The following is a 72,089-nucleotide window of genomic DNA, read 5'->3' as shown; positions in this document are numbered from 1 at the left end:
ATACGAACATTTTTATGTAGATTCAGATTCTGGAATCAAATTATGCAATTTTTTTTTTATCAGTTTGAGAGTAATTTATATAACTTATATTCGATACACAATTTTTTTAGTATGTGTAAAATTCAAGAGAACAATTTAGTTGTTTAGCTGCAAATAGTTGTTATAGAAACCGATTAATCATTTGGAGTTTTAATGAAAAATACATTTTCCTAAGTAAAATGATTTAACAATTGAAATTTAATTTGTATTTTAATAAATATTTATTGTTTAACTTTATAACAAGTATTTCTATACCTCGTGAAAAGGGTATATTAATTTTGGTCAGAAGTGTGGAACGCATAGAAGAAAGCATCTCCGACCATATAAATTATGTATATTCTTGATCAGCACGACTAGACGAGCTCAAATATCGTCCATGAAATAAAATATGAGTAGGTTCATCCTTAGTTACTCTATTTAAGAGAAAGAATTAAATGACTTTAGTGCAATAGTGAAGTGAAGTTCACTTCACTTCAACGCAAATACATACATATGTACCTTACTAGGTAGTCAAGGAATTATTGACGAAAAATTATTTGCTAAAAAACTGCTTCGTAATCGAAACAATGTGGAAAACCTATTAAGATATGTGTGGCTTAATTATTTAACCTCAGAATGCGAGCGTCATTTGTTGTATTGGTTGGTCTGGCCTAGCCAAGTGTGAGGTCAAGGTATTCATGTTAATAATAAGATAGCACCAGGTCCATAACAAATTAATAACAATCGGCCAGGCCTAACTAAATTGGATGTGAACCCCTTGGAAGCTGAAAAACTGCCGACCAACATAGGCCATAACAGACAATAAGGCATAAAACTAGCAACGTGTCCTTAGTGTGTGCGTGTGTGTGGGAGATGTGTTTGCGTTTGCTTACCCTGTCATCAACAGTAATAGTAACAGCAGTGGCTATAACATTGGAAGTAGCATCTTAAGCCTGTCAAAATTTTACCATCAAATTGCTAAAATAGCAAATAATGAAGCTGACAACCTAAAACCCAGGGGATGATCCGGCTGCTAAGCTGCTGGTAGTGTGTTTTGTGTGGTGCTTTGGTAGCTACTGTTACTCAGGGGCGGCAATTAAAACGGGGCAGAACAGCAAGGACCACTGCCACCCTTCCTTTGCAATCGTGGGAAACGCTTTAGCTCAAGTGCGGCAGCGGTTTGACGACGATGAAAGATACATTTGTATCGTTGCATCTTTTGTGTGCTAGCAGCCTCTGCCACAAACAGCGAACGTCTGCTGGCCATCAATTTTGTAGTTAATGCGGGGTGTAGAAAGGGTCTGGGCCAAATGGCATCAGAGGGTGATGCGTGCAATTCCTTAATTTCTCAATGGTATGTTGTTGGGCACTTATCATCATTTCACTCCCATGCCACTTGAGTTTTACAATCGAATTTTCTGTTTTGCTTGTGGTGGTAAATAAAAGATCCTTGTGAAGACGAGCATATGCTTTTGGTTGTTGTTGTTTTTTTTTTTTTGTTGCATGAACGACCCGTGCTTTTAATGGCTTTGTATTTGGCCGTGTGACCAATGGCATCTCAGATTTTTATGCATATTTATTTGCACACGGGTCGACTCGACGTCTGTTGGGTCTTTTGGTCACGTGCCATATCAGGAGTTTTGCCAGGATCGACCAGGCAGGCCCCTTAGTACCTGTCACAATCACACTTTGCGGCATGCGCCAGGCTGCTGCATTGCAAATAATATAAATTAATATTGTCACCCTTCTTGCATTTTGTTCGTTTAGGTTTTGTCTGTTTATCCAAATTCACTCGCCGAGATATGAGGACACTTTGGATATTTGCTGATCAGATTGGCACAAAAGTTGGTTTCAAGATTGCATTTTTTTTTGTTGCTGTTTAAATGAAGAGTCTCTTGGGAGTTGTAGGAAATGCACTGAAATATGTAAAAGATATAAAGGTTAAATTTGGTTATTTGGGTTAAAGTTAAAAACAGCCGATCTTACATCCTAATAACAAGTTTTAGGTATAGAGTCAGAGCAGTAGATACTGAAATAAAACATTTAGAAAATCCCGAAGATTCAATTCAAGTTCAATTTGAAATGTTCTCAAAGATTTCTTTGAGTGTAGAGCAATTGTAAAAATCCCTTTGGATTGGCAAAAAAAAAAAAAAAAAAGAAGAAAAGGCAGGAAAACTTTGCAGGGCTGAAAAACAAATGGCAGTCATTTCCGTAACGTCTTAAAGACACGTGGCCAATAGAAATTGCCAACTAATAAAATTGACAGCAGCCACAGAGATTTGTCAAATCAGCAGCAGCGCACAAAATGAGCAAACAAATGCCAGGGGTTTGATTTTGTTGTCTTCCATAGACAGAGAGAACTTAAAGATGATAAAGGCCTAAAGGGGATGCTGCCTTACATTTATGGCAAATACATACATACATACTTTGCGGTGGGTGTCAATGGCTGAGAATTGACTAGCTAAATAATCATTAAAATAAATTAAAGACAACAACAACAAAACACAGTCTTTCGTCGACGATGCAGGATGTGTTGGATGTTGGACGTTGTAAGGTCCAGAGATCATAAACAAAGGCATTAGACAAGGCGTCTAGGCTCGACGCAAAGTTGATTGGTGTCAGCCATAAAGTTTCGCCTCGTCGCCCTTACCCGTTGGGGTCCCCCTACTCCCGGCCCCATTGCTTCTACTAGCATCCTGATACCTGGCGCCAAAGGCTTTGAAGTTAGGCGACTTGTGGCGACTTCGTTAGACACGCAGGCGTTGATGGACATCTTGTCGCGACTTGAGCAAAACGACCAAAATAAGATAAAAATGTCTCCTATTCCAAGTGGTTGCTGCTTACGGAGGTGCTTAGCTTAGTGGCACCCACTCCTTGGCTTCATCTTACTCCATCTCCACATTCTCCTTCTCCACATCATCTCATTTGCATGTAAATGTGCGCGGGTGTTGGCCCAGCATAGAAACCTATTGTTTTTTTTCCTCCAAGTACAGTAAAAAATGAGAAAAAAAAAAAATGTAGAAATATGCAAAGCGAAAATTTATGAGAAATTAAAGTAAATTTATTGCATTGCATTTGGCAGTCAGTGGGATGGGGGCTGCAATTTGGGGTGGTGGCTCGAGGAGAGATAAAACACTTTCTTGCCTTTGTCCCTTTTATTTTCTGTGTTTTTTGGTTCGAATTGTGTGATCTATGGTGTCTCATATGCATATCGGTTTTCTTTCTGATAACTTTCTCCCACGAATTCAATGAATATTATCGAAAGTCCAGAGAAACATTCAAATCTCAGCCAAATTTTGCCAGCAGTGTGCAACGCATGGAAGGAAGCATCTCCGACCATATAAAGTATAAACATTCTTGATCAGCACGACGAGACGAGTTCATAGTCGATTTATTATAAGATATAACGATACGGAAAGTAAAGGTCTTACGATCTTGTTTAAAAATAAAAATTTTAGGATATACAGGACCAATTGGTTCTATTGCTTTTTTCAACCAAGTTCCGTTTGGTCCACAAAATAATTAGTACATTTTTTGTTTGAAAAGCAAAAAGAATTTGCTTTTCCAAAGAGCTTAAGCTTTGGCTAAGACATCATTAAAATGCCAAAAACCAAAAAGCAAAAAGGAAAGAAAGAAATTCTCAAATTAATTCATTTCTAATAAATCGCCACAAATCGTGGTCTCTGCTCCATTCTTCCGCATATTCCATTCGAAATGGTAGAAATATTTTAACAAAGACCAAAAACAAAAACCCACACATATGGGCAGAAAAAATTCGGTTACAGATTTATGTAGATTTAGAGCATGATGATGAAGATGATGAGCAATGGGTGCGGTGCAGGAAGGCTGTGGGGAAGAGGTCAAAGTGAATCACGCTTGGTCTCTATGACCATTAAGAGATATTTTGTTAAACGTGCAATAGCATAAGAAATTAATTTTTTTTTTTTTTTTTTTTTTTTGGCCTCTAAGGAGATCAGCGAGAGAGCAAAGCCAAAGCCAAAAACCAAACCACAAAGGTAATGATCATGCACCTGGCTGCCAATTAGTGTAATTATTACAGAAAGGCGGTGCCGAAGGAGGAAGGAGGAGGAATTGCAGAGAAGGTGGAGTTGTATGTGGTGTGTGTGTGTGTGTGTGTTGGTGGAATTTTCCCCTGGTGAGCAATAAAAATTGCTATTTTCATAATTGCCAAAAGGCAAAGACGAGGAAAAGATGGTGCAAAAAATTTCGCCTAATTGGCTAACCATTTGGCTTTAAAAAGCACAAGTCTTTTTTTCCCGCCCCGATAAGAAGTGGCAGTGGCAGAAGAACAATGGCCAAGACCTGGCTATAACAGTCGCTTCAACAGCAGCAGCAGGTTTCTTCTTTCTGCTCTGTGACAATATTTTTCCTAAATCTTCTGTCTCTCCCCCTACTATATCATTTATCAGAGATGTAAGTTTTTCTTTCTTTTTGCTGTTGTGGATTCTTTTGCCTGGCTTCGACTTTGGCAATGCCATTGGCAGTTTTACTTTATACTCTCACAGGATTTGAAATATGACTAAACTTTTAAATTGTTTTCAAATGCGTTTTTCTCTAACGAAAATCCTTTTTAAAAATGTTTTTTAGTATAGGTTGCTTAGCATTTAATTGTTGCTACCTAAAGGATTCTGAGCATAAATATAAGTATATACATAAGTATGTGTACTTAATATTAATACTATTAATCAAGAGTATTTTAATACACACAGTGTTAGCAAAGTTTGTACAAAAATAAAAGTAATTGTATGTCTTTTAGGCAGTACTTCAGATTTATAATGCAAGGAAGCAAGGGACAAATGTACTATGTTATATATACTATGGATATAAGTCTTATCAGATTACAGTTTCTGTCTTGAATCTTGTCAGTTTCAAATTTGTTTTTTATATAATCACTAAACTGGATGTTTATTTGATATACACCAATAATTTTATTTGATGTATTATCTTTGGAACTATATTATTTCATAGCTTTATATTTTACCGATTTCTATATGGTAAATAATTGTATGTAAGCCGAATTAAATTTCTTTTTAACAGAGTATTGAAATGTCGCTTCCGTTCACCGTTTGTGATTTCTATGTTAAACAAGATCGGGTATTGCTTTTTTGCTACTTTTCTTTGGTCGTCAGTACAACAACAAGTATTTTTCTTAAAGATTTTTGCTTTTGGTGTAGTTTTTGTTCTTTTCGAAAAGGTTTTCCTTTTTTTTTTTTTTTTTTTGCCGGACTGCCTGCTGACACCAGGTGAGTTTTCTGTTTAGTTATTTACCGCTAATAATGGTCATTTAAAGTTGACGATGGCCAATGTGTGATAAAGAGTCCAAAAAGAGCTTTGAGGTTATGAATATTTATGTTTGTTTTTGTTTTTTTTTTCGGTCGGTCGGTCGATCAGTCGATCAATTTACTTATATATAACCGGCGGCTGTTTTAGTCATTTTATTTGATTTTGGTTTTAGTTTTTATTTTCTGGTTACTTTGTCGAAAAATTTGTTAACAACGTACAAAATTTGAACTAATAAAAATCATATATGTTGCATGTGCAACAAATAGCTGGCAGACAGACAAACTGTAGACTCCGCTCTCAAAGACCTCAATGAGTCACCTAAATTGAAGTAGGAGAGAAACTAGTGCCGCCAGACAGCTGTGTGCAGACTTTGGTGCCACGAACAAAACGTGGCTAAGGGGCAAATACATATACAAGTTGTGGTGCTGCTTATATTGGGTGAAGGCGGTAGGCGGGGGGTAGAGCAGAGTGGGCGCCAGTTTTGGGCGTGTGTTCCTCTAACAATTTGAATATGCAAAGTGTAAATAAAAAAAAATATATATATATATCTTACTATCATTGCAAACGAATTCCTTTCATTGCATTTAACTCCATACAACCTGTTGCAAATGTTCAAATTTTTTTGTTGTTTTCTCCCCCAACTCTTTCTTTTACTTTTGCATGCAGAAAAGTTTGCGACACGAAGAACTTGTACTAAAAAAAAAACAAACAAACAAACAACTAGTCGAACACAGCACAGAAAAGAGAACGAAACGTAAAATAAACTTTACGTAATTAAGCAAAGAACGTTTCACTAATGCTGCACATAAGTCACACGAAGATGCAACTGTCTTAAAGGAGACTCCAAGACCCGCAACAAGAAAAACTACAAAACGGTTAATGTTTCTTAAGATTGTTGTTTTTGGTTTCTTTTTGTCTTCGATTTGTATACTCTCGTGGAGAGAAGGAGTATTGGCAGTTAATAATATTAGGTATTTAGTTGTGGATCTTTTGAAAATCAAGAAGTTTACAAAAAGGATCGGGTGTCCGTGATTTACTTAAAAATCTGTTTCTTTTTGCTTACATCTGAAGATATATTTGATTTTTTTAATCTATAAGAAATATTAAATGAAATATTATTAGAGTGGTAGGCGAAACAACCTATTAACCCTGTAAGTTTAATGATAACTTTAATTTAAAATGAAGTCTTAGGATTTTATTAAAGAAGAGATTAAGCCACTTACAAAACATTTTTCTGTTCTTAAATGAATTAAACATAGTTTAATTAAAAGCTTCTATTATTATTGTGTTTTCGTAAAGAAGCGCCGTTTGTTATTTTATTATCAGAGTATATGAGAAGTCTTCTATCATTAGCCTAAATTTAATTTTACCTGACTAGTGAAATACCGGCAGCCTAATGCGAATTTGTTTTCTGTTTTGAACTTGGCTTTGGCGTTTTTGATTAGCTTTCCGCATTTTAAGAAAAAAGTCCAAAGGAAAAGGAAACATTTGGCACTCCAGACTCTCTTACTAGAGGAAAAAGGTAAAGTTAAACAAGAAGCGACAAACGGCAAAAGATGCTGAATGGCAAATGGTGATTCTTATCAGGAATCACGAATATTCGGTTGGAACACTAAAACGAAATCCCAAACTTGACTCACGACGCATTATTTTTCATTTCATTTAATTTCCAGAGTCAAGTGTATCGAATGGCCAAAACAAAAAGTAAGATGAACTTTTGGCAGAAAACAAAAAACCCGAAAATAAAAATAGAGAAGTCAAATAACAACCGTTAAAAGAGTTGGCCAATAAGCCTACACAGGTTTTTCTTTTGCTTAGTTTCTATGTAGTGTTGCCACATTTCCATAATGATATTCCCGTTGGCGTGGGCATCGGTGCGGCATATACAAATGATTTTGCCAAAAATATTCAACGTATGCATATTTTTTATAATATTCGCAAATTGATAAAACAAAATTGCAAGTGATTTTTCAACCATTTCAGGCCCCATAAGAGTGAGTCACACCAACCAGTCTCCGCATAATTATGTAGCCAGATAATGTGGAAAATCATATAATACAAGCAAACATATACATATGTATATAAATTCATAGAGGTGTATATTTTTGACCATTTGCCACACGACACAGTGGCCCAATGTATGACAGCTGCAAGAAACTACTTGGCGCCCCCCTTCTGGCTGATTGGCGATCTCTTTTTTTTTTGCTGTCTTTTTGGTGCTTTGATTTTTCTTTACCAACAACTCTCCATTGACCAGGCCAAGTCCAAGTAGCGCGGGCCAAGTCAACTGAGGCAAACATGGTCTATTGTCTGGCTCCTTTTGGCTTTTTACGATTTGCTTTTGTTTGCGCTTTGAGAATTATTATGTCATAAATTAAATAGGCGCAATTTTTCCAACCCAAGGAAAACCAGAGGGCCGGGGCTAACTTCGACCGCGTCAAAGTTTGTATACCCTTGCAACTTTTTTGGTAACTCTATCCTTACCTATTAGCCATCAATGTGGAAGAACGTTTTATCTAAAAAGGCTTAAGCTTGAGATAGAAAGGCCTACAATCATAGGAAATAACCAAGATATTGATCAAAGTCACTGTTTTCCACCGATCGTTCCTATGGGAGCTATATGATATAGTCACCCGATCTTGATCAAATTTGGCATAGTCGCTTATAGGCGTACTAAACTCTCTAATATTAAGTTTCACGACAATAGCTCAGAAAGTCACTGTTCGTGACTTGGCCGTTTGTATGGGAGCTATATTATATAGTCACCCGATCTTGATCAAATTTGGCATAGTCGCTTATGGGCGTACTAAACTCTCTAATATTAAGTTTCACGACAATAGCTCAGAAAATAACGAAGTTATTGAGAAAGTCACTGTTCGTGACTTGGCCGTTTGTATGGGAGCTATATTATATAGTCACCCGACCTTGATCAAATTTGGCATATTCGCTTATAGGCGTACTAAACTCTCTAATATTAAGTTTCACGACAATAGCTCAGAAAATAACGAAGTTATTGAGAAAGTCACTGTTCGTGACTTGGCCGTTTGTATGGGAGCTATATTATATAGTCACCCGATCTTGATCAAATTTGGCATAGTCGCTTATAGGCGTAGTAAACTCTCTAATATTAAGTTTCACGATAATAGCATAGAAAATAACGAAGTTATTGAGAAAAGTCACTGTTCGTGACTTTGGGGTTTGTATGGGAGCTATATGATATAGTGGTCCGATCCGGCTGAATCCGAGATATACAACGCCTGCAGTATATACAAGCTTACGTGCAAAATTTCAGCTGTGTAGCTCTTACGGTCTAGGAGGAGTTTGCGTTGATCCAGACGGACGGACGGACGGACGGACGGACGGACGGACGGACGGACGGACGGACATGGCTAGTTGAACTCGTCTCGTCGTGCTGATCAAGAATATATATACTTTGTATGGTCGCAGATGCTTCGTTCTATGCGTTGCACACTTCTGACCAAAATTAATATACCCTTTTTGCAAGGGTATAAAAAGGGACATTATGACGGACATTGGGTAGAGTTGTGTGTGGGGCAAGTTGGGAAGTGAAAAATGCCATGCCGGCAGTGCATTAGGATAATTGGTGGGGGCTTTAGATGGTGGCAGATATATGCACTATAATCATGTATTTCTCTCTCTCGAATGAGCGAACTTTTCATTGTATTCAAAGTTTACTTGATATATCTTGATTGGTTAGGTCTTAAGCTATAATGGAGATATTTAGATGAGGTATGCCCTCAAAGTCATTGAGAATTTGTCCTCAGTTCGAAATTCTAAAACGTATACACATTTCTTTTTTTATACCCTTGCAAAAAAGGGTATATTAATTTTGGTCAGAAGTGTGCAACGCATAGAACGAAGCATCTCCGACCATACAAAGTATATATATTCTTGATCAGCACGACGAGACGAGTTCAACTAGCCATGTCCGTCCGTCTGGATCAACGCAAACTCCTCCTAGACCGTAAGAGCTACAGAGCTGAAATTTTGCACGTAGGCTTGTATATACTGCAGGCGTTGTATATCTCGGATTCAGCCGGATCGGACCACTATATCATATAGCTCCCATACAAACCCCAAAGTCACGATCAGTGACTTTTCTCAATAACTTCGTTATTTTCTATGCTATTATCGTGAAAATTAATATTAGAGAGTTTACTACGCCTATAAGCGACTATGCCAAATTTGATCAAGATCGGGTGACTATATCATATAGCTCCCATACAAACGGCCAAGTCACGAACAGTGACTTTCTCAATAACTTCGTTATTTTCTGAGCTATTGTCGTGAAACTTAATATTAGAGAGTTTACTACACCTATAAGCGACTATGCCAAATTTAATCAAGATCAGATGACTATATCATATAGCTCCCATAGGAACGATTGATCGAAAACAGTGACTTTTGTAAATAACTTCGTTACTTTTAACGCGATTGCTTTTAAATTAAACATTTCTTAATTTAATATATATGTTAATGACTGTGCCGAATTTGATAAAGATCGGGTGACTATATCATATAGCTCCCATAGGAACGATCGGTGGAAAACAGTGACTTTGATCAATATCTTCGTTATTTCCTATGATTGTAGGCCTTTCTTTCTCAAGCTTAAGCCTTTTTAGATAAAACGTTCTTCCACATTGATGGCTAATAGGTAATGGTATAGTTACATTCTTAATTGTTGACAGTCTCCTTTTAAAAATAAATCATTCATAAGAAAACTTTCATTAATCTTAGTAACTATTTTAAATCCTTTATGTCTCAGCCCAATGGTTTTTATACCCTTGCAGAGGGTATTATAAAATTGGTCAGATGTTTGTAACGCACAGAAGGAGACGTTTCCGACCCCATAAAGTATATATATTCTTGATCAGCATGAGAAGCTAAGTCGATATAGCCATGTCCGTCTGTCCGTCTGTCCGTCTGTCCGTCTGTCCGTCGGTGCGTACGCGTTTTACTCAGCCATCTTAAGAGCTATCGGGATGAAATTTTTTTGGGAGCTTTTTTTACCCGGGTGAGATAAAGTATGAAAATCTTTGGGATCGGACTACTATATCATATAGCTCTGGAACAAAAATTTTTGCAAAAATTGGAGTATCCCCATGAAATTCACCAATATAATAGAATTTGATATAAAATCTCAGATCCCAAAATTTGACCCTGATCGGATAAATAGAACACAAGTTACAGTCTATATAAATCGGTTCAATCGCTGCCGGCAGCTCTGCTTGCTGCCTACTACGTCATCATCAAATCAACAGAGCACATGCATACACACACAGACGCAACGCTACATAAACTGTATGTGTATGCGTGCGTTGCTTTGCTTAGGGAATGAGGGAAGAAGAAGAACAAATTGTACATAGTATGAAGAGTAAAATTGTTTTGTTTGTATATTAATGAATTGAGTTGCAGAAAACAAATTTTGAACATGTGAAATTATTATTGTCAAGGACTGCAAGGGTATATAAACTTCGGCATAGCCGAATTTAACTTCTTTGATATTTTAAACCTCCTATCCTAACGCACACAATCAGTTTTGTTAAAAATGTTATTTTTATTACATTGAAAAATAATCCTTTTATGATTGATATTTACCAGAAAAGTGTCATTTATTTTATTTTTTTTATAATGGATGTGCGCTAAAAGTAGTTTTTAGTGTTCCAAGTAAAGCTAAATTGGGTTGATTACTCAATGAGGAAAAATTAAACAACAATCAATTTTATTTTTTAGCACCTCACGTTTTAGAAAACTCAACATCATAAACTTACAGTTGCGAACTTAATAATAGCAGCACTTGCTGAGGTAATGTGTTCAAAAGATTCCTAGGCTTATTTTAAGGTTCTAGGAACATGTGAATACGTTTTTGAACGTAAAATACTTTCTACTAATGGAAGCAGAAAAAAAATTCTATCAAAATCCAACGTTTTCAAAGATTTTTACAAAAAACCTTGATATACTCAAAAAATACCCGAAACTAAAAATAGCACCACTTTTCAAATATTTACTCAAAATTAAAAAATAACAGAAAAAAACAAAATTCATTAACAAGTTATGATCAGATATTAAAAATAGTATTAAATAATAAACTTTATACTTTGTTGCATTGCCCTTATTGGCAATAACCGCAGCACATCGTCCTGGTATTGAGTCAACCAGGTCTTGACAGCATTTGACCGTTATTTTTGCCCAGGACTTCTGGATTACTTCCCAAAACTTCTCAATTTTTGTTGGTAATGAAACAGCAACTGCTTTTTTAATATCAGACCAAAGATTTTCAATGAGATTTTGGTCTGGTGACTGTCCCAGCCACTCAATTACATTCAGATAATTCGCTGAGCACCACTTCCTGGCTTTCTTACTGGTGTGCTTTGGGCTGATGTCCTGTTGAAAGGGTCATATTAGCTGTATATTATCCTCAGCGTATAGTGGCAACACCGTCTATAAGATATTTACATGAACTTGGTGATCCATAATCGATTTGTGGACTGATATGTGACCGACACCATAATAAGACTAACAGCCCCATACCAATGACACTGATTCTAGACTCTAGGGTGAATTTGGAGTTGAATTCCAGGTTCTGTGGACGCCAGACGTATGGTCTATAGCCTTTTCTACGATATTTTACAATTTTATTTTCATCAGTCCATTGCACGTTCCTCCAGTTTTGGACAAGCCAATTCTCATGATCTTTGACCAACTTAAGGCGATTGGTATTATGTCTAGCGTTCAAAAGTGGAAGCTTTCTTCGACTGGAATCCTTTGAATTGATCTTCCGGAGGTAGTTGCGAACAATTTGGACCCTAGTTTGGGGCTTAAAGTCCTTTTTAAGATCTGTTAGAGCCTTAAAAGAATCCTTATTGCTCTCTCGCAATAAGGGACCGACTTCTTGCTGCTTCAGTCTTGGCTTTCGTCTGCGAGTTTAAGGCTTCTGTTTCAAATAGATCGCTATTCGGATCACGCTGTTGGAAGTACCAACCAGTTTTCCATCTTCAAGATACGATTTTTTCTCCAAAACCTGGTTTTGGATGACGTTTCGCTTTTTTTCCCGGGGCAGTGTTTTCCCCGACCCACTATATCTAAAAGTCTCGGATATTTTGTAGTACTGTTGCTTTTAAAATCGACTTTGAACCAGGGTTTGTTAAATATGTGTTTTTTGCTATGCAATTCTGCGAAATTTAACGGTATTTTGCAAAATACTGCAAGTGGTGCTATTTTTAGTTTCGGGTATTTTTTGAGTATATCAAGGTTTTTGTAAAAATCTTTGAAAAAGTTGGATTTTGATAGAATTTTTTACGTTCAAAACCATATTTACATGTTCCTAGAACCTTAAAATAAGCCTAGGGAATCCTTTGAATACATTACCTCAGCAAGTGGTGCTATTTTTAAGTTCGCAGCTGTATATTATTGTGCTATTACTTTTTTAAACAAAGACTTAGACTTCTGAATTATTGTGGCATTATTTACCATGTCTTCAACACAAAAAAAAAAAAAAATATATATATATATATATATATGTGTGTGTAGTTATAGTCATCTCGATCATGCAATTTGCATATCAATAAACCTAACCAACCAACAACTCTCCATAAACCATTATCATGTTGGCCCACTTATGGCCAATTCCATTGTGCCTTTTAGCTAAATTTCTCTTTGGCCTATCATTTCGAATATACTAACATGAAATCATAAAATCACATGATGTCATGGTTAGTGCCACTGTGTGAAAAGACAGCAGCTTTACTCACACCCAAGCAACTAGCTAGAGGTAATCAAGTATAATTATTAAGTTCCATTTGATGAGCGGACTTTAAGCTAATAAAGCCATTTCACACCTGCCCCAAAGATGGGGCCTAACCGCTAAACGCTGAATTTAAAGAGGCTCACTCCTTTTCAAGATCAGTTTGTGGCCTGGCCCCCCATTAACTTGTTACAGATTGCTTATAATTAAATTATAATCAACATCAAGAAAAGGAGCGGGCCGGGCCAGCTCCTCTCTCCACCAAAACATTGTCTGTTCATCTGTTGCCTGTTGCTCACTGACATGCATCTAACAAGCCTTCAACTATCTAATCAACGTACAAGTCAAAACATCAACACCTCAAGTAATCAAAATCACTTTAGAATTTCAAATCAGTCTTGGAGCTTGGGAGTCTTGGTTGGTCTTTGCTGCTGCTGCTGCTGCTGCTGTCATGCCCGCCCAATGGCCGGTGGGCAAGTGGCCATGAAGTGTGGCATTTAGTGGAGCAACCCATCCAAAATCCTCTTCCTGCTACTACAAACTCTCCTGCACGCAAGCGGCGACAGTTGCGCAAAAAACTGAGATTATTCAAATTTAATGGGCAAGCGCAGGCAGCGCGTGGAGAGTCACGAGATGAGATTGAGACTCTTGTCTGCGCAACAAGTCATGTTAGAAACTGTTACACTGTAAGAAAACATACGTTTCAAAAGATTTACAACAAAAAACCACCAAAAACTTAGTTTTTCAATCACATTTCAACCTATTATCTAAAGAGGTCGTCACAAAAGTTTATGACGAAAGAAAACAAGTGGGATGGAATGCCATTTGAAAAATGAAAATGTTAATAGGCAAAAGACAACCGAAACATGTTGCTTGGTTATTATGTGGGCCTGCAATATATTTATTAAATAAAATATTCCACCTAAAGAATTTTCGCTTAGTGTAATGGCCTGTCTGTGGCCTGGGACCTGTCATCATGATTGATACGTTTGATGGATTGATTTGAGTGGCTGCCGGAGACTATGAGTTGGACTGCAAAACTTTATTCAGCTGATTGATCGCAGCGCGTTGATTACAATCGCCAGTGAGTCCGACAAGTCGTCGCTAGTTGCAAGTTGCAGTTGCAGATGGATTTTAAGTTGAAGTCGGAGTCCTGGACAACGCATTGCTAGTGGGAATTCAATCAAAAGTGTCAGCTGGCCTTAAGAGCTAACAACAACTAAGTTAAAAGCCGAGGCACTAACTAGCCCAGTGGTGGTGGCTGCTTGGTACTTGAAACCAATGCTAGAAACAGGTACATTTTCGCGCTTTCATGACTATGATGATGATAATGATGATGATGATGACGACGATGATTGTGATTGTGATGATGGCGATGATGGCGGCGCATGTGTCTGTGTAGTGTCTTTTAGTGCCATGTTATATGCCACCTTAATGATCTTGTCTTGGCCAAGAGTCGAGCCGCAATCTGAGAGTCAGTCGTCTGCAACATTTTGACCACCAACGGCGCCTTTATTGGAGACTTCACACACACACACACACACACACTAGTTCCATCAATTTTTTACAGACCTGCTCCATACTCTTGGGTGGCAACAACCTGGACGGGTCGGACTATTAAGTCATAGGCGTAGCGCCCCAAATCATTTCACGGCCTATTTGCCTCATTTTAAATTATGTTGTAAAACAAAAAAAAAAAAAAAAAAACAAAAACAAAGAAGGGGTGAAAAAAGCCTAGTTGGTATGTATTGAAAACAAAACAGATTTTAATTAGTTTTTGAATGGCAACTGTTACAACACGAATCATTTGGCACTTGTTGTTGCTTGGCTCGTCCACTTTGATGTTGATCCGCCTTTTTCTTTGTAGAATATTCAAAATTTTTCTTAATTCCGAAAGTCTCTTTGTAAATGGCAAACGTTTTTGAGTTATTCTTCAATTATTTCTTTTAGATTAATGATGTTTTAATAGAGCGTGAGAATTACGAGCCTTTCCCACATCTTTGCCTCTCCCTCTCTTTCTTTTATTTTCTCTGTGTCTTTTTTGACGTATTCTAAATGTTTAGTCTCTACGGTGATTAGTGATTACTTAATTTATTGGTAAAACCATTTGACTTACAATTAGTAAATTGAGCAAAACCATATTTCCCTATGCTGTTACCCAAAAAAAAAAAAAAAAAAACCATAGATCCATGATATTAATTTAATTTTTTTTCACAATAATTCAATGTTTGTTAAATTTAAATGACGTTAATATTATTATAAACAGGATTTTTTCATAGAAATTAATTTGACTATATTTGTTGATATCCATTGATGTTTAAAAACAATCAACTGCCTATCGTTTGGACCAAATAAATTTGAACATACATACATTAAAATTAACCCTTTTTAATACCGACAGAGTTTATGGTATTCCTGTTTCATTACTTGAGTGATTTATGATCTGTAATCTTACAGTCAATTGAAACCAACTTTATTTCCTTCTTTGCAATTGATAAGAGTGTTTATTTTTCGACCACCTAAGATGATTGCGTCATGAAAAAGAGGAAAAACTCTTCACGCCTTTTAAATGAAATTGTCAGCTTCTAGATTTGTTTATTTGTCGTTCTGTTATAGGTTCCACATTGAACCACTTTAACTATATATTCGAATGTTGTTTTTTTTATTTATTGTTTTTATTTCCCGCCAATTCAGTTCGGTTTGCTGAGTGTGGGCTGAAAATTCTGTACACATATACTCAAGAAATGTTTATAATATATTTCAATTTGTATTAGAAGTGTTTACTTTACGTAATTGGACTGTCAAAAAGTGATCAAGGGGAGATGTATAGAAGAACAACAAACAGACCAAAAAAAAGAAAAAATGTCAAGTAGGCCTGAACGCATAAAGGGTTAAGTAGGGTGTTTTTTCTTTTTTTATTTCACCTGTAGTGCCCGCATATAATGAACCTGCTCTGGGACCCATATATAAATATTATTACCTCAAAATATGTGCCCTCTAAACAAAGTAGGAAAATGACCGACCACGAAACGTTCCGAACGAAACGAAAATTGTAGATGAAGGTTAAGGCAGCGGCCCGCTCCATGAAATCAACAACAAGATCAGAGCACGTTCAAGACCTCAAAAGAGACCTGAGGGACCTGTAACCACAACACAACAACAGGTTGGTTGGTTAGTCGCTTGAATGGTTGGATGGTCGAACCAATAATCCACGCACCATCGTGTACACAATGCGCTGTGCTGTTCTACGCTGCGGTTAAAGGATGATTCTATGGAACGAACCCAGAGGAACACAGAAAACGACTTCGTGCCAAACTCTTTCTCTCTCTCTCCCCACTCTCTCATACTCAGACTTTGGCTTGGTCCAAGGGCGTCCATTGGATAATTCTTGCGAAATGGAGAATTATAAAAGAATGCCCTTAGCCTACTCCTACTCCAAAGCAACCAGCTTCCTCCTCATTGCTTGGATCGTTAAAAAAAAACCGCACTTCGTATATAAGAGTCCGAAATGAGTTTAAAATAAATAAAAGCGCAAGGGCAAAGAACAAAAGCGCGACTGAAGCCAAAATGTGATGAGGGTGAGGGTGATGTCGATGTCGATGTCGATGCCGATGCCGATCCCGATCCCGATCCCAATGCCGTTGTTGGTGCCGCAGCCACTTCTAGAAATATACGAAAATAAGAGTCTGACCACAATGAGCCCGCAAATGAATGTGCGTAGACTCAAGTGCGCTTCTTTACCAAAGAAAAGTAGAAAAACTAAAAAAAAATATGAAAAAACCCTGAAAAGAAATATATTTAGAGATACTCTTGAATTTTATTAGAGAGTTAGAATTCGAAGCATCAAAATTCGAGGTGATTGTCAATCAATTATAAAAAAATTATTACTTACTTACATTACTTTTGTGTATTTCCCAAATTTATGTGTAATGGACATTTTGTTTCACTTTTCTTCTGAAAATCAGTAGGCTCTTATTTTGTAAGAGTATTGCTGAAAAAAAAATTAACCGAAATGCGATCGACGACCGCAAACCCGCAGCAACAAGTGTATAAGTGGCGTGGCCAGCAGAGGAGGAGGCCAAGACCAAGTCAGACGCAGAGACTCAGACTCCAGATCATTGATCGCGGCAATCGAGAATGAAGTGTGAGGAGACGGCAACGGCAACGTCGACGACGACGATGAAGACGATCGATGGATGAGGCTGGAAATGGGATGGGTTTTTTTTTTTTTAATGGGAATGGAGGCCTTATGGTGGCAATTGTATTTGGCCAGCGATCATCATCATTGTATGTCGGCTCAATTGTTGTTCTTCTTCTGTGTGAGTGTGTCTATATGTGTACATGTATTCGTCTTGGCTTTTGTTGCTGTTGTAGTTATGGTTGTATCTGCTGCCCTCACATTTATGCAATTCATTGTTCCAAAGGCCAAGAGAGAAACAAAAAAAAAAAAAAAAAAAAAAGAATACAGACATGATCATCTTCAACACCTTCCTTCGACAGGTTACAAAACAAAAGTGGCAACATTATTGAACATGCTCCTACGACTGCTACCTCTAGCCAAAACTCCTATACCTTCTTCTACCATTCCCCTCTGTACTCTGTACACCCCTTCAATTGGTAGATGAGATATGCGTACGTGGTTTTAGCTTTTTCGCTGGAGATTACGTACAATCAGAAGGAGTAAAAGAAAAGAAAATGCAAGCAGTAGTAGCAGGAGAAGAGGTGGCCAGTGGTGAATCGACAGACTGTTGCTTTTCCCATACCAAATCTCGAAAACCAAAGTCGGTAGTTAGTGCTTGATGTATGTAATTCGTGTTGCGCCCGCATCCCACCGGCAGCTACCTGCGGCAATAGCAACAAAGTGGATAAGCTTCATCTTTTCCATAGCAGCAGCCGTCGCCGCCGCCGCAGTCGAGGGGGAAAGAATATTTCATAATGCAAGAGGTAATCTTTATGGGTTCATCGAAAAAGGTGATCTCTGCAATGCGAAGCGGTTAAGGTGCCTGAGTAGGGGGGGTGGGACCTGTTCGGGGCTACCTATTCGAATTAAAGAATGTTTGGATTGGTGAGAATGCATTAAAAGTATGAAAGCAGCTAGCTAGCTAGCTGAAAAAGAGCCTGACAAAAATTAAATAATGCATTGAAAATTAAGAGGCATTCATTTCTAATGATGGGAATTGGCGCTTTCAACTTAAATCCGAAATTTAATTGAATATTTTCTACCTTCCACCTCTGGTTCAACACCGTTTCCTCACCTTAACATACCTAACCTTGCCCAATCTATGCATCCGTTTTAAAAATAAATGTTAAACTTTAAAAATAGTTTTCGACTACCAGAAAAATTTCCTTGATTGCGTTTATATATTTAACAATTTTAACCCTGATATGTCACTTCAATTTACTATCTTTAGAAAGTATCTGGACACTAAATGTTTCTGCTATTTATATAGTATTCCACACATTTCAACCTTGCCATGAGGAACTTGACTTAACCTGTTCCGGCAGCAACCATAAGGAAGAAATTAAAATTTAGTTTATAACGAAATTTTAATGATAATTTTCTGGACACGAATTTATGGTATTTTAATTAAAAGAGGCCCTCAATTTTATTCCCTCCCTCTTTTTGAATCCATTGGGCATATCGTACTACAAGTTTTAGGCACGTAAATTTGCCAAGTTAAAAGGCCGTAAGAAATTCTCTTATTTTTTGTTTTTTGTCTTTACTTATTTTGGCATTCAGTCGCTGCGTAGACCTGTCAATGTTATAATCCTCCGATGCTGATGCTGATGCTGCTGCTGGACATAAACTGAATCTCTGTCTGACTTGCGCTGCCCCGGAGTCAGTCTTGCTTATAAACATCAATTTGGCCAATTATGGTTGGGATCTGAATCCAGAAAGAAACAGCAGCAGCAGAGTCAGCAAGTCAAGTGCAATGGACTTTCGATTTCTTGGCTTTGCCACTTGTTTTTTCGTTTCGTTTTCTGTTTTTTCTCATTTTTTGTTTGCTGTTTTTCTTCTTTATCTGCGTTGAACTTGATTAATGCGGCAGCTGGTGCTGAGGACTTTAAAGGTTCACGACACACTTACCGAGGGTATCAAAAAATGCTAAGGATTTATTATATTATAACAAAAAGAATTTAAAAAGAAAACCTTTATTTATACTAGATTGTAGCTTTTCTAAATCTTATATAATTTGTCGCCTAATTGCGTTTTCTTAAGTCGTTTGTTTAACTCTCATAACTCCTTGAAAAATTGTAAGTTAATCTTTGACAGAAAAAACATTACTCAAACGAATTCAATAAATAAAAGATTGGTCCGTAAAACTTATTTATTAACATTTAAAAATGTTGACGGATCATGACATTCTTACAATTAGACTAGTTTTTGCAAACTAGCTACTTAATTTTTTATATCGTTTAATGTTTCTCAAAACTTAACCTATGACATAATGTGTCTATTATACTTATATATCTTCACTCTTGAAATTAAACTTTACCGAATTTAAAGCTAATAAAAATCATAAATCTTTTTGATGATTAATAAATTTTTGTATTATTTCTCCAAGTTAATATATTGTTAACCTTAACTAGAAGAAGAACAAATTGTAGTATAAAGTATAAAGAGTAAATTTGTTTTGTTTGTATACTGGTGATTTGAGTTGCAGTAAACAAATTTTAAACATGTAGAAATATTATTGCCAATGACTGCAAGGGTATATAAACTTCGGCATAGCCGATGTTAAGTTCTTTGATATTATTTCGTATTCGTTGGCTTTATGCTGCAATCCGACTACCACAAAAGGCCACGTTTGTCGCCCCAACTCAGCCGCAACTCAACAGGTTGCTGTTAATGAACGCCCGCGCAGTGATGACTGCAAAAGCGAGGTGAGAGAAGGGGGAAATGGCCCAATGGGGAAGAAGACTTGAAGGAAGTCGCGGCGGTGCCAACGCAAATGGTTAGCAATTACTTTATGTGTTCGCCTGCCGTCAACTGATTACAAGTCCCTTTCGACTGCACCTTTTGGAGGCTGCCTGTCTCTGGATGAATGTGACTGTGGCTGTGTGTTGCCTCCTCTACTACCTACATCGTTCCCTACGTGTGCGGTAGAATGCACGAATGCGTTTCAATATAATGAAATTCATTTGTCCTACCCACCACCACAACCACCAGCCACAGCAACAGCAAGAGCAATAGCACCATCAGCACCACTCCTCCAGCTTCATCATCATCATCAACATCTCCTTCTCAAGGGTCTCACTCACTTACTCGCTCTCTGGCGGTGGTGCCAAGTTGCGGCGTCGGCGGCTAACCTTGAATTTTTTCTTTTTTGTTTTTGTATTTTTTTTTTTAAGTAGAAACGAGAATTTACTCCTCCGCTGCAAAAACTTGTTACACAACAACAAAAACAAAAATTAAATATATGTATGGACATACATACATACATATATGTATATTATATATTTCTATATATGTGTATGTGTGTATGTGTACTCGCCCGTCTGGCCACTTGATCTTGATCCGGACCGTTGTCTACTGCGGCTGCTGCGACTGTTGCTGATTCATAGGCTCAACCCAAAAACCGCGTGTAAAACGCAAAAAAAATTTTGCGTTTATTATTAACGTTTTGCGTTGATATTATTAATAAACATAAATTTATGTTTAAACAGTTGTTAAATAATCGTTTTTTAGTACTCATATTGACAGACTCAAGTGCCGGAAAGGAACTTGGAACTGAAACAAAAGGATGAACCAACAAAGAGTATAAAAAAAGGTGTCTGGTTTTATAGTTGACTGAACAGAGGTATGAAGATGAGACTCCAAGGAAAAGAAATGAGTTTCAAGATAACGTGGGAGTTAATGATATAATCGTTTTGTAAACTTTTTCGCATCCTTGTCTAAAACTTTTTCGTATATTTTTAAAGTACATCAAAGAAATATTTTATGGGTTATTTCCATATATAGAACTGTTCTAGACATGAGTGGGGCTAGATATTGTAAAATATTAATTACTATCAAGAATTGTTTTTTGCTTGTCGTTAGTTTTTTTTCAATAAATTGTTTTTCCTACAATACCGTTTGATTCTTGTCTAAATCAATTTCATGAAGGTTTGAAAGTTTTGTTTACGTTGTTAAAACTAAACTTGTTCTTTATGACTTTTGTTTTTTTAGACAAGTGACAGCTACTAATAAAAACATTAAAATATCCTGCTGATCCAACAACACAGTCAGTTAATAAACCATAGACGAACAAGTGGACCGTAAATCACATGAAAGCTTGAAGTGTAGAGCCATCAAGCACCTTTCACCCATAAATGGCCCAGAAGCCACTTGTTCTGGAGGCATTTTTCTAATGATAACATTAAAATTGTGTTAAGAAATTAGCTAAAAGAAAACTCCTGCGAGCAGAAGGCAATGGTTAATAAAGAGAGGAGAAAAGTCAGACTGCTACTAGTCTAGTCAGCCTGTTTGACTAGTAAGTCGTAAATCATGTGAAGAGGAGCTTGCTCTAAGAGACAACATTTTCCACATTATGCGATAGCAAAATGTGCACGTCAATTAAGATACGCCAAGGAATGTGCCAACACGCTGAACATTACTTAAGTAAAAAAAAAAAAAAAAAAAAAAAAAAAAAAAACTGCTGCTGCAGGCGGTAGACAAAGAGGCAGGTGGAACTTGAATTTGAACTCAAAGTCGAAACTAGAACCCAGAAGCTTGTCGCCTGGCACTTTTGTCAACTTACTTAACAGTTTTTACGCCTGTCAAGTCGTAAATCTCTAACTTCAACGAAGACAACATGGAATTGTGGAAAAGATTGGTGTATATGTGAAGTAGCTAACTAATTTAAATCGAGCTACGAAATGAAGGTAACCAACGCCCCAAGAGTGTGAGAGAAACTCAATAAATTAATAAGTTATTCCAACATGATGCTAAATGATCTAAGTTTAACATTAATTAAGCAGATTGCTTGATTTATTGGCATATCAAGTGTCTGCACTTCATATGACTTTTATCATCATCATCATCTACATTTTGTTGCTTCATCCTTTTTCTCGCACTCTGCACAGACAATTTATGTCTGCATTTTGCGTAGCACGAATTGTCAGAATTCTAGACACTCAGTCGAGGCTATTTCTTCTTCTGCTCCAGCTTCCCAGCTTCTTTCTCCTCTGCATCCCTATCATTCAATTATCCATCCCATCATTCCAACGTCGTCGTCATGTTCGCCGACATACACATTGCGTTCGTCTCTTCAACTTGTGCGTGCCAATTTTCTTCTTATTAATAAAGATAAATAACTTAATGATTATTATATTATGTTGCTTTAAAATGTTCTTTTTAATTTAACAGACATTTCAAGACAATGTCCACAATTCTTTAATGATATTAAGTGATTATTACTGCTTATAATTAAAAACACGAGAAGCAATGTTCAGAAGCCCAAAGTTGGGATAATACTGGCTGGGAAACTTACTGGCCAAAATATTAAGTTACTAGGATCCACCTAAATCTAAATACTATTTAGTTTAAATGTAACCTCTCCTTCTTTATAGAATCATTATAGGATTAGGTTGCTAACAATTAGTGTTCTAGACTCACGTACTCCAAAGTAGAAAGGCAGACAAGGTAATCAAGCAAGTCTCTTGTAAATTGCAACATATCATTTTATTCGAATCATTTGAATTACTTTTCGAAGCTGTCGAATACGAAAAAAAGGTTGACCTTCCTTATCCATTCAAAATATTCAGAAACCTGGACGTAATCTCCAGTTTTAGTGAAACTTCCGCCATATTGTGGCATCCCAATTCCGTACAATTTTTTTCCGCAAACCAATGGAGCTCTTTCTTCAAAGTCAAAATATTTTATGTTTTTTGTATTTTGCAACGTGCATATGCATAATTGCTATATTATCCTGATATTCCGTCGATCAGTGTTACCGTCCCTATTTATATTGTAGATTAGCCTTTATTATTATTACGAAATATGGTATATTAAAGTCGATAAAATGTATAGCACGAGATAGCACATAGTATGAAGCATGTAAAAACAATATAATAAACATACATTTGGTTTTTGAAATTTGAAATATTTGTTTCACCTGGTCCCAAGTCGGCGAGTCGACTTACTTACTTCATTCATAAAGCATTTTATTAACTCTATGCAATAATCATAGAGGTTTTTATTAGACACTGAAATTATACATTTATTAAGCAGCAAAGAAAGTGTCCGTTATAATTCACAGATCGCAGCTTACTAATAATAATAAGTAATAGACATACATATTCTCAACAGAATTGATTGCTTGCCACCCATTTTGCCTTGTCTGACTTTACATAGTCCAAACTAAAAATATACACAAGACTATACAGCAAGTTTCTTGTGAATTGAAACTGCTTTGGGTCTCAAAACCTGAAATGGTATGGTTTAAATAATCGGAATAGTTAAAAGATGAATTGACCGCCCGTATCCACTTGTAGTAAAACGAAATGTTGGCGTATAGTCCAATACGGTTTGGATGATTGTAATCGAACAAGGCCACGCCGTGCAATTCATTTGAGCATACCAATGGCCCACCCGCATCATTAGTTGTATAATCGGTAGAGTTAGAGCAAATTTCAGATATTTTGAAATTCGGTAAGTTTTCGCTACACCAACTGTGGCTTTGAACAAATACTTTGGCTTGCATCAAATTTAAAGGAAATCCCTGACAAAAGGGGAGGGCAGAAATTAAGCAGATCACAATATACATTTTAAACAAAGTCCTTTAAATAAAAACCTTTTTATCCATTCCCCAGCCACTAACCAGACACGATGTCTTCGATAGTATAGGCCTTTCGGCCAAAGCCACGGCTTTAATTGTTGGCGAATCCCACGGTATATAGCCATTTAATAACACGATAGCAATGTCGTCTTCCACATATGTATCCGAATGTTTTACAACTTCCTGGATTTGATATTTTTGAGTATTTTCGTCTTCTTTATTTATATAATTACATCCGGCAACAATAAAATATTGATTGTACGCAATCTTGCCTTGGGAATAGTATGTACTGTTGAAAATATAAGTATATATGCATATAGTGATTTTGGGTAACGCAACAAGTTTTAAAAAATTTAACCTACGGAAGAAAGCAAGATTCTACTGTCAAAACAACACGTTGTGATATTACTGCTCCGCCACAATGTACTTTACCATAGCCCTCATCATTTAAGACACGTCCACCCATCCATACTTGATAAGGGGCTTGTCTGATATTAATGGGAACGCCATTTAAAATCCTATTTGAATTGCCTAACGCAGCTGCGATTAAATAGATAGTGATGACAACTTGTTACTTTTCTAATTATTAAAACTCACCAGAACTTTGAGAACAAGTCAAAAAAATAAAAAATGCTATGAATTTCATATTATGTTAACCTTCAAGTGTAAATAAATTTTCCTTTACGTTATGAGTTTTAAAAATTATTACATGTATTCAAAATATTTAACTTGTGTTGTGTACATGAAATTGGAATATTCTATCATGACATTTAATTTGTTGATTATAATCACAAAGCAAGTTTTCTTCTTATGATGCCATATCTGGACACATTCGGAAATAAAAGAAGATTTGATTATTGATACAACAGAATACTCTGTTCGTATCCTTTATACTTAAATTTACACGGGCAATTCTATAATAATACTTAGTTGAAGTATACACAAAAGAAGAAAGCCAGATAAAAGTATCAAAAGCTGAATTATTTAAATATGCCTAATTATCCAAAGATAAATTAACATTTCGGATCTAATCAAGATAATAAAAAATATTGGTGTACATTGAAAAATTAATTTTGGATTGGCTATTTAAACTCATAACTCCGTGCAATGTATTTGAGCAAACTAATGGGTTACCTCTAATCGGAGAATAGAAATCTTTTAGGGGAGGGCATATTTGATTGATTTTAATATTAGGAATGTGTTTTGCACATATATTAAGCAATTGGCGTTCAATTGTGTGCTGGAATAGAAGACGTACAAGATTCATCATTCTAAACAATAAATAAAGATAAAAACGAAGTATTTATGATAAGTATACACACTTCGCCCCAGACACTGAACAAACATTTATCCCCTGACTTTAAGATGCTATTGGAAAGATCCACGGCTTTGATGGTTGGTGTATCTCATAGTATAAATCTATATGTAAACACCATGGCAATATCGTTATATTTATCTGCCAATGATATTGTGAGATTGTGAGAACGATTATAAGATTCACTTTCTTCAGTTATGCCGGCTATGATAATATATTCATCGTATCCCTGGTATATATCATAAGGAGCATTCCATTCACTGTGAACGATAAAAGTTACTCTGTAGGGTTTGGCTGACATAAATCCGTGTTGATGACATCTACTTATCAAAACAAGAAGCTGCTGTTAAGACGATTTGTTGAGATATAATCGATCCACTACATATTTATATATTTAAATCAGAATACTCGATTAGTACCTCATATGATAATACATAAGTGGGCTCTGAATAAAAAATTATCTTTTTCAGCTATAATTCAATAGATATATGAGTATTAATATTGCTGTCATTTTGATGAAATTTAAAAATGAAAGCTTACCATCGCCTGAAAAAATTGAGCAAGCCCACAAAAGAAACTGTGTTGCAGATAAATAAAGTGGAAGTCTTATACATAACAATAATTTTCCACATTAATTTTATTTCAAATTTTGAAAAATACTTAATGTACGTAATAAATATGTGAAGTATACAACTAAGAAATAAACTTATTATATTCGCAAAGTAAACTAGTCGATTTTTATACCCTTGCAAAATGGGTATATTCATTTTGGTCAAAAGTGTGCAACGCATAGAAGGAAGCACCTCCGACAATATAAAGTATATATGTATATATATATATATATTGAAATTCCATTAACCAAATCGGGCTATGATTGTAGGTTGTTCTTTGACAGAAGTTTGAATTTTAGATTAAATTCCATTTCCATTTTGACATCCTACTCATGGATAGCGATGGAGAATACGAAGCTAGGAAGTGTATACAAACGGCGGCCCGGTGAAAATTAGCATGGATAATTTATGTTTTTGTTGCTTTGTCGACGAGACGAGTTCAAATAGCCATGTCCGTCTGTCCGTTCGTCCGTCTGGATTAACGCAAACTCCTCCTAGACCGTAGAGCTACAGAGTAGAGTATATCTCGGACCACTATATCATGTAGCTCCCATACAAACAGCAAAGTCACGGACAGTGGCTTTTCTTAATAACTTCATTATTTTCAATGATTTTGTCGTGAAATTTAATAATAGTAAGCTTATTACACTTATAAACAACGGTGCCAAATTTGATCAAGATCGGGTGACTATATCATATAGGTCAAAAACAGTGACTTTTGTCAATAACTTCGTTACTTTCTACGCGATTGCTTTCAAATTAAACTTTTTTCAGTTTTAGGTATCTGTTAATGACTGTACCAAATTTGATCAAGATCGGGCGCCCATATCTTATAGCTCCCATTGGGACAATCGGCGGAAAACACTGACTCTGGTTTTTTTTTTGTTGTTATTTCTTTCTTGAACTCAATCTCACACTCATATATTAATAAGACAAATTACTTATTTTCATTCCGTGCCGTTTACTTGCTCGACACTCAAATGCAGTTACATACATACATATATAGTCTTGAAATCTTAGGGTCGTGGACATCAGAATGATTGCAGTTGTTATCACCTCTAACGTTCGATTTCAATAAAGGGCAACGATCTGTAAGGCAATGTTAACAAGTGTAATTGGTGGTCCTAGTCGGCAATGTGTTGTATGTAGTAGTAGGTAGGTACCTGTTTAACCAGATGAGATACAACATTGACAACAAGACTGACGACAACTAACTACAGCAACCAAGACGACATCGACGACGACCCACAGTCTTATGGAGAAATATGGCACATGCTGCCAAATGTAATTGTAATTTTCTCTGGACTCTATACCACAAATTTAGCAAAGAAAACCCAAGACAAGTCAAGAAAACTCGCATGGAAAATAGGTGTCAACGCGCATGCGCGCCTGAAGTTGTCAGCACATTAATTTCATTTGCATTTCCGCTTTGTTGACGATGGTTTTGGTCTTTGCTTTCAGTTTGGTTTGGAGTTTCGCATTTCGTACATACTAAGTATTTGCTGCATGGGTTGTACTCGATATTTTTTCCTATTTGCCCACAGTGGCAGCGGACTCGTGCCATGATTTTCTTGGGGCCCACTTTATCGTTGGAGAACTGAACTGAATCTCGAGCCAAACATGAATCACACACGCATGAAAAGGAAAAAAAAAAATCTGTAGTTTTCATGCCATCTCACTCTTCAAGCGCTTGTTTGATTATTTACATAGTTTTGCTATTACTACAAATTTTTATGTGTGTGCCACAGAGTTTTTTTTCAACTGCCGGCTGGTTAACCAATTTTTATTTTTATTTTTTCTTTGGTTTTTGATTTCTGTATATATATTTTTTTTTTAGTTGTGACTTTAAGTGGTAATAAACAAGCTTTTGGCGGTAGAAGAATATTAATAGGCCATGTTATTAATGGCAATTGCTCGTTGAATTTGGCGTAATTAAGTCGTTGTCAATGTGCAAATGACGACGACGACGATGGCGAATGCAACGACGCGTCGTGTGTTTACGAGTAAGTACTCTACGGCTAATTTATATCAGCCATGTAAGTGATCGCAAGGCGGACATAATTCTAACTGTAAAATCAGGTAATTCTACGATTTTATTGGGAACCATATGTAATTATATTGATCGAACTGATGAAAGCCAAAACGTTGTTTGTTTTCTGTTTTCGCCCAAAACGAAAAATAAATAGTGTAAGCCATAGAAAATGTTTGATAATATTCGATTCTAGTCCAGCCTGTTGTACTGCTTCTGAAATTTATTTATTTGTTTTTTTATACCCTTATAAAATAGGTCAGATGTTTGTAACGCACAGAAGAAGACGTTTCCGACCCCATAAGGTATATATATTCTTGATCAGCATAAGAAGCTATAGGCATGTCCGCCTGTCCGTCCGTCCGTCTGTCTGTCTGTCAAAATCAACTTCACGCTGCCATCTTAAGAGCTATCGGAATAAAAGTTCATAATTATAGCCAGGAGAAGAAAAAGTAGTATGATAGTAGGAAGAACAAGAACAAGGAATGGAATGATATTTGGAAGGTTTTGTTTGTGCATTAATGAATTGAGTTACAAAAATAGAGTTTGGAACATGTAAAAATATTATGGCCAATTACTGCAAGGGTATATAAACTTCGGCACAGACGAAATTAGCGTCTTTGATATTTTTATAATTGAATTATATTTTCATATTTTTAGTATACTTTAAATACATTTTGATAATAATCGTTTTAAAGTTGCTGCTTAAACCATTCCCTGTCCCATTATGATTTTGCTCCGTTTCTTAAAATCTACTACAAGATTGCAATCAGCAAAAAGACATTAGCTAATGGCCACTAAAAACACTAACTGACTATGTCAACCAACAGCTGTCCCCCAGCCACCCATTCACCTCCATTTTCAAAAAGCGACTCTAACACCAACACCAACTACATCTTTTAATGCCCTCTGGTAGAAAACTAGCGTTTTCTCTCCCACATGGCGGGAAGCTATGAAACTCTGACTGACATTTGATGGCTTCGTGATGCGCGTCGTCGTCGTCTTCGTCGCCAAACATCAAACGTTAGAGCCATCAAACGCCCAATGGGCAAAACACTAACCAAAACCAAAAAAAAAAAAAAAAAAGAAAAAAAAAAAATAAATAAAAAGAAGTTTCACCTCTAATATGGCCACCAGGCGGATCTCCCGGTCTTTCTCTCTCTCTCGCTCTTTGACTTTGTCTTTCTTTTTGCTATATGTTTTCTTATCATTTGACCAAAGGCAGCAAAAGGCTTACAAATTAGCGCGCTGCCAACTGTCTAAAATGGCCCAAAAGGCAGTCGCCACAGTCAAATGACACTAACAACAACAATAAACTACTGTTGACATTTGTTGCTGTTGTTGTTGCAGTTGGTTGGAGTTGCTGCTAAGACTCCTACAACAAATACAATGGAACACTTGCAAGTCCAAATGCTGCGTGGGGGTGAGATGTGGCTGACTGGATTGGCTTCAGACTCGTGTCTCTGCTGTTATGTGTGTTGTGGGTTACTTTATGGCCACGCAGTTAGCGAGATCAAGCCACAGACGATCAGGCCAGCATAGGATAGGACAGGACAGGACAGGACAGGACAGTCCAAGCCAAGCTTACCACAGCAGCTTTACCACCAACTCCAAACTTCTCTCCTCAAACCATGTATTTCTCTACTCACGGACACACACCACATATTGGCTTATATCTCGTACGTATTCATTTCCAAAGGGAATAACTTATGTACGCTTTGGGCCTAATAAATTCTTGCACTGGAAATGTCAATTAGGCCACAAAACCAAAAAAAAAAGCACTGTTCAGGGGGCGGCGGCAGAGAAAGAGCGTGAAAAATCTAATTGGATGAAAACAAAACAAAAAAACAAAGAACTGTTTTTTCTTTCGTCCAATTGATTTGTTTCAAATGTATTTGAATTTACACTTGCCACATCCCAGTTTGAAGCGCATATCAGGGAAGTGGGGTGGGCGGAGTAGGTGCCACTTAGCTGTGAAATGATGACATAAAAGAACAGATCAACTGACACATCAATGGCGGACTAAAGCAAGCAGACCCATAAAGGTGTACACAAATATTCTTTACTTAGGAAGGATGCATCTTATATACTCTTTCCTCTTTTCAATTTAGAGGTATACAAAATTTTAAAGTTCACAAATCATATAAAAAAATATAATTGAAGCTTTATCGCTAGTTTCTCGAGATGTTATAATGCGCATTTAGCAATCCCCACCAAATCATTCTAGAATTTATTGACCCACATTTGATACTGTTGCCTTAGAAACAATTAGGTCACTTTTAAAATATGTCGTAAAAGCACCTATCTTATAAAACACGTATGTACATCAACTCATATTGATATGTCATAAAGGGATTTTGGATTGCAAACATCTTACCAACATCATAATACCTTTGTTTGTAAGGGCATACTAAGAATCGGGAGCAAGTTCTTTTTTCTTGGCTTATTGACAGCTTCTTACGCAGCGTCTCTCTCTCTCTGTCTCTCTCTTTCTGCTCTGGGCAAGTGCACAATGGCAAAATCAAAAATAATTGCCCAAACGTGAAAACGACGACGATGCAACTGAGAGGAAGAAAGATGCGTTTGGTGTGATTATATTGAATTTTTGATACGTGTTTGCAACTGCAACCAGCACCGGCCCTTTTGGTGGTGGACAGCGCGCAGACATTGACAGGTCAATATTGATGGAAACAAGATTTATATGACAATAGTGGCTATATTTTCAAATTTAATGAGCAGTCGTCCCCAACATCTCATTGCTGGGGTAGAGAAGTGTCGAGTAACTGGCTTAAATGATGTGCTAATAAGGCCAGGCATAACTCCAGTGTGCGGGAAGCGGTGGCTTTTGCTTCTTTCACTCTTCACGCATCCATTCTCCATCATATTTGGTATGAGTCCATGCAGCGGCGTGAAAATTATGATGATGGCTAAATACTTGAGATGATGTGTGATTTTTTTTTTTTTTTTTTGAAATTTTAATGATTTAAAAATTTGTGTCGAAAATGAATGGAAAGATGATAAAAAAAAAACAACCAAAAAATGATGTCATAACGGAAAGTCTTGGAAGCATCTCCGACAATATAAAGTATATATATTCTTGATTAGCACGACAAGACAAGTTCATATAGGCATGTCCGTCCGTCCGACCGTCCCTGCATCTGTATCAATGCAAACTCCTCCTAGGCCGTAAGAGCTACAGAGTGCACAGTGACTTTTCTCAACAACTTCGTTATTTTCTAAACTATTGTCGTGATCTTTGATATTGGTGTGTTTATAAACCTCATACCATCATTATACGACTTTGACAAATTTCCACAGGAACGATCGGTAGATAACAGTTACTTTTAGCCATACGTTCGTTATTAGCTATATTAAGATTGTAGGCCGTTCTTTCGCAAGGATTAGACTATAGATTTTTTTTTTCTCGTTGAAAGCTATAGATAAGGAAGGAGTAACAAAAAGCTTACATAGGTTCAAAACAAAACATAAATTAAACAAAAAAAATGCTAGAATAAAATTAAACTTCGTGTCTTTACTTTAACTTAAAATGATAATTAAATAGAATTTTTAATAAATAAATTATAAGGACGATGTTATTTTCGTTCATCCTGCTCTATTATACTGGCAGAGAAAGTTTCTTTGCAATTGCTTGTTATTTTAATGTAAAAAGTACTCTTTAATATTTTACTAACCGAAATAATGAGAGACAGATAATACATGTAAAAATTACTTTTTACCTCCAAATGTTGTAACAGCACAAGAATTTTCATCAAGAAACCTTTTTCCCTAATCTCTTGAAGCAATTATGTATCTAAAATTCTTGACAAAAAAAAAAACTAAATAATTCAAAAACAAATGTGAAACAGAAAAAGTTTCCAACCGTGTTAATGAAAATTTCATTCATTCAAAAAAGTCTTCCCATTCCTATGGATGGTTTTGCTCCAATTTTAATCAACTTACAAACAAGACGGAAAAACGATTTTATCTTAAATACTTTAGCTTAAAATCTGTAACCAATTAAAACTATCCACAAATTTCGATACACTTCTCCCTTGGAAACTTCATTAAAAAACAATCAATTTGAGACAGAAAAAAAAAAAAAAAGAAAAATTTAAATACAAATGCGAACAAGCAAATCAAAGAAAAGACGACTGACTGACTCCTCTACGAGCTGTCACTTTTAAAAAACCGTAAAAATTATACAAATTTTATGATAGTTTAATGACAAAAATTGATTGGAAAAACAAGTTGAATCTGCGGTGGCTAGTGGAATGCATAATTTAGACGCCGCCGCCATTGGTAAGAAACCGACACCTGTGATTCGTCGGTAGTCTTTTCGACCTTATCCTCATTATCTCTATTGAAATGATCATGGACCATAATAATGATGATGATGATGATGATGGTGACCATGGCGACAAGTGTTGGCTGAGTCAAGGAGAAGAGAAGTTAACTAATTAAAAACCCGAAAAAATTTATGTTCAACTTTTTTATGAGCCTGCATAGCAAGTTTATTTTATTTGTGAAATTCTTGATTTTGGCAACTTTGTTGTCGAAATTAAATTGTCAAATGATAATATTGAAAATGACTGAAGGATTCTGGGAGCGCGTGTGTTTCACTTTTAGCTGACTTCTTAACGCAAATATTGACCCTGCTACGTTGGCCATGCAAACTGGGGAAATAAACTTATTGAATTTATGGCACAAAAGCTCGACAAATTTCGTATATTTGCATGCCAACACGAAATTCTCATTAGGCGATCTTAAATATATATACATATATATATTTATATGCACGCCATTTGGATTTTTTGAGACTTTGTTTTCAACAGGTTTTCGACGCAGGCAAACTCGTTTAGAATTTATACAATTTGTGCGGCTCGTTTAATTTGTGTAACAAAAATGAAAACCAGACAATAAAAACAAAAACAAAAAACAAACAACATACAACGCCAACAAATTTACAAATCAACTTCTAAATTTAAACAAAATGGCCGGAATCGTTTGATGGGTTATTTTAAGATGAGAGCAAAAATCAAATGAGAAGAATCATATGTATCTTTTGAATATCCTCCACGGGCTTAAAAACTTTTCGAAACTTATAATTATTAAACATTTTGCATTTATTTTTAATTCTAGTAATAATAAAATTTTCAACTTTTCTCTTTACTTCTTCATTTGGTATTACTATTTGTTGGTAAATATGAAGTTAAATCTGTGCAATTATTTTAAATGAAATATGTATGTCGATCAACTTTCCAGTGGAAAAGGTATCTACTAGATCGTAATTTATTTGCCTTATTATTAAGGAATTTCCAATTGCATATGCTCCCCCTTGAGAAATTCCTTCATTACCAACTTGTCGTTGTCGCTTTTGTCGTGTCGTTTTGGAGTCTATTAATGGGTTAATGGCCTTGCACCCAACAACTGCGCTTGGAATAAACAGAGCAAAATTTCGCTTCGGCCGGCGGCCACATGCAAAGTCAAACTCATCTGCTTCAGCAAAGAGAAGAGACTCGTGCCACTTCTGGGGCTTCCACTTGTTGCCTCTTGCATCTCCGCACTCTTTCAGCTTGTTCTTTCTGATAAAGTTATTGTCACACTGTGAAGACATTTAATAAATGGCGTAGGCATTAGAGACCCAAACAGTCTGCCAGGAGAAGAAGCAAGTCAAGTTAAGTCAAGTTGCATGTTTGCATGAGCAGGGAGCGATATGATACGTAGACTCCGAGACTCAGTCTCGAACTCCAATCTCCTCTAGGCTGCTGTAATGAGTGAGTAGCAGCCAGAGCAATGAGACGCTACAGACAGTTGTCAACATAATTTAGGCGCATGCAAAAAAAAAACACATGCCAGTGCCCAATCTCCTTCAATTCGGTCCGAGTTGTGTACTCCATGTAAGTATTCATTCCCAGTACTCGTCGTTCGCTGTGGTGTAACCTAAGTGCGAAGCAAACTTTATTGTATCACAAATGCCATATTTTCTCATTACGATTGGACACATGATGCATGTGGAATTGGAATGCATGGACCGAGACTGGTCAAAGCAAAAAAAAAAAAAAAAAAAAAACTGGGGGAGACACGCAACTTTTGTGCCAGAATCGAAATAATTAAATCCGTCAAGTGTTTTGGTGGCAAAATCTACATAGGAAAAGATGTTCGAGGAAAGACACTGCACTAGTAGTATGGGCGACCTATAACATGGTCAACCTGTCACCTTGGAATGGTATATAGAGATCAGAGTTTATATAAAGTAAAGTGTTGATGCATTTTATACATATCGAGTAGCCCTTCAGTTTGGGATTACCTTTGATAACAAGGTGTTTAAAATGGTAGAGGAGATGCAAAGTGGTGACCCCAAAGTTTAGCTATAATTGAGCTCGCAGATATGGAGTTAAATAACAGTTATTTAATACTTAAGTAACGATGTATATTTGTTTTTTCATGAGTGTAAAATATTTGTCATAACCATCTAATACAGCCTGTAATAGATTGAGCAGACCAATTAGTCGACCAGGTGATAAAACAGTCCTTAAAACATATCTGAAACTAATTGTTTGTAAAAAAGTTTATAGAATCGTATACGAACAAAAGAATCGTTTATTTAACTTGTTGGTATCACATTGATAGTTCCAACTTGGGACTTACACGCTCTCATCTCTAAGTTTGTTGAAGCCTGACAATGATTCCTGACTCTCTATGCTGGCCAAATATCGCACTCTCAGACCTGACCAGCAGCAACAGCAACTACAACATATTGATCTTGTTTATGTGAGCTTAAGGCACATAAAGCAGACGCCAGGAGAACATGTAAAATAACAAAAAACCAACACAACACAACCCAACAAAAAAAAAAAAAAGGAAGTAAGAAGAAAAAATACCTCGATAAACAGCAAGAAGGAAGGATCCACACTTAAACAGAGACAGGGAGAGAAAGAAAGAGACATCGAGAGTGATAGAGACAGGCACACACTCAACACATTGAGAAGTTTATTTGGCACCTGAAGATGATAATCGGTTACAAATTAATTGCAACTATGTTGACATTGTCTCCATACCCATACCCATCCCCCCGCTCTCTTCTTCTCTATACCGACCCACCACCCCCTTTCCTACAACTACTCTTCTGGTTTAACCCCACTTTGAGTAAAGATCGCGGGAGAGTGAGAGAGTGAACCAAGTCAACGGACTCAATTTATATAGACAGTTGGGGCCAACTGTAAATAAATAAAATTGTCAACGGTTTGCTGCACTTGGCCAAAAGAGAGAGGTTGACAAAAGGAGTTGGCGAATCGTTAACAGAGGGACGAAGAGATGGTGGCTCCTTGATTGGCCTGGCTCTTAAATTGTGCTGCCAACTTTTCACAGCAAATTTACACCGAAATCTGCTGCCTAAGAGCAAGCACCACACAATGTTGGTTAAGTATTTTACATATTTTTTTATAGACCTTTTTTTCTCTCTCTTTGCATTTTTCTGACAGTTTCAGCGGGAAATGTGGAAGGGAAGTGTGTACCCATGAATTCTGGAGCAAGTGTCTCTTTCTCTCTCTGTCCGTCCTTCATTTTGGCATGCGTAAATTGGATTAATGCATTTTGAGAGCGAAAGAAACGATTCTGAGACGCCAGTCGTCGTCTGAAGTGTGACAATTGTCTGAACGAAGTTGGAAGGTTTTTCAATTTGGATTGTTCTTTGCGATTGAGTACAGGTGATATATCAGACAAGTGACGACGGGCGGCCCTCTGCTACCTCTCTGGCCCCCGCCTCAGTACTTATGTCTGCTTGCCCCCACCCACCGCCTTGCAGAAACTTTTCTGCCTCCTTCTTCTCTTCTCCGTTTTCTGGCTGTTGCGATGACGTGCAGCGATAATGGCGATTCCAAAAAGGAATGTTGACGTCTCCTCTGAAAAGCTCTTGTGGTTATTTTTTCTGTGATTCTGATTGTTGTGGGTGTAGGTGCTACGTACATACATACATATGTACATACCAGTGTAGCAGGAGGAACACTTTGTGTGTAGGTGTCCGATCTGGGTCTGGGTGTTGTTAGAGTTAAGATTGCAACTTGAAGCCGAGAGACAAAGGTCAAGGATGCCTAAGCGAAAAGAAATTCTTCAAGAATTTGTCATATTTCCCCAATGCAATGCACCACTAAGCAGACAAAAATTGCTCTATTATTAATGAAATTTCCGGAACAATAATTTTCAATTAATTTAGGACATTTTTAAAACATTTGAACATATGTTTGCATAAATTATACTTCTATTGATCTTTATTTAAAGAAAATTAAATAAAACATTTTTAAACGAAGTGCTTGAACTATTTTCTCTTATTCACTAATATAGAGTTTTTTTTAGATTGAGTAATTTAGGGCACAAATTCCAGATCAGGTTTAAATGTTTTCTAATGTATTACTCCTTTTTTTCGCTCACTTTTTTGTTTGCAAACCAAATGACAGGAAAAAATTCAAAATAAAAATTTGGCCAACATAATTCATAGTTACCCTTTCACGAAACATGGAAGGAAACAGTTGAAGAGAAAGAGAAGACAGCTTCCTGCTAAATCTCAAAATCAGCCTCCTCTTCTGCCTCCCCCTTTTCACCAATTTAATTGCAACGCCCACATCATAAACATTTTGTATCTTGGAGGCGATTGCGTGTTCAAATGTTTGCCGCCCACGCCCCGAAAGAAAAAAAAAAAAAAAAAAAAACAGGAGAAACGTTAACCAAATGCAAGCGGGGCACTAAATTTTGTTTGGTTGGTTGTTGTTTGGGTTAAAATTATTGTTATTACACAGAAATCGTTTATTATTAATTTTAATGCATGGGCCAAAACGAAGTTTGGTGGCTTCGCTTTTGCATGTTGCGTGACTCGCTTGGCGCCCCCTTCACCTTGCCACTTACCCCATGTTCCTCTTTTAACATGCATCCTCATTCTCATTCAAATATCCATATCCACATCCTCTTAGCTAACAATTCAACCCGCGATGGGTAAATGCGTCATGCGGTCCTCCGTTGCTCTTCCTGGTCGCTATTATTGTTGTTGTAGTTGATGTTTTTCAAAGGATGTGCCAGACTACTGGGTGCAGCCTTGCTTCTAGACACGCGTCGAAATAGTATAACCACCGATCCACCCTGTTTCCCATTTGAACTTTTCATGCCTAATTGAAACGGTGAGCAAAAGTTCCTTTATTCGTTTTTCGTTGTTCACCTTCTGACGCGTTTGTTGTCGACTCATTAATTATAATTTTTCCATTCGTTGGTGGATTTGTTAACAGGTTGTTACACTAAACGAAATGCTTCATACATTGAACAAAACTTTGTTAAACTTAAGTATTTAAAGTCGACATATAAGAAAAATATTATAAATGCATTGTATTTAAAACATGTTTCTTAAATTAAGGAATAATTTCCTTTCCCAAGACAAACTCGAAAAAATATACAATAGCATTTTATTGCCAGTTGGAAGTTAAAATGACAAATTATAAAAAGAATATAACTTTTCACAACAACGAAACCATGAAAATTTCTTCAAGTGCGTGCGATAGGGTTGCATTTCACGGAGGGTGTTGTATTAGTCACTCTTCCCTCACTCTTTTATGTAAATTTAACTGACAGCCATAAAAAGCTGATGTTCTCTCTCCCTTCTCTCCCACTCCCATTTCAAAGTAAAAATAAATGCATAAAAATGTAATTTATAAAAATTTAATAGTAGAAATGCAATTTCTAAATGATGCACTCTCCTCACCAGCTGACCCAAACTGTTGCGACTCGATGTAGATTTTTAGGGGTTGTGCCCCCGCAAAAGGATCAGTGGAAAACCTTTCTCCACAAAATAGTACTTAATCATTGTGTACGCTAAATTAATCAAGTGCTTGAAAATTTCATACCTATATTTAGTCTCTGTTGTGTTTTGTGTTTTTCTGTTTTTAATTTGTCTAGCTCATGGAATATTCAAAGAGCATATGGCTAGCCATTATGGTGGGTTATAGCTGTTTGTTTGATGCGGGGGAGTTTTGTGCTAAGTTAGACTATATAAAGCATCCTTTGAGGTAGTAGGAAATTAAATTCTTTTTCTACAACCTCATCCCATTGTCAGATGTGTGCGGTCGCTTGGTCGGGCGTTATGATTAATTGTGTTCATCTGTTTCATTTCACATTTCACCTTTCTTTTTTGGTAATTTCTTTTTGGTTGGAATTAGTTCTGGAACAGCTTGAGCAGCAACAGGTTGTCTTTTATTCTCTGCTTTCATCCAAAAAGAAAAAAAAGAAGCGACAATTTTCACGAAATTCCATTTAACCAAAAACGGTAAGCAAATTGCTTTGAAACGTTAAAGCAAGTTTTGGTATTTGTGGTATCTTAAGTACGCCTACATAAGAGTACATGTAAATAGACTTTTGGTATGCAATTTGCTCGTTTGACACTCCAAATATGTGAAGAAAAACGAAGGGGAAAAGAATCGCTTGCAGTTTCGTAGAGTCAGGCATGTGACAATGACAACCTGAACAGATCTACACTGAACACTGAACGAAACTAAACTGACGACGACAAGTGGCCAAGTAGCTAACTTCTGTTCATTCTCCTTCCTACCCTCTTCCCATTGTCTTCTTGTGGATTGAACTTTGAACTGGTACTGGAAAATATGCGGCCAACTTGTTTGCCAAATGCTGTTTATACACGCCCCAGTAAAAATAAAAAACACAAGAAACGCCCCCAAACCGGCAATCAACTGAAAGTGGAAAGAGGAAATTGTGGGGTATCATTAAATCCATCGTTGGGTTTAACCAACATTTGCATTTTTCTTTGGCAAGCGTGTAAACTTACAAACTATTTACCAGAAAGTCAGTAAGAATATTTCAATCGAAAACTTTCTCGACAATGATATAATAATTCATTTATGATAGTGATAACTCACATTTTGAGTGTTTTTCAAAGTAAATTTTAATTTGAAAGTTAAAAGTATTAATGGGTATGGTAGAATTTATATTTTATATTGGATACCCTATATACTTATAAATTCTTTAGATAATATTTCATCCCATTGCAAAAAAGCTGCATTTATTTTGGTAAAAAAAATTTAAATGGATAGAAGGAAGCTTTCCCGACCGTATTATGTAAGTATTTATTCATGAGCAGTACGACGATGAGTTCATTTAGCCATTTGCATCCGTTCATCTGTATCTTTTCTCCAAATGTCTTGAGAACTTTTCTCCAAATCTCCACAGAATGTTCTGTGGAATTATTTGGAAATAAACACGCGATGTCCTACTCTTATTTAAATGTTTCCATTAAATATCCATAGATTGTCTTTTCTCCAAATGTTCATATGATATCCTACGGACTTTATTTTCAATATCAAAATGACAAGAATTATTGACTTGCTTACGAAGTTTTTTTAAGTAATAACTAAAAATATATAGAAATTTGTTTCATTTGAAATCTTTTATTTGCCTTGACTTCTTTTTAGTGTATTTTTTGGTCTTCTAGATATAATCAAGGTGTTTTCCCTGCTGCTTTGGTACTATCAACGCTGAGTGAATTTGTGTGTTCACAGTTTTTAAAAAAGAAAAAAAGGAAAAAAAACCAAAAGTAGAGAGCGGGTGGGTAAGGCGGGGGAGGCAGTGCGAAATAGTGAACCAACCCCAACTTAACCCAATCCAAACCAAGTCCTGCTCCTATACCCGCTCCCTCTTACAAACTGTCTCGTTGGCTGTTCTGCTTCTGCCTTTACCTTTAACCATAGCTCAAGAGAATACCGCTATCATTATTCTTTAAACTCGGCGAGAACGACCTCCGCCGACTGGCAAAGAACCTACCTACCATCTACCTACCTTACTGCCTTACTCCTCCTGGATTCTCATTTTAATGAACCGTCGTTCTATTTTTCGCTGATCTTTCGCCACTAATAGGAACGTGTTCATGTCGCCGTCGTCGGTCGTTGGTCGCCTTGGCCAGTTGTTGTTGTTGCCGCCTGTGTATGCTCCCTTGGCTTGGCAACAATGTTGGAAGCAGCAGCAGCAGCAACCGGCAGCTTTAAAATCTATGAGGACGCCTTACAAACTATGCTTAAGTGATTGTCAAGTTAGGCTTTTAATTTATCATCCATAGACAAGGCGAGAGATGTCGGTAAGGTAGGCTTCTTTTGCTTTTGCTTCTTATTGCCTGGGTGCTGCTGCTGATTTTTGGGGTTGGGGGCTAAGTAGAGGTTAGACCTAGGTTAAGGCTACCTTATTTTAGGTGCTTTTCAAAACCATTTGAAAAGAGGGTATCATCTTCAAAAAACAAAAAAAAATTTAACTGCTTTAAGATGTTTCCATCAATTCAACTAAATGTAAAATTTAAAGTTTTCGAAAATAATAACATTTGGAAAAATTAGTGGACCCTTGCAACGAACTAATTTATAATATAAAATTATTATATTATTTTTACAGTTACACTTCGGTTTATTTTTGGAAAAGTAGTTAATTGTCGAAACCATTGTACGAAAATTGAATAACCCTTTCTTGGCTTTATTTAAAAAAATAAATGAAATGCCTTTAAACAATCTTTGTCGAAATCCCTGCTATTTCAATTTATAAAATTAGTTTAATTTTTCTAGGCTATTCTTTTAGTCGAGTTAACACTTTTGGGCATTTTTGCAAGTGTTTGGCATTGCATAATCTCACTTGGTCTTCTTTTGGCCTTCTGCTTGGGTGTTCGCCGGTGTCTCTCTCTCTGTAAACTCTTTTACGTTCCACATTCCGGCATAATTGATTTTAAAGCGAGTCTTGGTCTAATAAATCCAAACTTTATCGCTATTCATTGTAAGAAGCGAAGAAGATGAAAAAATACAAAACAAAGTTTGCCTTTGTTGGTGGCTCCTTGTTGATGATAGCCTTCTTCTTCCCAGTGAATGCGGCTTGGGGAAGGGAGCGGTTGGGGTTCTACGACGGTTGTTTGGTTGTCTTTGTCTAATAAATAATGATAGCGAAATGTTTAGGAAAAGCTTTCCAAAAAGCAAAGCAAAACAAAACCAAACCAAACCCACCTCCAACAATATTCCTGTGCCCTTGTGCACTTTGTGTGCACTTGACAACGTTTCGAACAAATTTTTAGCTCGTTTATGGTCAAAATGCCAAGGCACCAGACACTACGGCAACGAACGGCAGCTGGTCCTGGTCGGTCTCTGGTCCAGAATCCATGGCTGCGCCAATTATCCATACAAGATTTCAGTGTCTACACCCGCGCGAAAAGAAACAAAAACAAAAATAAAAAACTTTACAAGTTACTTTGCCTCTCCTCCTCTATGTGTTCTTTCTTCTAGTTGTCGGTTTTTTATTTTTCTTAAAGTGCTTCGTCTTGTTGTTGCTTTTGTCGCCTTTTTTTGTAGAGGTTTCTTTCAGCTTGTCCCAGACTTTTATCCTAAGAAACGTCTTTGGATTCGCATACCTATACCTACCTCCTGCTATCTTGTTATCCCTCTTTCTCTCTCGTTTTCTGTCTTTCTCACTATCTTCTTCTCTGTGTTCTACAGTTTGTATGTTTTCTGTTGTATTTTATCGCAAAAATACTACTTGAGTAGCTTTATGGCCCATGTTGGCCAATAAAAAGCTGACAAAACAATATTCTATCGCATCGACTCCTCATCTGCTGTTCTCATCATATCTCTCCTTCTCTCTCCCACTTATTGGCTATTCCCAGTTCTTTCATATGCCTCTGTATGGTTGCCGAATAGAGGCCACTTTAAAGCTTGGCGAAATAACAACGGCCAAATCAAATTTTTGGGTTTCTTTTTGGTTTTCCTAGAAATATAAGGCTCAAATGAAGGGGATATAACAAATTAAATACTGCTAAGAATTTTAATGTTACTATAAATCTTTCAACGGCTTTAAACATAGGAATGTACACGTATATTTTTGAGCGCCACGAATTTAGTTGAAATTAAAACTTAAATTAAATGCAAACCACTTATGTATGTGCTGAGTTGGTTTAGCAGCTTCTGTTACTTTTTTGTAAAAGTATCATCCTTAGCATCACCTTTCTCATGCCAGTTACGCTTGCATTCAACTACCGCCAGAGGGCGTGTCAACGACACCAATCTCCCCCCGATTTCGATTCATAATGAAAATTTGAGTATTTTTCATCGATTTGAACTTTTATTCATGTTGATTCATTTAATATGCACGCCCGTTGCGCCAATAAAGTTGCTACATTTTACGCTGGTCGAGGAGATTTTTATTTTTTATAAATAAGTTTTTTTGTGGGATCTTTAAAGTGGAGTAGGTGTGGCGGCGCAGAGCTGTAGCCCAGATTCTTCATCTATATGAATGCTGTTGTTGTGGCTGGTATCGGCGGCTTAAATCAAATGATTTTCTGGATATTTTGTTGAGAGAAACAGAACAGGAAATATAATTTAACTCGGCGTGTGGTAATTAAAAAGGGCAAAAAGCAGGTACCTTCTACCGTAGCGCAACCCAACCACAAGCATAGTGGGCGTGGCACTACAGTAGCTATTAGTTCAAACAAATGTTGTTGCTTTTTTCTATTCAAAGCTTTAAATTTATTTCAAATAGACGAAAATGGAAAAAAAAATCGGGGACACACACCACAAATCAAAAGACTTAGGCAACGAACTTGATTTGGCAAGCTAGATACACACATATGTATGTATTTCTTCGCGGCGAGCGAAATTTAAACAGTTCCCACAAAACTTTTAGCACAATGTTCAAATCGAATGAGACAATAAAATTAATATACATAAAAAAAAAACAAAATACACATACACAGACGTCGAAGGAGAGACAGACCCAAATCTTAGATCATAAATAAAATGCTGAAGACCAAAGCGAAAAAAAAACAAAACTAACATGATATAAAAACCGCGTTTGTTAACAAGTTCACCAACAGCACAAAATCAAGCAGGTAACAACAAGTAGGTATTTGTTCAGAACTTAACCTAACCTTAAGAATCGACTTGGCGATATCCTTTAACTTGAAATAATGACTGTAAATAATAGTAAACTAATTTGTGGAGTAAACTATTTGGAGATATAAACATAAGAAGCATGTCCTTTTTTCTTTAGTCCATTTTGTTTTTCTTCTAAACATTGTATGTCTTCAGCTTAGTTAACATCACTAATGGGACATTTGCGACGCCATGTCCTGATGTAGAACATTCTCTGTATCCAATTAAAAGTATTTTGTGATATTATCCCAGAAGCTCTATTTTAAAAAACAAAGAAACATTAAAAAAATCTATTAAATTGTTTCAATGTTAATTTCATTGATAATAATTAAAACTTTATGATGTTTAAGGCATTACCCAAAATGCTATCGTCTTTGTTGTTATCGAGCCTAAAACGTAAAGTATCCATTAAATAAACTAAAATCATTATTCATTGTTTGCTACTTTTCAATTCAACAGAATAAAGTGAAAAGTACATGGACTAATTACCAAAAGTTTGCTGTCTAATATTCGAATCAACATGAACTACATCTTAGTATGTGGATTCTTTCACTCATATACCCTTAACTATTACACTGCTTTAAGGATAATCAAAACTACCTTAAACACACACACTTCTTGCAATGAAAAAGAAACATAAACAGCCAAAGATCAAACACAAGACGCACTTCCAAAATGCGGCAGCCTTTTGATAATTTTTGTGTCCAAAATGAAGCAACATTTTTCATATTGTTTATTTTTTGTTCCCCCATTCCCCTTTGTTTAAGGTTTAAGGTTTTCGTTTCTGTCTTTTTGCGCAACTGGCGCTCTGCTGGTGCTGGTCCTGAAATCAAGAAACAAAAACTGAAAGAGGCAAACCGTCATCATTAAATTAAAACGAAATTTAAACAATTTCACTGAAAATTATACACAATGAAGAAGAGAAGCCGAAACGAAGCAAATGCTAAAGATGCTGACTGAAGTGCAAGTCAAACCTGAACCTGTCTGCCCGTCTGACTGAAGAAGAGCTGGAGATGGCTATGGAGTTTGGAGTTTTGGGTTGAGTTGGGCTGTCAGTGTCCGGGACAGGTTGATTACTGTTAAAATTATCACTGATTGTGATAAGCGATAACTCTGAGCACGTCATCATCGCTATCATCATCATCATCAGTAAGATCATCATGATGGTGATGATGATGGTGGTGCTGACGATGAGTTTGAGTTGGAGGGCATAACGAATTGTTACAAACTCAAATGGATCAAGCTCGTTAGTCCAACAAGTTAATGTCCATGGGACTCACTCATTCGATGATGTTGAAGACTTTGAGGCTTTTGTGATATGTTAATAAGCATATGCCACTTGTTTTGTTTTCTCCTTGTTGTCCCCCTCTCTCGACTTTAGGCAGACAAATTTTTGTGTAAATTTTTTTTCTCTCTTTTAGTTGAAAGTTTGTGTCGACTCTATATATATGTATATACAAATGTGTGTGTGTGTGTGTGAGGACAAGTGTTTGAGAAACACCTACAACATGTAGGAAAAACGTATAAACTGATGATTAGGAGGTGGGAAATAAGCAGGTAGAAGAGTGGTAGGAGAAAGTCGAGAGGAATTTAAGTTTTTAGGTGATTAAGGAAATGTGTAACACGGAAATTTTTTATTGGCTTTTTAGCGTGGGAAAAATGAAAATTAAAGGTATGTAAAAGAAATTTCTATTGAAATTTCACAAAGTGTAACAAAATCTTGCACAAAAAAGGTAAAACAATTATAAGTATTTTATTATTTGTCAGATTTAGGCATGTGGCTACCATTAAGGTGCACCTGCTCGTCTCTTTCACAAAATGACTTCTTTTAAGTTGGATAATGTTCCAAAAAAGCTTTGAACAACATTCAATGTTATGAATATGAATTGCGATTTACTTTTTATGTCAAAATTTATTCTCACACTTTATTTTGTGTGACCTCGATTGACAAAATTCACACGAAAATCATATTTTGACTCACTTTGTTAGTTTATTGAAACTTTAGTCTTCACAGAAGTAATATGGCCGATTATAAAGTAGTTAAATGTCTTTCAAATTCAACTACAAAGTTTCAATTCATTAATACCACCCCGATAAACCCTGCCAATGGGAGTTAATCTCTTGACTATAAAAATTAAAATAACAAAAACGACAAAGCAGCAAATGAACAAAAGATACACAAATAAAAGAAGCAACCTTAACACAATAAAATGAAATACAAACTGTAGCAAAAGCGGCAGCCCCTATAATTAAAATACAAAATGCCATAAAAATTCAAATAAAAAGAGGCAACAGCAGCAAAATAACAAAAACAACAACAAATTTAAATTATTGATTAAGATCGACGAAAAAAAATATGAAAACAAGCACACAAATATAATGAAAGAGTCAAAATAAAAGCATCAAAAGAAATAGGTTTGTATGTATATATACATATGTATATATATATGTTATGCATATCACTTGGACTTGGAAATACTCTTTATAGACATCTTAAATGTTTTATTAAGTATAGAAATTAAAAAAGATGTGTAAATAACAAATTTTGATTTTGTTTAGACAAGTTTTTTTTAGTCATGATCAACCATTCTTTGGTTTTGTTTAAGAAGCATAAACATTTCTTTTGAATATTATCTTTATACCTTTTTGTCCTTACTGCAATTGTTTAGTACATAAGAATTTAACATCTAAAAAAGGGTTAACCCTGCTAATCGATGTTTTTGTTTACCTAACTTACTTTATCGATTTAATTAAACCATCTACATATCTTAAAATTATCTTCGAAATTGTTAACGCTGTTGTTTATTTAAAAACAATTCTGAAAGGAGATTTTCGATAAGAAATCTGAGAAATATAAATACCAATTGACTGTTAAATTTCATTGACTTTTTCCATTGATTATTTTTTGGTATCTTAAACTTGATCCATTAAAAAATCAATATTCCCCACTTTTATGATCACATTTGTTTCCACAAACAAAAGAGGTGAAGATAAGAGAGTAGTAGAGAGAGAAGATGAAGCAAAACAGGGGGGAGATAATAAATACTACCAAAAGGGAGTGACAATATTAATTTATTTAATTTATTTTAATTGCTGTTGCTCCAGTGGCTTTTAGATAAATGCCGACCAAGGTAAATCCCTGCTAAGCGTTTTTCTACTCTTGCTCTGATTGAGCGATACTTTACGGGAGTGTAAGGTAAACCAAATAGACCATCAACCGATTCATTCCGATGATTGTTTCATATGCGTTTTATTGGTCATCTTTGTTTCGCTTTAAATGGATTATATGCGTCATATAGTATGTGGCGATTTTCATTTGAATTTCGATTGGAAATTACTCATATCAGCTTGGGACCTCTTCACTTGAACCAGACAGCAGCAACAACAACATTTGCATATGAGTTCATTTAGGAAAATAAACTTAACCCACGAAACGTGTGCTAATTTACATGAGAGGAGCAGCCTTTTTAGATCGCATCTCTAGCCTTTTTCTTACCCACATCCTCGACATCATCGACATCTTTGTTGGTACGGCTGGAGCGGCTGGAGTACTAGAAGAAAGAAGCAACTAAAAATTAAATCAAAAGCGCGATACGCCAACATTGAAATGGCATCCTTTCTCTCTCTCTCTCTCTTTAACAACCCACTCTTTAGATGATGAAGAGTCTCGTTCAATGCGGAGATATCCAATCCTGTGCCTCTTGGCGATGGCACAAGTGCAGATTGCCAGCATTAGATGAAATATTTATATTGTCTATATATGAATTGAGCAGCAGCCGCCAACAGCCAACAGCATCCAACTGCCTGTAGCCTCGGCAGTCGAACATAGGCGAAAAGTTCAGTTCTCGCAGCAGGATGCCAACAATAACAACAAACGGATAAAAAAAACTCTTCAACTCGATGGCCCATACAGTGATTCGAATGCTCTAAATAGTAACTAAAACTGTTTTACTCCAAATGCTTAGAAACAATAACTTTGTAAAAAAAAAAAGAATTTGGAACAATTTTCTATTCAATAATAGGAAAATTAAAACAACAATTTGCACTGACGATGGTCTAACGATTAGTTAATATTTATAACAATATTCCTTTATGTATTCTTGTTTTCTCATTGTATTATTAAGCTACTCCAATATTAATAAATAATTCACCTATTTATTGATAAAAACACAAAAAAAAAACATTTTTATTTTATAAACTAAATCATTTTAGTAATTTTGATTACAATTCAATCATTTTATTGTTGAATATATAATTCAATATATATTTCATATATTTAATTAATTACTTATATACAAATTTCTAATATCGAAATTGTAATAAAGCAATTAAACTTCTAATTATGTATTCTATTTTATCATAATAGTTCCTTCCTAATTCAATTCAAACATGGCATGATTAACTTATTGGAAATAAGTTTACTTTGTAGAGATCGAATATTAATCATTAACCACAATAAACAAAATGTTAAGACTTTATTTTTAATATTTATTTTTGTTAAAGATAAATGTGTAAAATTAGATCAGCCTAAATGAATGCAAATATTAAGAAGTTAACTATTTAATGTTCTTCTTGGACTCGGGGTGAACCTCATATATAAAATTAAAGATGTCTAGGTAAATACTTTAAAATTAGTCGTTTTGCAGTTTCGGAAGATTAATCTTTGAATAGTGAGCTTTTGCTCCACGGTAATGAATATCAGGTAGCGGCGGATATGGCACACACAAGTGTCCAGGAGATGAGAACAACGGGCATAGTAAGAGTGGACAAGAGGCAGAGATATGGGGACCATTTCTTAAGTCACGTTTTATTTAAATATATGCGCGTGCGGGCAGCTGGCTTTTGGGATCCTCCGCCTTCTCCCACTTTGTTTTTTCTTGTCTTTGGCCTGGAGAACGGTGCCGATGAGTTGGCTGGCTACTGTTTAAGCTAGTTTCCCTAACACCCCCAACGACTCATATCCCGCAATGTCCCTGCTTCTACTTTCAAAAGAAAAGTGCTAGCAACATCCTAATAAAAATTTCATTCTGAAGCCCTTCACATAAATTTCGCTATAAGCGACAAGTGTGACTCAAATGAAATATATTCTTCATATTCATATGTGAAAATTGGTTTTTTTCTGCGTTTCATTCTTTTAATTGCATTCGGCAATTGCCTGACTTCGTTGGCAATTTTCATTTATAGAAAAAAATTGCAATTTCAATTACTCACAGATCACGAGCAATCGAGGTGATTAACAATAGGTGATGAGGAGGTTGTTGTTTATGATGATGATGATGAAGATGATTATGGTGCCGGTGGCTCTCCTTCGTAGGGTTAAAATATCGCGTGATGCTGGCTCAAAACTATTGCCACCGTTGTCGATGCACAACACTCAACAACTTGCCAAATGAGAAAGAAGGTAACAGACTAAATTGGAACTATTTTTTTCCTTTTTTGGTAAAATGGTTAAATTATGGGGTACATTAGCTAGAAAAAGTCCAAAATTAAGAAAATTGAATGAAATTTTCATTTTTTTTTTACATCAGATATTATCACTCATCGATATTAATCTATCGTCATTCGTCAACTGTTTTATTTATATCATATCAGTCGTTATATAAATTCTTCTTAGATTCATTACAAGTAATTGGGACATGAGGACTTCTCATGACTTAGTAGTTTTTAGTGTAATCTAATTAAGTACAACCTTTTAATACAATCTATGTATATTGCAATCAATTAGTATAAAAGATATAAAATACCGTTAACGATATGGTATCAAGAGATGGTTAAACATTTAAACATTGGTTATCCTGATTAATTATTAATTAACAAACATAAGTTACTATTGTTCTGCTAGTAACAATTAAAAGTTTATGGAATTAAACTTAACACATCTTGGTTTATTTTACAATTTTATTAAGGGTATTCAATTGATCTACTTGTAATATTATCGCTTTTTGACACTGTAGGCAAAAATAATAATAATCACAATAAAGCAACCGATGGATGGAAAAATAGTTTTATTTTGGTACTTGATAGAGTGAAAGAGATGAGAGATCAGGGAAAAAACAGGTAGCTGCTACCTTTCAGCAGCAATTGCAGTGTGCTCCGTTACCGTGTGTCTCCTCCGCTAACCATTACATTTATTATTTATTAATAACATAATTTATTGTTTCATGGCATTCATGTGAACTCGATGGTAGAAGCTACCAACTCGTTGCTGGTACTCCTACTCCACCTCCACCAGCTTCTTATTGAATTTAACGGCTTAAACTACGATACACTGGCGTTTTTCTATCTTTTTTTTTTTTTTTTTTTTTTTGCTGGCTCCACCAAACGGGGCATTAGGTCGTCCAATTGTTAGACGAAAAATTGGCGCTACTTTGGCGCAGAACGATGCGCGGCGCTGCGACTTTGGGTCTTAAATTGCAAAAGCCAAAAAAAGATTCCTAGAGTTAATGGCCCTTCATAAATTTTATTATGAAATATGTTCGACGTGGTTTAATATGCCAACCCCACCACCAAATTGGAGAGCTGCGTCGCCGTTTTGCTTCAAGTTTTTCCCTCGAGAGAGCGAGAAAAGTTCTCAAGCATTTTCCGCCAACTTCTACAACAAGCAACAATAAAAATTTACGATTGCTTTTATGGATTTACGAGGATGGGTTTTTTCCTTTTGTTGGCTGCTGCCATTATTGTTGGTCGTCAGCTTCTTCGCTCCGCTGTGGTAATTTGACGCTAATGAGTGTCAAAGTTGATAGTTTGATTTTTCGTGTCTTGGCTTTGGCATAATTGAGTAGGCAGAAAAAAATATACAGTTTGGTTTTTGACGCCTCCCACTTAACGAGCTCATATGGAACATGGTAATGATACTATAAAACCGAGTGAGAGACTTTTTAATATTTGATATTTTCAATACTCCTAAAGGGTGAAAATGAAGTTGAATGTTTTAGTATTCGTTTCTATTTATGGTGTTCATATTTGTGAAAGTTCTGATTCAATCGTTAAATCTTCAAAACTAATAAAAATAGAATTAAGTACTATTCACTAATTCATCTAACAAAAAGATTAACAAAGTTTCCGAACATTTCGTGGGTGCACTTAGTCAATATAGAGTTCAGTGCAAAGTGTTAATTTACGCACGAAGTAATTTGGAGTTGGTCGAACCAATTCAAATTATATAAAGTTTATATTATAAACTAATAATAAAAACTTAAAAATACTTAATACCTACTTTATTTATTATGAATTAAAGACCCAAAGTATTTGAAAATTTCCCAAGAATCTCAATTCAATTGGTAAGGTGATCTTTCTCTTTTACTTTGGTATTCCAATTTCGTATTTTTTCTCTCGACCTTTATTTTCTCTAAAGCGATTTCTAATCGACTCCACCTCTTTGATTTTTCTATGTCTCGCCTCCATTATTGCTCCAGACAAGTGAAAAGCGCATAAATCGACGCCCAACACCTTCTTCTTCTTCGTCGTCGAATAAAACTGTTTGCCTTGACATGCAAGTGAAATTTAACAAGCCACTCCTAAAAGATCCCAAGCCAACAACAATAGCAAAAAAAAAAATACAAATGATCAGTGTCGAGTCAGGAGGTGGTGGAATGATGAATGCAAGGGACGGAGAAGACCTTTTCCCAACCCAAAATACGTCACATTTTTCAAAGGAGGTGGGAAACCAAAAACAAATGCAACAGGGTCGTGATGAAATTGGCTTAAGATGAAATTTTGATACCGCTTTGCTAGTCGACTAATCATTTCAGTAGAACTATATTTTAAAACGAGAGTGATAAAATTTCAAAGTTAGTGCATTGATAATTTGTAAACCGGAGTGAATATACCCCTTACTGCTAGGGTATCAGAAACAAATGTAGGCTTAGTCGTGGAAATAAAACACACGCCCCAGTTCAAGTAGTGCAGAGAGAAGAGAAGCAGTGCATATAATTAAATCAAATTAAACTAAGGGAAAGAGAGAAAGCTATAGCTAGACAGAGACCGCGAAAGAGTGTGAGAGAGAGAGAGAGAGAGAGAACAATGAAAGGAAGGCACTGTTGTTCCACTTGTCTCAATCGACGCCTCCTCGCTGAGAAGAAGGAGGAGTAGAGTTGCGTTTTGCGTGAAGTTTAAGTCAGGGCCGCACCCGCCGACGATTTTTATTATTTTATTTTCTTCTTGGACTCGCCCTCAGCGCCAACGCAAAAACTCGAACTTTTACCTTACCTTCTTCAGCCTCGTCTTCCTGTGTACACTCCCCACTTTTCATCTCTCTGGGTCGGTGCCTTCGTTGTGGTTGGGCGCAAAAACCAAGTCACTGTCTCTAATTGAATTCGTCGGTTTAAATAATTCACCTAGAGGGGGCAAGAAATAAATTTTATTTTTATTTTTATTTTATTTCGTTGCTGTTGCCGTTGCCCCGTTGTTGTTGTTGCAACATCTAGGCACTCTCCTTAAAGCTTTTGCCCCATTCGCACCATGAGAGGCTCCTTTGATTGCTCAACTACTAAATGCCTTTGCCTTGCCATTGCAATTGATTTTTGCGTTTTTGCTCCCTCTCTACTTCTTCCTCTCTCTCTCTCACTGTCCCTATTTCTCTTTCACTCGTTCTTGATCACTCTTTCTGTGTGTGTGTGTGTGTGCATGGCAAGTGTCTTTGGCGTCTTTTGGGGAAGGCGCAGCAAATCAATCTGCAAACATGCCGCCAAGCCAAGTGTATAAAGGGGAGACCCCAAAAAAAAGTTAGCAAAAACACAGCCAGTGGATGCCAAAGTACACTGAACGAAACAAATCATAGGGGACGAAAATACAACTGTGGAATCCTTTTTTATAGTTTATTGATATGTTCATTAAACAAGTTTAAAGTATGTGATTCTATGTATGTATATATATAGTGAAACAATCGTGTATGTGTTTGAGAGAACAAGAAGGAAGTCAGGAAGAATAATGCCCTTCAAAATATCTCACAGTGTATGGTCGGGGGTCTGCTTCGGTCCTTTATGTGGGCATCATTTTCTGGCTTGTTGTTGCTGCTCTTTGGTGCCGTAATAAATACATTTGGTGAATTTTAATGTCCTCCCTCCCCATTTTTTGCAGTCAATTTGGAGGCGCAACGCCGACATCTTCGAACGAAGCGAATACGAACTTCCTCGAATGACTTTAACACACACACACACATACAGAGATACAGATCCAAGTTGTGTAGGGAGAAGAAACACTTTTGGTGGTTGCCCTTTTTGGGTCTCTTTTTCTGGTAGGTTTCTGGTCATAAATATTTTGAATCAGAAAACATATAAATTTAGTGATTTGCCAACTCTGAGCGTACGAAAGTCAAAGAGAGTGAAAGAGAGAAAGAAGAGATTTCAACATAAATTGGTTAAATTGTTTTTGGCAGACTCAACGAATATTGCATTTTTAGGCCTTCGTTCCATGCATCCTCACATCCTATCTCTCTTTCTTTCTCTGTCTCTATCTCTCTCGCTCTTTCTCATCCTTCTTTCAATGTATGTAGGTCAATTCGGAATGCCGTTTTCTGCAGTAGCCAGACATTCAAAGTAGGTGATGAAGTTCGAATGCTTCTTGATTTGTGATAAGCCTTCATATTTTTAGGGTTTAATTCAATGAAAGTTTCTTTGTGGTGAAATTATTCCTTTTGATTGCGTGAGGGCCAGAGTTCAGCAGGCCACAAAAGACCGAAAGAGAGAGAGAGAAAGGATAAGTAAAGTTCTCGCTGATCATTTCAAATTGAATTGATTTTATGCTTAAGCGAAGAGTGAAAGCGAAACAGAAGCAGCTGCCCTGCTAGCAAAGTAAAAAAAGTTTCCTTAAGTAAATTAACACACGGACACAAGGTACCCTTCTGTAACTTCTCATTCCATGATAATGGAAGATGCCATATTTTATTATATGCCAAAATCTCAATTATGCCTACTCATGCACTAAACATACTAAACGTTTCAAACTAATCAACTCACCCAGCATCATAGACAGCCCAAAAAAAAGGGCTTAAGCTGACACATGGGCGTAGACAGATTCGTAGTATGAAAAAAGTGTTTTTTTGCTAATATAACCTATAAACATTTAACAACAATTTAAATTAAAGGATAAACACAAACTGTGCTTCAATCCTAGGAGACAAAGAATATTATGATGAATTGTGTCAGAAATCAGGATATGGAATAGGTTAAAGAAAGCATAATTTGATTCCTAAAAAAAATATAATAAGAATAAAGCAAAGTCAAATAGGCTTATAAATAACCCTAACTTGGCCCCTTCATTTGATTTATCTACTGCGATTACTGAACTGAACTAATCATAGTTGGTTAGTAATTAGCTGATTTGGAATTCTCCCTAGATGAACTTGAACGCAGCCCATGTACATGCCTTGCCCCATTGCTGCCCACACAGTTCAATTGAAGTGCGGTTCAATAACCAAAAATCGAAAAAAATAACCAGACTAGATCTCTACAAAATGACAGGCGAACTACAACAACAAACAAGTTTAATTATAGCCTCGCCATGTAAATAATTTCTCAATTGTAGCTTGCTCTGTGGGGTTATCAACAGATACCGACAGAGAGACAGAGAAAGAAATAGAGGGAGAGAGAGAGAGAGAGAAAAATGGAGAAAAAACTTCAATCAATCATGAAAATATGAACCTGAACACAATAGTTTGCTATCGGATCGCTTCAACTTGAGCTTGAGGCGTGGGCCGTCGTCTAGTTTGAACTAGCCAAATCTTAGCTAATTAATCAAAATAATAATCAAGCAATCAGTGGATCACATACAAGACTGGATTTAATACTTTTTTGTAGTGACTGCCTTCCCCTCTGCCCTTTAAATTTCTAGGTGAGCCACGACGCACGCCAAAGTGGTTGCCGGGGAGGTGGGTGGATTGATGAGTGGAGGGGGGGATACATGACTTCAACTGCCTGTCATTGCTCATGAAGTATTTTGTTTTGTTTCAGGTGCCTATTCAAAAAAAAAAAAAAAAAAAAAAAAAAACTATTGCCATTCATGCAACTTGGTTTTGTTCTCTCGCCTTGTCTGACTTGACTGCTTGCTGGTCTGCCCGCCCCTCCATATATGGTTTTTGACATTACCTGAAAAGCTCTGTTGTTGTTGAGTTGAGGTTGGGGTTGAGGTTTCAACCTGTGCCGAGGGAAGTTAAGTAACCGCGAGTCTCGTCTAAGCGTTTGAAACAATTAATCACCTGTCGTCGGCGTCGTCGTCGTCGCCGCCGCCGCCGTAGCGCTCTCAAGAGTCCCAGTCTCAGAGTTATGTTTGAAGTGCGGTTAGGTGTACATATTTCTATGGACGCGGGGGGGTGATGGCTTTTTTCGGTACTGCTACATGATCTGTTAAGGTTTTTTTCTCCTTGTGTCTTTTATATTTTGGAGTTTTGTACATGTTGATTGCCCAGTTCAAGTGATAAATCATTTTGGGGCTGCTGTTTTAAAGAGTGGGATAAAAAGTGTAAAGGGAAATCGTGTTGAGCTTCGACTTTCAGATGAAGTAAAATGTCAAAAGAAAAAAAAAACCATCTATGGTATGTCTGAAATATATTTAAAGACTGCGATAACATCAATGTATTGAATATTCACAACAATTGTGTCCCAGTGATTGCCAGCTTAATGAGAAAAATTCTGGGTTTATTAATATCTTTTGAAGACTTGAATTAACTGTTCTTCCATAATTACAAAGTTAGCTTTTAGAAGAATAAGCCGTAGATCGTAAGCTTAAAACTATATATTCTTTATCCAATCTAAAAGAGTACTGAAATGTTATTGTCGAACCTTCTCAGGAACCAAGACTGATAAGACTATCTGAAGGCAGTTTCGGAATAAGATAAACTTCATGAAATTTAAACATTAAATTCACACAATTTCTTTTTTTCTATACAAATTTTGAAGATCTACTATATGTTTAAAAAGCTAAACTTATTAAAATTATGCGTAAATGAGGACTGTGACTTTATTTTTGATAACCAAATCCAATTGTCTTTTTAATTACATTACATGATTGGGACAAAGATCAGAGTTTGTTTAGCCAAGCCTGTCTATTAAAAAATAATGAAATATTTTGTTAAAACATACATAAAGTTCAACGAAATTTTGGGAAAAAAATATTTTTAAGTCTCATGCATATTTATCGTAATCGTTGTAAATTACTTTAATCATACATTTATTTGTAGTTGCGGCAACTAATCGTTTGAAATATTCTATAAAGCTGAGTTACCACAGCCTATCAATAAATATCAAATTATAGTTGTTTTACGAGACTTTTACAACTTTCCCAAACAAACTCAATCACACACAATACACAGCACTTGACATTTTCGTGCCTCTTTTGAATTTGAAACTTCTTTTCTTTTGACGGTTTTCAAGCTAATTTTGTTGCTGCTGTTGCTGGTTGGTGTCTGCCAATAGAAATGTGTCAACTGCCAGATCATCCGCATGGCCAAAAACAAGTCACGAACTGAATTGTGTATATAGAAAGCTGACCAGAAAGAGAGACCTTAATGCGGGCGCGAGGCTTCAAACGCAAATCCAATCGCAATTCGAAAAGAAAAAACCAAAAGCAATCGATTGATGCAATGCGTATAGTTAGCGACACGATTTGGTTAAAATTCATTTCAGTTTTTCTTCACTTCCCTTCTTTTTTTTTTGTAAGGTTTTTTGGTCACATGCAAAGTGACAATCGCCAGACGAAGACATGGCCATATTTGGTCAAATTCGAATGCCATTAACACATACCGCACACTCGATGTCTCCTTCTACTCTGCCAACCATTTGCCTCAGTTAGGCCTTTTTCTTCTACTGTGCGCTCTCTCACTCTTTCTCTCAGTTCATTTGTACATTTTTCCCCCTCTTCCCAAACAATTTCCATTTCCGTATTTGTGGCCTCACGCATTTAACACTTGTAAATGGCTTTTTCCATTTCTTTCTTTCCATTTGGTGTCGGCTTTTTTTGTGACTTCTGTGGAAAAAGGAGAAGTTTGCTAGTTTTAGGTGAAGTTTGCATGGTAACCTGTCGTGATTCTTGTTTTTAATTTGCCTTTTTTGTACTTGAAGCAAAAGATGTTAGGCTCATTAGTAAAACTAACCGAAAAACCACAGGGACTTTTCAAAATTTTCTGTCTTAAGAAAGTTTTTATACCCTTGCGAAGAAAAATTCCAGGAAAAAAGGGGCACCAAAGCACCAAAAAAAAATCAGATCTGAAAAGTTTTCATCAAGACTTTCGATTATCAAGATGTTCATCATCCTCTTTACAAGCTGTGCTTTTCTATTATCCTTGAATAGTACTTTCAAACAGAAAAAAATGGTTCTTATATTCTAATGTACTTATGTAGAGTTTTTATTTTTATGTTCAGTTTTTTTTCGACTCTTTCTCTCTATCTCTCTGAGGCAAGTGTATAAAAAAGTTCCTATACGAATTAGTTTTGGATCACCAAAATAGGTAAGGAAAACAAAAAAAAAAAACGAAAAACTTATCTATGCCAGTTGATCGTCTTGTTCCCCATCTTGGACAAGTGTTAATTGAATTCATGTCTCATAATAATAATAACAATATCATGTTCAGCCTCAAGACATGAGCTCAAGCCAATTTTTTGTTTTTGTATTTTTGATGTCGGCAAACCAGGCGGCAGCAGGCAGCATAAATTACTCAATTAATGTCAGCGTTTATGTCAGCCAAGAGACTCCAAAGAGGCGCTCCGACTTCGACTTCAACTTCTCGAGTCTCCATCGTCAGAGATAGTCAAGTCAGGCCAGGCTCATGCAGATTTTTACATATAGAGAATATATACATACATATATAGTACACCTAGATATGACATGATAATGGGGCATGTTTAGTGCCTGTCGTCGGTTTAATTAAAAAAGAAACTCCAGAGGGTGAGTAGAAAAAAAAGTTGAAAATAAGTTGCGCAACTTGACACTTTGTCTTGTTGCCTGGTTAAAAGCCCTTTTTGGAGTTTGAAGTTCGTTGCTTAAGTCTTTTGTTTTTTTTTGGTCGTGCCAAAAAACAACAAAAAAATATGAGTTTTTGATGGAGCCAACTTTTGCTGCTGTTGCTGAAAGCGAAATGTCAATTTTGTGACTGGCTTCAACTATTATGTATTGTCTATATCCCCATCTCTCTATCTCTTTCGCTCCTTTTTGTGACCATATCTATTTCGGTCTCTGTCGTTTTTGACGCCCTCTCAATGGCGTTGACAACATAGAGACAGACAGCAGCAACAGTAACGTGCAAAAGCCACCCACGACATCATCAACTCTTCTAAATATATGTGACATATGGTAGACCTTTCGCTATACCCTTTCAACAATTAAATGACATTATGATGGTTAGCTACTTCAGCCAAGATATTGTTTGTTGTTGAGAAAAAAATTAAATAGTTCTTGGCTTCTTACTAGATAACAGCTAGTTTTAAACTGTTTCGGTTTATATAAATTATAAAATTCAAAAACAAAAAACAAAAAATTAATTACTTGCTAGTATTCTCTTATGAAACCAATTGGGACAAAAGACAATAATTACATTAAAATGTATAGACTCTTTATTTTTCGTGTAAATTTCCAATAAAACTAAATTAAACAAAACTAAAACAGAAACCCACTCTTCCTCATATTATTTTGTTAAATTTTTTAGAGTTTATAAGTATAAAGTATAAGTAGATATTGTTGGGTTTGTTATAATGTTGGGTTACTCTTGAGTGAGTGAATAAGAAAGACTTGTTCAATTAATTGAGCAAATTCTAAATGTGAGCATTGTAATGCAATTTAACAACTCAAGACTCAAAATGAAAGAAGTTAACATTTTCATCAAAATTATAAATTTTGTTTTAATGGACTTCATGAAAACAAAGTCATAGTTATATCTCATGATATTCACTTCGTAAGTTGAAGTCATTAACAAACTATAATTTGGACAAAAGATAATTCAAATAAAGAATAAATTTTAACTGAAATATCAGTATAAATAAAATTGAAAATATTTCCATAATTATATGACTTTTTAGGAGTTTCATAGTGTTCCCCAAGCGACAGTAGCATGTTTTCAAACCGAATTATTATTATTTAAGTTTAGGATACTGTTGTGAATGGACATAGACGATAACTTCATCCATACTCTAGCCCGAAATTTAAAACTGGGTCCTCGTTGTTCAGTTTTCTTTATAAGAGGACAATAGCCTCTTATTATTCTTATAAAACTCTGACCTTTGTTATTTACAATATTCATTACTATTATGTATGTTTATTGCAGAAAATGGATAAGAAATTGATAAAAGAATATTCTCAATAGGTCTTTAGTCCTTAAACAGGTGTTAAATTTTAATAAGAGTATCTGCATGTCATTTTGTTAGATATTTCTCAGTGTGTAAACTAATACTCAGCACGAGCACAATTAAATCTGGCGACTGTCGCATTTATACGTATATTTTTTTGCTTTCTGTATATTTTGTAATAAGATAAATCCGTTCCTCAGCTGCCAAGTGAACAGGTTGCTTGGCTATGTGCGGGTTGCGCCCAAAAAAAGCAAAAAAAAGAAAAAAACAGAACAATTGCTCTAAGCCCAAAGAGTTTACAATATGAAAACAAAATACTTTTTTTGTTGGTTTCTTCAAAGCACTTAGCCAGCGCTGACAAGTTGAGGCGGCTTTTTGCGTGGCCAGTTCAGTCGGTTCAGCTCAGTACAGTTCAGTCAGTCACCCAGTCAGTCAGTCATCGTCATCAACATCAACTCATTCATCTCGCAGGGCGGATTGCAAAATGACTTTTGCCTGTCGCGTCTACCCCAGACATATTTTTGTTTTTGTTTCTTACTGCAAATAAGTGAGGAGTATATATTTATGTGGGAGGCCCACACATGGACTCTTGCCGATTCAGATTTGCAATGCCCGCTGGCGCCTTTGCGCCATATCGCCTGGTAGAGTTTTAGTTTCAGTTTTTGAATTAAAGAAACAACGAATACAAGTTATAGAAATACAAACTCACATATATTTACATACTTATAGATATATAACAAATTAAGCTTATTTCCGTATTGAAATTTGTTCTCTGTTGTTTGCGGTTTGGAATTAATTATCTATAGCTCATTTTTATATTCCATTCTTTTGTCTCTGTGCGGTCCACGAAAGCCAGCAACGCCAACGCATTTATATCTCAACTTTTCAACGTTACTGACTCAAAAACAACAACAAAGGGGCTCCAGATGACGAGATGGAGACAGGGAGGAGGTGTGTTTCATTGAGGGGCTAGGGGAAATGAGACAATGGTAATTATTAATAATGCAAATAATTATATCGATTTCATTTTCAGGGGCGTTGCCTGATTCAAATTTTCGGTTTGGCTTTGATCCAAAGCCAACAGAATAACCAACTGTGGGAAAAAAGTTCTCATTTGATTTTGGTGGTTTTAGCCACCAAGCAGCTAACCACTTGAGCTTGATGCTTAGTTAATTTTGTGTGGCTTGCATTTCGGATTTTTGGTTGAATTTTTTTTTGTGATTAATTTGACTTCAGACGAGACTTGCATGACATTGGCTACGGATTTATGAGTTGCTTCTTGTTTGAGATATTTTTGTTTTATTTTAATTTTGTTTAATATGTCTGAAATGTCTGCTGTCTGTTTGTGTCGGCATGTGTGTGGCCTGGAGAATATCAAGATAGACATAATTGTATTTAAATGAAGAGAGTAGTTAGGGGCTTGATATATGTATACATTTGATTTTGCTTTTATTAATCAGTTGTGAATTTTTTGTGTCAAAGAAAAGATGTCTGCGTGCGAGTTTCACGGTTATATTGGAACCGATGTAAACCAACAAAGGGATATAAAAAATGGGCAGATGCATACTTAAGTATTTAAAAAATTAAAACTAGAAAGTTTTTCTATGCTACTATTATGCGATATAATCCACTCTCATCTCCACATTTTCATAAACTTTTTAGTATGTTACGATAACAAAGACGAAACTAATCACGTGTTCCCAAAGTTGCCATTCTGGTCAAACATCTCCAAGAAATCTATTTACTTTAACCCTTAAACTCCGTTTGCGTCTTTTGGTAGCTCCTTGATTTCAATTAAAGTTATTATACATAATTATCCCTTTGCGTTAATACATAAAAGAGCGTTTACGCCAGAAACGATTTGGGCGAAAAGGCATTCAGGGTTAAAATGTTTAGTCCTAGCTCTTTTAAAATGGTTGGCCAGTAGACAAGGAACAAGACTACCATTCCGTAGAGTTTTTTTTTTAAAATTATTTCAATAAAATCATTAGTTTTAACATTCTTTGCACGAACATAATAAGAAAACCGTGTTAATTGAACAAATAAATTTTGAATGGAAAAAACATAAGACATTTAAGAAATTTATTGAACTTTCAATTAAGTTTAATACAGTTAATAGCAAGTAAACTTAACCTACTCGCTATCGTTTAATCTTTTCTTTTAAGGAAAAAAACTAACTTATTCTTTATTGCTTACTTTGATTGGCCAAGTCAGGCATTATCTTCTTTATACTGTTTTAATGAAATGTCCGTCCGTCCGTCTGGATCAGCGCTATAATTATTAACATTAATTCAGGTGTAGACTTTTTTTAAACTATGTACTTTAAACAAATAATTCCATTAAATGAAATGTAATGTGTAATAAATACATTCAAAAGTCAGAAAATGATAATTTTCACTTACATTGTTGATAGCGTGATGAGAGCAAATTCTTAACAAAGAGATTGTAATTGATACAATTTTTTATCTAAAGTAATTAATCTAAGACAAATATATAACTTAAAAGTTTACCTTTTCTATTTGAAATGTTCAATTGAGATCAATGCATATTATCTTTCTCTTTGCTATTGCTCAACTTCCAGCTTAAACCATAATTTGAAATCGATTTCTTAACTCTGGCTCAACTTGCCAATTCTATTTCAAAGTCTAGTGATTAGATCTTAATACACAAAATTGGCGTTTTGCTCAACACACGAGAAACGATCATAATTAAATATTAATTTACACCCAAAGCGTTAAGCAAACAACACGTCCAACAACAACAACAACAACAACAGAAATCGAGCTGAAGTCTTTCAAATTATATCGACCTCTCGCTCTCTATCGATCTATATGTATGTATGCCACCAGCTGGCGCCTTATAATCATTTTCCATAATTTGTTTCATTGAACACAGCACAAAAAGGAAAAATAAAAAAAACAAAAATATTGATTGAAAAAATGACTCAAATCAAAACGTGCCATGAATTTTCAAATTTAAATAATATATTTTTTTTTTGTCGTTTAATTTTTATTAGGAACTTTAGAAGCGATAAAATATTAATTAAACCAAACTAGCCAGCAATAAGGGGCATGAACGTGCAGCCAACCCCGAAAATGCCAATTAAGTCAAGCTCTGCAAGCTTTTGGCCAAACTAAATAAAATCCAAACATAAGTTCTACTTCTGTTGCACACACTAGTGAAAATTGGATACATTAACTAATTAACAAAAGATGCAAAGAACTTTTAAAACTCTTTCCGGTGGAGGCATATCTTTCTTGGATATAAAAATTTGACAAGTAACTTTATTGAGATTCCTTTGATTCACTCAATAAATTGTTAAGGATTAAACCGTTAGAAGTTCTATTTATGGTCTATTCTATTTACTCTATTTTAATTTTAACATCAAAAATAAAAAAGTGTACGAAAACGTCGTTAAGTGTCCGCTAGCCAAACTCATTAGTTCTTGTTCTACTATTTTTTGTTTCGGTGGTCTATAAATTAGCCCAGCAAATGACGTTTGGCACTTGTCACCAGGTCGTTTGTTTTTCGTGTTGTTGCCCATTTTTCTAATTTAACCTTTGACCAAATGCCGCGCTACCAAAAAAAAAAAATATATATATTACTTAAATTGCGTTTCTCAACGGGCGGCGGTTGGTTTTATGTTATTGTATTTATTTGCTGTTTTGGGGCGTGGCAGCACGCGCACTCCAAAATCAAAATCAAAGTCGACAACAAAAAAACGAGACAATTTGGTTTTTTTCTCTCCTTTTGGCCTGTCTTAAATGTCTGCAAGTCTGGGGGTAAATGCAATGTGACTTTCAAGTGGCAGTCAACGGCTAAGAAAATGAATTCGGAAGCATTAGAGGGGATAAGTTTAAACGAAATACTACACGATCTAGAAATACTCTATAAATTAGATAAATAAATTAAATAAATTAAATGGTTTAAATATTTACTAAATTTGATAAGTTTTAATTTAGAAAAGTTTAATTCTTGAACACAAGTCGTGTATGCACATTGAAATAAATTGTTCATAATTTCACCGTAGATTCCATAAGATGATGATAAAAACAATTATATAATTATAAACAATGAATCGAATGTTCATATGGGAAAAAATTATTCATTATCCACAACCGTTTCCATTATCCATAATGTAAAGGAAAAATCATCCATTTTCATCCATAACTTAATATCTGAATTATCTAATGTTAAATTATAATTATATAAATAAGAAAACTCAATCTAAACACTTTTAATCACCTCTTATTCTGAAACTTTGTTTAAACAAACATTATATGAAATTCAAGTGACATTTTTACGGTTCGAAAGGTATTCAAGCTGGGGAAGTTGTAAGAGCGTTAGAAATACTGCGTGGACGGTATTTATAATGATAATGTGAGTGAAGCTTAAGACCAGGCCAAATACTGGGCTAACCGGCAAGAGGAAAATCATGGCCCGAATCGAGCTTCTACTTACATATGTATAGCAATGAAGTAAGGTGCGGCTTAAACTGGGGCTGGCTTGATCCATAGTGCGGAAAATCGAGACTGGCATGAAAACGCGTTTCAATTGAACTGCACACACCAGCGCCATCTAGCCGCTGGCGGCTAAACTAAAAGCCGGCTTATACACAACTTGTTATTGCTGCTGTTTTGGTTTTTATTTCATCGTCGTCGTCGTCGTTGTGGCAGACCCCGAAAAATCGATGATTCATCGCAAGAGTTGTGTTTGTTGTCTTGCAATATACCCTCCATTCCCGTTCCTTTAAACCCCTTCTTTGGTGCCCCCTTCTCCACCATTATAAAATGCTAGACGTTTGTCGTACGTCGTCGTCTTGGTTGTTATTGTTGGCGCTTGCCGCCTGCTGCTTTGTTGTTAGGTTGTTGGCTGGCTGGTTGAATGGGTGACGCAGTTGCAGTTGCAGCTGCAGCCAATTCTCCTTATAATTTTTTTGTTGTCTTTTTTTTTTCTTTTTGGTTTTTTACTTACATATCTGGCGCTTTACGTTCAAAACAATTATTATTCTGGCAATTAATTTTGATTTAAGCAGCGATTTGATATTTTCGTTTCGTTTTTTTTTTTTGTTTGCTGCTCGGATTTGCTGTTGTTGTTGTTGTTGTGGTTGCTGCTGCTGCAATTGCGCCTTTTGCCTTTGAGATTCAAGTTTGATTATGACAATTGCTTTGCGAATACGATTTTTTTTGTTTTTTTTTATTGCCAACAAAACTGATGACACCCACTAAAATTGTTGACAATTTTTGATTTCAGAATAATGAGTTTAAATTCAATTGTTGCAACTTTGAAAGGAAATCGCAATGAATATACAAAATCAAAATATATTAAAAAAAAACATAAACTAAAACCAAAAATGTAAATTCTCTTTTAAATTATCACTTTCTGTAAGAGAATTTTGTTCGCTTAAATCAAATAAATATTTTGTTTTCCCTTTTGTTCTGTTTTTATTGGTTGACTTAAATTAATTAAATTATTTACAAAAACCTAAATTATATGTTAAATGGGTTTCTTTTCGTTTCGTTTATAAAATAAATTATTTACAATAAAATAAATTAAAATAAATTCTTGTTAAATAGGAAAAAAAATTAAGTTTGATATGAACTAAATGATAAGTAAATTAATTAACTAAACTTAAACTTTAAATACTTAGATCAAATATTAAATACTTAGACTAAGACTTCTTTTTTGGCACCATTTCGATTTCTCTATTTAAGTAGAAAAAACACTGTCTAAAAATTTCTAACAAACAAACAAAAACAACTTATTTTTGTATATCCTTTTTTTCGAGGGGCTGTATCCCTAAAAGAGGCAATAAAATTGTCTCGACTACTTTTTGGCACTGACTAATTCTTCTTTGGTTGAAAAACTAACAAGAAAATAAATATAAAATAAACGACGACTATTTATTTGACTAATAAATTAATTCTCTGGCCTCATCTTCCTCACTGCCTGCATAGAAGATTTGCTCCTGATCTTCCCTAAATTGTTGATGATGATTTAAATGATGCTGTGGTTTCTCTTGCTGCTGGTCCGTTTGACAGCCACTCTGCAGATGTTTGGCCAGCAATGACATACGAGAAAAGGATTTCGTACAGGTTGGACAGGAATATTTCTTAACATCGGAATGGGTTTGCATGTGAGCACGCAGATTCGAGCGATCGGCAAAAGCGCGATTGCAATGCTGACAACTGAAGGGCTTCTCTCCCGTGTGGGTTCTAATGTGACCCTGCAATAGCCAAGGGCGCGAAAAGGCCTTGCCGCATATGGGACACTTGCAGGGCAACGTGTGTGTTCTTATATGCATTTTCAGGGCACCCAAAGACACATAGGTCTTATCGCAATTCTTGCAACTGAATACCTTCTTCACCTGATTACCCTCCGCTGATGGGCAATGGAATTGCTGATGCTTACTTAAGCCCGAATATGTGGAATATGATTTACCACAATCCTGGCAATGATAACGCGGCACTCCCACTGGTTTTTGCATTGACTGAGCGCTGGCAACATTTGCTGCTTGTATTAGAGCCGAGGCCTGATCCGAACAGAATTCCGTTTGATCTTGTATTATGCCACTAACCGGATGACTACGTATTATCTTATATTCCGTACTCTCATAGGCGTGCTGCTGTTGATGCTTAACCAAACCGGAATAGGTGGCATAACACTTATTACACTGCTGACATTGGTAGTATAGATCATGACTGCTTTTGATCTTTAATTGATTGAGATTCTGATGATGGTTTTCATTGTTTTCGAAATTCTCATAGTCGTCACAGGGTTGCTGTTGATGCAGCGGCTGCTGTTGCTGCTGGTGGTGATGTTGCGGTTTCTGTTGTTGCATGGAGAGCAAAGCTCTTGCCACATTATGTAGACTGACATTCTCGCTCAACACTTGACGACGATTTTGACTCAAATCTTCTGGCTCTGCAATATTCGGCATTGGGGGTGGAGGTGCTAGTGATTGGCTAAGCTTCATGCAATCCTCATATTCCGCTATGCTCTTCATCAAATTGTTATTATAATTACGAAGTGGTAAAACATCTTCTGGTTCCGGTTCGGGTTCAGGTTCTGGCTCCGGCTCTGGTTCCGGCTCCTCTTTGATGATCGTTTGTGGTTCAATTTCTGAATCCATCATTACCTCATCCTCTGGCGGCAATTCATAGTCACCATAACCCAAGCGCGCCAAACTTTTTGCAATTTCTTCGCGTGTAAAGACATCGGGAAAAGCTCGTGCTATTTCACGGGTCTCTTGCCAAATGCGTTTAGCTAAATGCTCATCGAATCGACGTCGCAAGTCAGTGGCAGCTGGCTGATTTGTAGCCTGTTGATGAAGTGGTATCTCAGCTGAAGCTTTGCTAAGATCAACGGGTCCTTCATCTAAAAATACAAAAACAAAAATGTGAGTACATATGTTAAATTTATTAATTGTACGGAGTCCCTATATGGAGTCCCCTTTATTCTTTGGTTTTGAAATTATTATTTACATAATAGCTTCCACTAGATACATTTTCGTTTATAAACTCAATTTTTATACATTTTCAAAGCACGAATTCCAGAATCACGAATTATGAGACTGCATTTGACCAACTTATAGTGTTTTTGTTAGCTAGTTCTTTCAGTTACGATGCTTTAGATTTAAGTTCTTTGACTTATATGTCCATTACTTTGTCACAAACACTTTGCACTTATAAGATGCTTCGGTTTTTTGTTTCTACTCACCATAATTCAAATGATGTATATCGGTTGATGGCTCCTCGAACTGTATTGGTCGCTTTTTCAGCGGGCATTTGCTGTAGTTTAGTTTAATATCCATATTTGTTGATTGGTATGTCTATTACTGATCACTGATCACTACTTTCCAGGACTTAATTTGTGCTGCTGTTGCGCCAACCTTCCACTAGAGCCGTTCGTTTACAAATGATGCCCGGCTGCCAGGATCAGTTGAAATTTATAGACTCTTCCGTATGAAGATCATCCCTAAGTGACGACGATGAACATTATATCAACCCCACTTTTACCTATACCTACTTCCGATTTTTGAAATAGGGATTCTCTGTTGGCGAGTCAATTCAACCACCACTACACGAGCCATTTTTGAACAGCTGGAGGTTCCAGGCTCCTCCAGCTGCTGCACACCAGCACCAGTACAACAACAAATCTCAGTCTTAGCACGTGCCATACACAGCGGAGCGAAACGAGATCTCCTTCTCTCAGACTCTCTTTCTCTGTCGTTCAGTTGGCCACCAGCTGCCTCTGCCACTGAGATTTCCCCTGTGATCGCGTTACTCTCTCGGTCAATCTCTTTGGGTTGCGTGAGTGTGTGTTTGTAGAGGCAGCTGATGTGTGAGAGCTTATATATATGTACACATATAATATAAGAAGCTACCTATATGTATCTTTTACATGGGTGGTGCTTCTGCTTATCTCTCCAAAATAAAAGCACATTCTCTTTCGTCACACGGCAGGTGAGCAAGCTCTCTTAGTGCTCTCCAAAGAATACCTTTATGTTGGGGCCAGCTAACTGCCAATTGGCTAACGCTTATTCCGCGTATGTGTGTGTTTGGAGTTCTCTTTGGAGTTGTTGGCGCTCTTGTTCCACTGGGATCCCATTTGTAGCACGAGAGTGAATTAAGCTTAAGAGCATAAAGAAAATAAGCTGCTTAAAAGATCTTTTAAAAGTTTTACGTTATACCCAAGATCAAAGTCAAAAGCTATTTAGATTTCTCTGTTTGATTTTAATACTTTACTGATGAGAATTGATCTTCAGTTTTATGAAATTTTCAAATAATGATTAGTACGTTAAAAGAGATTTATCAGTCAAATGTTTTTAAATAGAAATGAAAAGGGTTTTTAAGGCTAAAATTTCAAATCATAAAATACTATTATTCGTTGTGCTACAGTTCAGGGAATAAGCTGATGTGATCGATGAACAAACATTTTGTATTAAGAATGCATTAAGCGTAATTCACTAATATGAATAAATACTACTTAATTCAACAACAATTCAAATGAGTGACTTATTTTTGCATCTTAACTAAATCTTTAGATCTCCAATACTGAAACATATTACGATTTAAGTTTTAACTCAGCTCTAGGATGGGATCAAAGAAGTGTCAATCATTTTCGAAATTGGATTCAGGTTAAATGATGAGATTTTCCGAGCAACTGATTTTCAAATTTATTGTAGTGGAATAAGTTCGTCAAAGTTTGGAGTTAGGTTAAAGATGGTTGGCACAGCTTTCAGACAAATCCTCAGATTCTACGATATGCTATACATGTACATATCAATCAATAGTAGTGATCAGTAAGTGGATCTTGCTTTGAGCTATGGTTCATTTATAAACCAGCTGGCTAGATAGAAATCTCTCAGCACGTGACAATCACTTGGCAAATCAAAATTTTGAATCAAAAATTTCACAAACTTTTCCTTAATTACTCCAACAAACAGCTAACCAAGAGAAGGTTCTCTTTAATGTAAATCAACCTTTTTGTATCTGCTTGTTTTGTTGTTGTTGGTTGGTACTGATCGTGGCATTGTTTCGGCCCCTTGTACACCACCGCCCAGGTGGCTCTCAACAAACAACAATAATAAATACCCCTAACGGCCGTGAAATTTCATTTCATTTTCAATTTATTCGCCAGCTGTGTGGCAATTGCAGAAAAACTTCTTTCATCCACCCCAAAAAAGGGTCGTCGCCACCGCATATTGTACCGATACCTGAGAAGAAGTGCCTTGGAATGCGCCAAAAAAAGAAATATTCGTCAAAATGTGCAGGGGGGAAAAAGGTACGTGCAAATCTACCTGGCACACACATCACAAGAGAACCTTGTCCCACCCCAAAATGGTGGTGCTCTCTCTGCTCTGGCTGCTGCTGTCTGCTTGGGCGGCTGGTGGTACTCCGGCTGCCGCTGCTGCTGTTGTTCGTGGTTGTTGGACCAGTGCCTCAGTGGTGGAATTGCATTTAATTTTAGACGTTACTTTCCTACGCCGTCTTAGGGGTTGGCATCTCACATAGTCTTGATCTTGAAAAACAAATCTCAGCTCAAAGAGGGTCGGAGCACTGCAACATACATCTGCCTGCAATGACACGTACCAAAAACGAATTGGTTTTTGGTGGATGCGTCGTCTTTGTCCTGCCGAAGGTAGACCAAGCATACGTTTACTTTTGGCGCCAAAAAATTGGTTGTAAGTGAAACCGGTGTGCCAACTGGGTAAGCCGTAGGGCAGACTACATGTTGTCTACGTGATTTATGTAATGCTGCTGACGTAATTGAGCATTAGAAATTGATCAGTTATCAATACCTAATGTCATACAAACCGCCTTTTATTTAACAGATAAATTATGGATATGGTATGGTAATTTTATGCGAATATATGTATGCATATTCTAAATTCACTTTCTTTCCTTCTTAATACACTTCATGATTTCATATAAACATTTATTTGCAAACATCATAACTAACTGAAACAAGAGTATTAGTATGCTTTGCCTATTAAGTAACATGATCTAGACCTATAAGTTATCTAACAACAATCCATATTTAATGTTAATAATCAAGTGACTATAAGCTGAACGAGTTCCCCCTTTTTTAACTGAGAGGGTATTATAAAATGTTTGTAACGCACAGAAGGAGACGTTCCGACCCCATAAAGTATATATATTCTTGATCAGCATGAAAAGCTAAGTCGATATAGCCATGTCCGTCTGTCCGTCTGTCCGTCTGTCCGTCTGTCCGTCTGTCCGTCCGTCCGTCGGTGCGTACGCGTTTTACTCAGCCATCTTAAGAGCTATCGGGATGAAATTTTTTTGGGAGCTTTTTTTACCCGGGTGAGATAAAGTATGAAAATCTTTGGGATCGGACTACTATATCATATAGCTCTGGAACAAAAATTTTTGCAAAAATTGGAGTATCCCCATGAAATTCACCAATATAATAGAATTTGATATAAAATCTCAGATCCCAAAATTTGACCCTGATCGGATAAATAGAACACAAGTTACAGTCTATATAAATCGGTTCAATCGCTGCCGGCAGCTCTGCTTGCTGCCTACTACGTCACCATCTGTTAACAGAGCACATGCATACACACACAGACGCAACGCTACATAAACTGTATGTGTATGCGTGCGTTGCTTGCTTAGGAATGAGGGAAGAAGAAGAACAAATTGTACATAGTATGAAGAGTAAAATTGTTTTGTTTGTATATTAATGAATTGAGTTGCAGAAAACAAATTTTGAACATGTGAAATTATTATTGTCAAGGACTGCAAGGGTATATAAACTTCGGCATAGCCGAATTTAACTTCTTTGATATTTTTCATTAAAAATCTAATAAATAAAACTGATAATGCAACGTTTTCGATTAGCGATATATAAAATACATATTAGAATAAGAAGCAAACATTGCTAGAATGTTATTCTTAGTCATTTCAACTACCACAAAAGAAAAGTTTCAAGTAAAAAATTAGTTAATAGAAATAAGTTAGTGAATTTGGTGAGGTTTATTTTTGTAATTTTTTAAATAATTAGTCTTTTTACCTTAACTTTCAGATCAAATTGTGAAAAGAACTTGAACTTTATCTTAATGCCCTTCAAATTGAGCAAATAAGATGTTGCAAGGTAAAGAAAAAGAGGATGTTTGTCCCAGATAAGCAAATTAAAGTGTTGAAAAAATAAAACATTTTCAAATATTTGCAAGTGAATCAGACGCAAAAAAAAAGCAGACAAAAAATATGGTAAAAACCGAAATCAAACTCAATAAATCGGCAAATATTTCATTTTTATGATGCCCGGCATTAACATAAATGTTGATGTTAATCTCTTTTTCCCATGAAGCAACTTTTTAACTTAAGCGAACCACCAACATCAACATAAACAATTCATTATCATGATTCATTTTAATGAAAATTATTATTAGTCAAGCTCAGCTAAAAAAGCTACCGATGTGATCAATGATCACTGATCGTAGATGAACGGATTGTCGGGTGGTCGGTCTATGGTGGTCTATGGTGTCTCTCAGTAAGTTAGTAAGCTTCTTTCCAACCAATTTTATTAGATGAATATCTCTTACTAATATTTAATTAGTTGGAAACTTAATTTATTGTCACATTTTGTTGAACTAATGAAACACGCCTTGCGACTCGATTGAATTGACCAATTTGTGGTTTTGGTTTTAATACCCTTTATTTATAATGGAAGTTAACGTATAAAATGACAGAATGATTGGAAATTTTTTAGAATGTTCTAGATTTTTGGTAAAATACATGGGTATGTAAATATATTTTGTTTCATCATTTCGTACATCAATTCAATATGACCAATATGATCATCACTTCGATGAGCGGTTAGTTTGTCAATTTATAATTTTTCCTAATATTCATCAGACTTATCATTAACTTATTTTTCAATCAGTCCGTACAGGGTATTTTGAGATCGATTTTTGAAAACTTCGTGTTTTTTCACCTTTGTGGGGGGCCGACTTATCGCTGAGGCTCGCTCACAAGGCTGTCAATAAAACAAATTAGTTTGAATTATAGTTAAGAGCTACCAATTTTCAGATTGACTTAATTTATGCGGCGTCGGAAGCGAGAGACGAGACATTAGGTAGAGGGGGAGTGAGACTCAAATCTTTGGCTGAGGCTTTTGTGTGCTTTTATTTGTTTATAATTACCGTTAAGCAACAGCAACCGTCTGATAACCCATATCAGATATCAAAAGCGGCAGCGGCACTCACAACTCGTCTGTTCACTGACCTGGGTCCAAGCTGGACGCGCGGCGCCAATAGTTCTAAGATCTTGTTTTGATTGCAGCCAGCCAAAGCGCATTCTTCTCTCGACTTGCCTTTCTTCTCCGACCCCTCGTCATTTCTTTTTCTCTCCCCCTACGCACCCTTTTCATCTCACTCTTCTCTCTGTATATCTGTATTTTCTTTAGCGATTTTCCTCTGTTCAGTCGGTTGAATAATGTTTGAGCTCGTGACAATGTCGGCTTGGGTTTTAGATTTCTGCAATGCCGTTTTCTTTCTTACACTTTCCCGACTCTCTTTTCATGTTTTTGCTTTTGTGTGGCGGTTGCGCCTGGCCATGCAGCTGGGGCACAAATTAATGACATTTTGCACTTCATTATGCGGCATTTTGACACTTTGAAGTGAGGCACTCAGAGGTGGACGACAATCTGTGGAATGGGAGATGAACACAAAGCTAACGTTTTTGTGGTTTTCGGCTTCACTAAGGTAGGCTCAACCTGAGGGAAAGGCCAAATGTGAACAAGAATGTATCTTTGGTGTAAAGATTCGTGTAACTTAAAATGCACTTTAATCAAGTAAAATATGTGATTGAGATATATAAATTGCAAAAGTAGCATTTGTTCGAAAATGATAGTTGAGTTTAAAACCAAAGTTGATGGCGTTTTAGTAATATTTCTTGATGGCCTAAATGGTTTCCCGTCATTTGGATAATTGTATAAAATATATGTATTTAATATCCATGGATCGTGCAAAAAGTTGTGTAAAATCTTTTACGCCCTTCCTCGGTTTCGAATTCCTTTGATAACCCAATAGAAGAATTTGTCTTTAAAATATTTGTATTAATTATTGTATTTTTATCCATTTTAATCATTCCACTCGCTGACCGTATTTAAAGCCTATTGCGTAATTAATATATTAACAAAAAACCTGTCTAAAAAAAAATTTAATAATTTTTTAATCTCACATTATTATATTCTCCATGTACTATTTATTATATTAGTTAATAGCCATATATTTTAAATATCGTTTGTGGGAAAAAATATTCTCATATCTTGTCATAAACTGTATTATATTCAAACACTTTTTGATCAAGCTCATCGGCTGGAATGATATTCTCCAGTGACTCATTATGTTCTTTTGAATTTACCTGCCTGCAAAAAAAAAAAAAGGAAAGAAAAACACATCACCCCGAAAATAACTATAAATTGCGTAGCACATGCCAAGTCAGTCAAAAACTTGCTACAATTACGACGCAGCTGCTTGGCTGCTCAATGCTTTCACACTCACACTCCTTGAAAAAAGGTAAATCATAAAACGTAACGTCTTCC

The 72,089-nt window shown here is 36.0% G+C and overlaps 2 protein-coding genes and 2 long non-coding RNA genes across 4 annotated transcripts; 1 reads left to right on the top strand and 3 right to left on the bottom strand.

Moving 5' to 3' along the window:
- Window positions 1–16,936: 16,936 nt before the first annotated feature.
- On the top strand, window positions 16,937–18,409 carry LOC137573024 (uncharacterized). The gene is made up of 2 exons (XR_011031773.1): window positions 16,937–17,406; window positions 17,588–18,409. It is a non-coding gene; the product is annotated as an uncharacterized lncRNA (long non-coding RNA).
- Window positions 18,410–23,262: 4,853 nt separating this feature from the next.
- LOC137573017 (trypsin zeta-like) lies at window positions 23,263–24,600 on the bottom strand. Its single transcript, XM_068284875.1, has 4 exons — window positions 24,445–24,600; window positions 24,210–24,387; window positions 23,863–24,136; window positions 23,263–23,790 (listed from the first exon to the last, which is right to left on the bottom strand). The coding sequence occupies exons 1-4, from the start codon at window positions 24,491–24,493 to the stop codon at window positions 23,416–23,418; spliced, it is 876 nt and encodes a 291-aa protein (XP_068140976.1). The 5' UTR covers window positions 24,494–24,600; the 3' UTR covers window positions 23,263–23,415.
- Window positions 24,601–25,204: 604 nt separating this feature from the next.
- Window positions 25,205–25,719, bottom strand: LOC137573105 (uncharacterized). The gene is made up of 3 exons (XR_011031821.1): window positions 25,703–25,719; window positions 25,487–25,632; window positions 25,205–25,422 (listed from the first exon to the last, which is right to left on the bottom strand). It is a non-coding gene; the product is annotated as an uncharacterized lncRNA (long non-coding RNA).
- A 38,133-nt stretch (window positions 25,720–63,852) lies between these two features.
- On the bottom strand, window positions 63,853–65,826 carry wor (worniu). Its single transcript, XM_068284869.1, has 2 exons — window positions 65,733–65,826; window positions 63,853–65,390 (listed from the first exon to the last, which is right to left on the bottom strand). Exons 1-2 carry the CDS (start codon window positions 65,824–65,826, stop codon window positions 63,925–63,927), a joined length of 1,560 nt encoding a protein of 519 aa, XP_068140970.1. The 3' UTR covers window positions 63,853–63,924.
- Window positions 65,827–72,089: the final 6,263 nt, after the last annotated feature.

The sequence above is a fragment of the Drosophila tropicalis genome, unplaced genomic scaffold, assembly GCF_018151085.1.
Source record: "Drosophila tropicalis isolate 14030-0801.00 unplaced genomic scaffold, ASM1815108v1 contig_393, whole genome shotgun sequence".
Classification (NCBI taxonomy): Eukaryota; Metazoa; Arthropoda; class Insecta; order Diptera; family Drosophilidae; genus Drosophila; species Drosophila tropicalis.
Note: the sequence above shows the minus strand (reverse complement) of the source record. Positions and strands in the feature narration are given on the sequence as shown.

Excerpts from the sequence above, each read along its gene's own strand:
- LOC137573017 (XM_068284875.1), bottom strand. The coding sequence starts at position 24,493 with ATGAAATTCATAGCATTTTTTATTTTTTTGACTTGTTCTCAAAGTTCT. Across the intron at positions 24,137-24,209 it reads GTAGAATCTTGCTTTCTTCC|TACATACTATTCCCAAGGCA; the intron begins GTAGGTTAAATT and ends TATTTTCAACAG. Across the intron at positions 23,791-23,862 it reads GCTGGGGAATGGATAAAAAG|GGATTTCCTTTAAATTTGAT; the intron begins GTTTTTATTTAA and ends CCCTTTTGTCAG.
- wor (XM_068284869.1), bottom strand. The coding sequence starts at position 65,826 with ATGGATATTAAACTAAACTACAGCAAATGCCCGCTGAAAAAGCGACCA. Across the intron at positions 65,391-65,732 it reads TATACATCATTTGAATTATG|ATGAAGGACCCGTTGATCTT; the intron begins GTGAGTAGAAAC and ends TTGTATTTTTAG.